General features: G+C 36.6%; 1 protein-coding gene and 2 pseudogenes across 1 annotated transcript; all 3 read right to left on the reverse strand.

Moving 5' to 3' along the window:
- Positions 1-3,117: 3,117 nt before the first annotated feature.
- Positions 3,118-5,724, reverse strand: LOC108538950 (olfactory receptor 52D1-like). Its single transcript, XM_017887299.1, is given in 2 exon segments — positions 3,118-4,119; positions 5,695-5,724. Coding segments are annotated over 2 exon segments (1,032 nt in total).
- A 23,770-nt stretch (positions 5,725-29,494) lies between these two features.
- LOC108538960 (olfactory receptor 52D1-like) lies at positions 29,495-29,933 on the reverse strand (annotated as a pseudogene).
- Positions 29,934-29,945: 12 nt separating this feature from the next.
- LOC108538951 (olfactory receptor 52H1-like) lies at positions 29,946-40,623 on the reverse strand (annotated as a pseudogene).
- Between the last annotated feature and the right edge of the window lie 16,270 nt (positions 40,624-56,893).

The following is a 56,893-nucleotide window of genomic DNA, read 5'->3' on the forward strand; positions in this document are numbered from 1 at the left end:
AAAAAAAAAAAAAAAAAAAAAAAAAAAAAAAAAAAAAAAAAAAAAAAAACAAAGTATGTTCACAAGGAATTGGAATTGGGAGTATAGGTAAGGTCTGCTGGTCACAGAAAAATGGGCAGTTAACATGCCTTTTAGTTTTGGGGGAGGGGGAAGGGAGAGAGGGAGAAAGGGAGAGAGGACACACGGAAGCGTACAGCAACATTTTCGCTGTTTATAGCTTTCTTAGGGAAGAAAACATATGCACGAATGGTGTTAGGAATATTGTAAGCATGTATCTTCAATATTATTCATCCAAGACCGAAGTAAGTCCTGGTGCAGGAAATGAGTGAGTTTCACAGCTTTCTGAGCCCCTGCTCAACCCAGGAAGCCCAGATGGCCCCTCCTCTCACTGATATGTAATTATATATAATTACTCATATAATTATTTATAATATTTTTATCTGGAGCCTTGTGACCATTTCAAGACCCAAGTTGTCCAAATATGATGGAGACAGTGATAGAGAAGTGGACTGCGCATTAATTCAACTTCCAAATACCTAACAGACACTTAGAAAGTGATTTAACCTTGACCAAGAGATCAGACACATGAACATTTTTCCAGCTTTTCCATAGCTGGGAACAATTCTGTAGACACTTTATTAGTCTACTCTGACATTGTTATAAAGAAATAGCTAAGACTGGGTAATTTATAAAGAAAAGAGATACAATTAGCTCATGATTATCCAGGTTATGCAGGAAAAATGGCAGCATCTGCTCAGATTCTGGGGAGGCCTGGGGAAACTTAAAATCCAGGCAAAAGGTGAAGGGGAAGCAGGCACTTCACATAGCCAGAGCAGGAGGAAGAGAGGCAGAGGCGAGGTGCCACACACTTTTAAACAACTAGGTCTCCTGAGCACTCAGTCACCACTGCAAGGACAGTACCATGGGGAAAATCCACCCCCATGATTCACTCCCACCAGTCTCCACCTCCAACACTGGGGATTCCATTTCAAAGTAAGATTTGGGCAGGGACACAGATTCAAACCATGTCAGACACAAAAAGAAAAATAGTAGGTTAATATTAGTGTCATCTGTCACATTTCCAGCAAGCCAAAAAGAGAAGAATCAAACTCATCCTGCAGTAAAAAGTCAAGATATATTGACTACTAACAAGATAGATTAACGAAACTTTTGCGGAAAGAAAAGAACTCAAGCAAGAAAGAGCAGACCAATCAGGCTGTTCTTCCTGTGTTTTCTCTGATTTTCTTCAGTTCCTCAGTTTCCCCAGAATTAGCTGTCGCTACCAGCTTTTGTGGCATAATTCTCTCAATATATACTGTGCTCAGGTGTAAATAAATCTTTTGCTCATAATTTCGGGGAAAAAAGTCTTCAAATTTTTATTTAAAATATCAAAAAATGAAAGAAAAAGGAAATATATGAGATCATAACATCATATGGCACTTGAACGCTCTGCTTTTGTCCCGCAATCCTATTTCAACAAAATGAAACAAATAAACAAACAAACAAACAAATTAACTGGAGAGATTTTAGCACAAAGGAAGTTGTATGCTGCCATATCATCAGGCTAATGATTCCCTCAGGCTGTTTTCAATTGTTAACCACAACATTTTGCTGACAACGTTTTTTTCTTTGTAGGTTTGTGGTGGCTTAGATATGTACTTAGTACTTATTTCAGACAAGCAGTACTCTGTTCTTCAGTCATTAATGCTCGTGCAAATTTTCCTTGATCTCTGGTCTTTCATTTATAGAAAAGGCACTTCTTATTAGTTCTCTCTTTTTTTTTTTTTTTTTCCTCCTGAAGGTTGGACTGTTTGTTTCAAGCTCTGAGATATCCCACCTTTCTCAGCCCATGTTATTAATTTTTTTGTTTACTTCAAGCCTTAACTATTAGTATAACTAGAACACTTTGGAGAAGTTTCGTTTATTTTCCTGCCATTTTAAGAGTCTCATTTAAATAGTGGTCATGTGGCTTTTAAAGTAGGTGTCTTTTTCACTGAATTCTGCCTTTACATGTTAGCTATACGATATGATGAAAAACCCTAAACTATTTCAGGCTACAAACTTCACGTGTCTTAAAATATTTGCCACTATATTTCTAAATCAATGTCTAGAAGTGATAAACAATATCTCCTGAACTTAATGTCTTCACATATCTTGGCACACGATCTGAACTCTGCACACCACCCCAAGTGCTTGTTCATGATTTCTTCCTGGATTTCCAGAGAAATGGCCTGGCAGAATTCTGTAACCAAGATTTCCAATATAAAACTGACTTTTATAACTGTGACCCTTCACAGAACATTCTCAGAATTTTCTCTTTGCTAAAGATTCTTGTCATATGCTGGAATTAGTTGAGACAAGCAGAACAGTTGACTCTAGGAATTGTTACAAATACACAATTTGTTAGAATGCATATCCACCTTTTAAGAGTAAGAGTTTCCCATTTTCTCCTTTTCCTTTGAAATTTCTCTGGGAATTTCAGATTTTATTGTTTTCTGTACATATTCCCTAGGCTTAAAAGGAAGCAGTAAGTTCCGTTGCTCAAGTGTAAGGCTTCTGCAGTAAGGATAATGTAGTGACGAAACTCACTTTTGAACATTCATTGTCCTTTTTGACTCCCCTAAGCAATCTTTTCCATTTTACCTTCCCCTTGAACACAAAAATACACACACACACACACACACACACACACACACACACACACACAACTTAGCCTTATCTTGGCAAAGTAAGTAGCATTCTACAACTCATTGATTTGATGTTGGGCAAATTATTGGGTGCTCATATGTTCTCTCCACATGGAAACATTCTACCTCATCTTACATGTGTTCAGCATGTGTTGTTCAAAGTGCTTTTATAGACATTATAACGTGTAATTTGTCCAACCCCTCTGTCAGGTACAGAAAGCAAATTTCATTATTTTCATTTCACAGTGAGGATAATTTCCTTGCTTCGGAATTACTGAGATCAAGAAGGTCTCCTGTCCCTCAGCTTCTCTGCCCAAGGCTAAACATCTTGGCAGCTAAATCTGCCAACATGACATATTTCTACCACTAGCTGATTCCCCGAGGAATTGCATCTACTTAACGTTCCTTCCTCATCCTCACAGCTGCTGGATTACCAGACAAGTTTCTGACCACGGACAGTGGTTGTGGATTCTCTTTTCCAGCAACCATATTTGGTCACTTTGTCCCGGAACTCCTTAGTGTTCACTCCATAAATTATAGGATTGAGCATTGGAGGTATAAGGAAGTAGAGGCTGCCAAGAATGATGTGGACATGGGGTGGAATGCCTCGGCCAAAGCGGTGAGTGAGAAAAGAAAAAAGTGAGGGAGTATAAGAAATAAGCATGACACAGATGTGTGTGGTGCAGGTGTTGACTGCTTTGTGGTGGGCTTCCTTAGAAGAGAGACACATTATAGCCTGGATGATTAGCACATATGATCAAGCAATAGCTGAGAGATCTAGCCCAGCAACCAACAAGGCCACCACCAGGCCATATATCCTGTTGACTGTAATATCTACACAAACCATCTTCACCACAGCCATGTGCTTACAGTAGGTGGTGGGGATGACATGATTGGCATGATAGGGCATTTGCTGAAGGAGGATGGGCATGGGGAAAATAAAGAGAATAGCTCTCACCAAACTCACTAAGCTAATGAGTCCAATGCGACTATTGGAAAGGATGGTGGCATAGTGCAAGGGCTTGCAGATGGCCACATAGTGGTCAAAGGCCATGGTCATCAGGATAGCTGACTGCATGGCAGAGATGGAGTGGATGAAGAACAGCTGAACCAGGCATCCTTCATAGCTGATCTCACTTTGGCCAAACCAGAAAATGCACAGCACCTTGGGAATGGTGGTAGTGGACATGCCCAGGTCTGTGAGGGCCAATAGGCAGAGGAGCAGGAACATGGGTTTGTGCACGGAGCGCTCTGTGGAGACAGTGAGGAGGATGGTGCAGTTCCCGAGCACCGTAATGAAATACATGGAGGAGAAGGGGATAGATATCCATCTATGTTTGTCCTCCACGCCAGGAATGCCTTGGAGAATGAAGAAAGAAGGGTGGCCCTGTGAGGCATTGCAAGCAGTCATGGTGGCACCCTGCTGAAGTACCTGTGGAGAACAATAAAGAGGCTACATGAGCTTCAATTTAAAAAAAGAGTCTCAACATGGAAAACAAAGATTGAAATGCTATACACAAAAATGATTCTGAAATCATGACGTTATGTATCATAGGGTATAGTTGTAATAGTACAGTAGCAATAATGAAGTATAACTGCATTAATATCCAACAGGATATATTTTATGATAAATGTTTTTATTAAGGACAAAATGATTCATGATTCATTAATAAAATGTCATATTAAATAAATTTTAATATATTAAGAAATAAACATGTATCAACTTCAAGAACAGAACTTGAAGTACGTACAGCAAAAATGCAAGGAATACAAAGAGAAGCTGACAAAATGCAATATACCCCTCTCGGAAACCAAAAGATGAAATGTTTTCAACAAAACAGATTTTTAAAAATTAAGATAATTTAAAAGCTTATAATAGAATTCTGCATCCAAAAATTAAGGAATACACATGAAGGAATACACATTTTCAGCAGATACAGGATATGAGGAAGTGGGAACCTTATTGATGAGAATGGTGCAATGATGAGGAAGAATGAAGTAGGCAACGGGTGTTGAACATAAAGCTCACCCTCATCTAGAACACTTACCTGAAAGGAAGGCGATGAGAGGATAGGCAGCTGGTTCCAGACACCTTCTGAGAATGTGTATGTGTGAGTGTGTACACATGTATGAGTACATGTGTATGAAGGTATATCTTAAACACCCATATGACTCTTGGAGGGCACACTCATGGCCCTGCATCTCTCCACACTTCACTTCTGGGCACCCAGAATCCATGGTGTGATCCTTTAAATAACCTAAGTAAAGGCCCTCAGGGTGTCCAGCATTAGCTCTTTACTTACTTCTGCCAACCCCAATCTTCCACCTCCCAACACACAAGGCACAACTATTACTATGTGTAAAACTGACCCTGGAGGTTGCCTGAGCTCCCAAGAGATGAGGGTAATTAATCTTAGGAATTCAGGAAATGTTCCAGTCTTTGCCAATCTTGGAGGAGTTTGAAGAGAGAGAGGGTGAAGTTAAAACTGAATCAATGGATGGATGGATAAATAAGTAAACTGTGGAGTATATGTACAATGTGAATGTTATTCAAGCTTAAAAAAAGAGGATATCCTGCATTTGATGTAACATAAATGTACCCGGAGGAGGTGAAAATAAATCAAATAAGCTCGTCACAGAGAGACAAATGCCACATGATCTCACTTACATGTGAAATTTGGAAAAAGGGGGGTCAAACATGTAGAGAATAAAATGATTACCAGGGTTGGGGCCACAGAGAGGAACTAAAGATATTGGTCAAAAGATACAAAATAGCAACCATGCAGAATGAACAAATCAAAACACCTAATGTACAACATGGGCACTATAGCTAATAACAGTATATTGTATTCAGGATTTTTGTTGAATGAGTAGATTGTAGCTGCTTTTGCTACATGGGGAAAAAATGGGTAGCTATGAGAGATGATGAATATGTTAATTTGTTCCACTATAGTGGAACATATATATACTACTGATACAGATATGGTATAACATACCTCTAACTTACCTCTCCATCAGAAATTTTTAACCTCACCATTTGTATAATTACACCAATCTGGGATAATAGACCTTATTCCCAAACCCTGTATTCTTATCACTAATATGTTGGGTGCATAGTACACATATAGTGTTAAATAAGTAACTACGTAATAAATAAGCAGATACATAAATTCAAGTAAAATAATCAAAAGTGTATCCTACTTCATGAGCTCTTTACTCATATTTCTTCTCTTTTATATATAAAAATCAAAAACATAACTAAGTGGCAAAAGCTATATCTGCTCCTTAAATGAGTGTATAAATTCAGAGAAAGTCCAAATGAATGTCAATAATTCATTTTGTTTGGAGCCTTCTTATATCACTTATGATATTTTCCTGTCTACCAATGCCAAATTTAGTTTACCTCTATTCTAACATATTTTGAACACACAAAAATTATAACTAATAATATAGCATACATCCAGGTATACATAATGTATATTAAGATACATGATATTACCAAAAAAAGCAGGAAAACCTTCTGTACGGGTGGCATATTTGGTTTCTTAGTCCTTTAGAAATGAATTGCATCATCATTGCCATAACATTTTGTACTTATTTTTACTTTTACTACATATATAAATCCTAAAATAATGCATAGTGATTTAGAGAATAATTTCTCTATTTAAATGACGTTATGTCATGTCATTTTTCTGCATGTTAAGTTTTGTTCAACATTATGTGAGATACATTCATGTTGATGCATGTAGTTCTGGGTAAGTACTTATTGCTTCTATACAGTGTATTTATTACTACTATATGCGAGATATCGTATTTTATTGAGTTAAGGCACTATGTTTAATTCATTCATTTATTTAAATGAAGATACCATATTTAGTTTATTAATTCCTTTTGAAGAATTTTTAGGTTATTTACAATTAATTGTAATGTTATTAAATTCTTCCTTACTTCTGAGGCATGTCTCTAGAGCATATATTTAGGGGTGAAATTCCTGGGCTGAAGATCATGCATATGTCTAACTTTCCTAAATATTAATAATTCAATCTCAAAAGTAGTTGATTCAAATTTGCAATACATATTAAATACATATTTAATATTTATTTTCATTTATTTAATAGATCTTTAGCAAATATATTTCAATTGCTTTCCTGTTTTGACATAGGTTCCATGTACATTTTGTTTCTGTTCATTGTAAGTATCTTATATATTTTGTCACTATAATCAGTTATAACTTTTAAAATCTATATATCCAATGGCTACTTTATATAACAGTATAATTAATTGTGTTTTTTGATGATTTACCTCAAATTCAGCAAATTTCTTAAAAGATAATTAGTTACAAAAATCTATCTTTAGAGTGGCATGGGTTTTCCCTGTAGAAAATTCATATCATTCGTTAGCAATGAAACTTTCTTTTTCCTTTGTGACTCTTAAAATCCCAGTCCTTTTTAATGTGTTACTACGTCATTTTAAACTTTCAATACCTTCTTGAATAGCAGTGGTAGGAGAAGGTATACAATGTCTGTCCATGTCTTAAAGAAAATTCTTTCCCTCTTTACAACAAAATAAATTGAAACAATGTAAATGACAAAACAAAACATTTTAGAATTGTTATTATGTACTGAAAAATTAAGTTTCCCAAAGAAACATTTGACCCTTGCCTTCTGCTACTGGGAGGTGATCTCCAAGCCCCCTGGCCTGTCGTGCTGCCTGATGAAAACGACTTCACTTTTGCCTGGGGCTTTGACCACCAGACAGTCTAGCAATATGACATGGTCTTTTGGGCCCTGTCATATTAGTTCCAACCTGAAAAGGAACTGTAGACTATAAATGTTAGCCCAACCTTCTGCAGGGACCAGAGATTAAAAGTCAGTCATGTTAGCTGTATGGGATCGAGCCTCTGTAAAGTCTCTGGACACCAAAGGCTCAAGTGAGAATTTCTGGTTACCAATATTGTGTGCATATAGCAACACATCATGACCAAGAGGAACAGATGGCACTTGATATGGTTTGGTCATGTCCTTACCCAAATCTTATCTTGAATTGTAGCTCCCACAATTCCCATGTGTTGTGAGAGGAACCTGGTAGGGGGTAATCAGATCATGGGGGTGGGCTTTTCCCATGCTATTCTTGTGATGGTGACTAAGTCTCATGAGATCTGATGGTTTTTTGAAGGGGAGTTTCCCTGCACAACTTCTGTTGTCTGCTGCCATGTGAGACATGCCTTTTACCTTCCACCATGATTGTGAGGCCTCCCTAGACACATGGAGCTGTGACTGCATTAAACCTCTTTTTCTTTATAAATTACCCAGTCTTGGGTATGTCTTTATCAACAGTGTGAAAACAAACTAATACAGCACTCATCTATGACTCCACAGGGAAAGGATGACTGGAAGCTCCACATCTGAACTCCTTCTGGATTCTGCTCTATGCTTCTCTTTTCTTTGACAAATTTAATTTGAAACTTTTTACTGTAATACTGCAATTACATCACTTTCCTGATTTGTGAAATTGTTCTAGCAAGCTATTGAATCTGAAGATGGCCATGATGGCCCCAAAATTTGTAGTCAGTTGTTCTGAAGTAATGGTGGTGCAGGAAGCCCCCAAATTTGTAGGTGGTATGTGAAGTAAAGGTACTCTTGTGAGGGATGTTGTTTCCTCAGAACTTGCCATTTGGTTAACTCCAGGTAACTATAATCACTGAATTGAAAAATATTTTCTTTGTTTCACTACATAATTATTAGTCATAAGGAAAACTGTGCTAAACATTGGTTTAATTATTTATTGTTGCATAATAAACCATTCCAAAGCTTAGCAGCATAAAACAATGTTTATTTTGCTCACAAATTGAAATTTAGTCAGAACCCAGCAGTCTAAAATTGCTGAGATTTTTTTTTCCTAAGTTGCTGACTAGGACAGCTTCAAGGTTGGATCTATTTGGCATCAGCCAGGGCAGTTCAAAGGCTGTGGGCTTGAGTCATCCGAAGGTTAATTCATTAGAGTCTAGTGCCTGGGCTGGAAAGATTCAAATAGCTAAAGCCTGGTGTACCTGGGAATCCTCATTCATCTCTCTCCCTCTGAGTATAACATTATGGCAGCTTTAGGGAAGCTAGATGTTTTACATGTGAATTAAAGGCTACTGAGAAAGAAGAATAAGGAAAAGGAGAAGAAGGAGGAAAAAGGAGGAAGAGGAGGAGGAGGAGGAAGGAAGGAAGAGGAGGGAGGAGGGACGAGGGAGAGGAGGAGGGAGGGTGAGGGGGGAAGAGGAGGAAAAAAGCAGCAGCAGCAGCGGAGGAGAAGGGAGGGAGAGCAGGAGGAGGCAGAAGGAAGAGAAGAAGGAAGAAGAGGCAAAGGAGGAAGAGGCAGGTGAAAGAGGCAGAGGAGGAGGAGTGAGGGGAAAGAAAGGAAGAGGGAAAAAAGGGAGAGGGAAGGAGAGGAGAAAAAACAGACAGTATTTTCTTCTGTTACCTGGCTTCAGAATCACTTAGTGTCACTTCCACCACATTTTATTTACTAGAGTTTAATCACTAAGGCCAGCCCATATTTAAGGCACGAGGACATAGCCTGAACCTCTCAGTGGAGTGACAAGATAAAGTTGTAAGAGGATCATGAGGGACAAGACATATTTATGTAATCATCTTTTTATTATCTCCCACAGATATCATTTACTTTTTAAAATCTTCTAAAGCAAATTGGATACATAGTACTGAATATCTAGATAAAGATATATAGTCATTCCAATACTCCTAAACTAGAATCACCTGTTTCCCTGACCTTCCCAAAAGTAATTCAACACAAGCACAATTAAAATTCAAATAAGAATTCTGTAAAAATTCTTTCTCAGCTTTTTTTTGTTGTTATTGTTTTTTCATTTTACATAATATTTGCACATATTTATGGGGTACATGTGACACTTTTTAAAATGTATACAATGTATAATGATCAATTCACAGTGGTTAAGATATCAAACACCGGCCGGGCGCGGTGGCTCAAGCCTGTAATCCCAGCACTTTGGGAGGCCGAGACGGGTGGATCACGAGGTCAGGAGATCGAGACCATCCTGGCTAACACGGTGAAACCCTGTCTCTACTAAAAAATACAAAAAACTAGCCGGGCGAGGTGGTGGGCGCCTGTAGTTCCAGCTACTCTGGAGGCTGAGGCAGGAGAATGGCGTAAACCCGGGAGGCGGAGCTTGCAGTGAGCTGAGATCCAGCCACTGCACTCCAGCCTGGGGACAGAGCGAGATCCGTCTCAAAAAAAAAAAAAAAAAAAAAAAAAAAGATATCAAACACCTTGTATATTTATCATTTCTGCATGTTGAGAACATTTTAAGTTACCTCTTCTAGCTGTTTTGAAATATACAATACATTGTTCTTAAATATAATCATCTTATTCTGCTATCAAATGTGAGATTTTATTCTTTCTATCTAAATGTTTGTTTGTAACATTAACCAACCTCTGTCATTCCCCTGACCCCACACACACCGTTCCCAACCTCTGGTAACTATTCTTCTACTCCCGACCTCTAATAACTCCCACATATACTTTTAGCTCCCACATGTAAGTGAGAAGATGCAATAATTGTTTTTCTGACTGGCTTTATTTCACTTAACACAGTGTTCCATTCTTGTCACTGCAAATGACATGATTTCACTCATTTTTATGGCTGAATAGTATTTCATTTTGTGCACATACCACCATACTACACTTGCTTTGTTCATTCATCTGTTGATACACTTAGGTTGATGCCATGTCTTTGCTATTATAAATAATGTTGCAATAAACATGTGGTGCAGGTATCCCTTTGATACACTAATTATTTTTTCCTTTGGATTAATACCCAGTAGTGGGATTTCTGGATTGTACAGTATTTCTATTATAAGTTTTTAAAGAAATGTTCATACTGTTTTTCATAATGGCTAAATTTACATTCTCATCAACAGTATATAAGAGCTCCCTTTTCTCCACATCTTTAGCAGCAACTGTTATTGTTTTGTCTTTCTGATAACAGTCTTCTAACTGGGCTAAGATGATAGCTCATTGTGGTTTTCAGTTGCATTTTCTGAATGACTGGTGATATTGAACTTTTTTATGTACTTATTGGCCATTTGTATTTCTGTTTTTGACAGATGTCTATTCAGGTTATTTGCCCACTTCTTATTTATACTTTATTTTTTAAAATAATTTCAACTCTTAGTTTAGATACAGGGAGTTTATGAGCAGGTTTCTTACATGGGTATATTTCATGTTGTTGAAGTTTGGAATATGGATACCATCATCCAGGTAGTAAACATAGTACACAGTAGGTAATTTTATTATTATACTTTAAGTTCTAGGGTACATGTGCACAACGTGCAGGTTTATTACATATGTATACATGTGCCATGTTGGTTTGCTGCACCCATTGACTCATCATTCACATTAGTTATTTCTCCTAATGTTATCCCTCCCTCAGCCACCCACCCCCTGACAGGCCCTAATGTGTGATATTCCCTGCCCTGTGTCCATGTGTTATCATTGTTCAACTCTCACTTATGAGTGAGAACATATGGTGTTTGGTTTTCTGACCTTGTGATAGTTTTCTGAGAATGATGGTTCCCAGCTTCATCCATGTCCCTGCAAAGGACATGAACTCATCCTTTTTTATGGCTGCATAGTATTCCCTGGGGTATATGTGCCATATTTTCTTAATTCAGTCTATTATTGATGGACATTTGGGTTGGTTTCAAATCTTTGCTATTGTGAATAGTGCCGCAATAAACATACGTGTGCATGTGTCTTTGTAGCAGCATGATTTATAATTCTTTGAGTGTATACCCAGTAATGGGATCGCGGGGTCAAATGGTATTTCTAGTTCTAGATCCTTGAGGAATCGCCACACTGTCTTCCACAATGGTTGAACTAATTTACACTCCTGCCAACAGTGCAAAAGCGTTCCTATTTTTTCAAATCCTCTCCAGCATCTGTTGTTTCCTGATTTTTTAATGGTCACCATTCTAACTGCTGTGAGATGGTATCTCATTGTGGTTTTGATTTGCATTTCTCTAATGACCAGTGATGATGAGCATTTTTTCATATGTCTGTGGACTGCACGAATGTCTTCTTTTGAGAAGTGTCTGTTCACATCCTTTGCCCACTTTTTGATGGGGTTGTTTTTTTCCTGTAAATTTGTTTGAGTTCTTTGTAGGTTCTGGATATTAGCCCTTTGTCAGATGGGTAGATTGCAAAAATTTTCTCCCATTCTGTAGGTTGCCTGTTCACTCTGATGATAGTTTCTTTTAATGTGCAGAAGCTTTTCAGTTTAATTAGATCCCATTTGTCTATTTTGGCTTTTGTTGCCATTGCTTTTGGCATTTTAGTCATGAAGTCTTTGCCTATGCCTATGTCCTGAATGGTATTGCCTAGGTTTTCTTCTAGGGTTTTTATGGTTATAGGTCTTACATTTAAGTCTTTAATCCATCTTGAGTTAATTTTTGTACAAGGTGTAAGGAAGGGATCCAGTTTCAGTTTTCTACATATGGCTAACCAGTGTTCCCAGTACCATTTATTAAATAGGGAATCCTTTCCCCTTTGCCTGTTTCTGTCAGGATTGTCAAAGATCAGATGCTTGTAGACGTTATTCTGAGGTAGTGTGGTGCTATTTCTGAGGCCTCTGTTCTGTTCCATTGGTCTATATATCTATTTTGGTACCAGTACCATGCTGTTTTGGTTACTGTAGCTTTACAGTATAGTTTGAAGTCAGGTAGTGTGATGCCTCCAGCTTTGTTCTTTTTGGTTAAAATTGTCTTGGCTATACAGACTCTTTTTTGGTTCCATATGAACTTTAAAATAGTTTTTTCCAATTCTGTGAAGAAAGTCATTGGTAGCTTGATGGGGAAAGCATTGAATCTATAAATTACCTTGGGCAGTATGGCAATTTTCATGATATTGATTCTTCCTATCCATGAGCATGGAACGTTCTTCCCTTTGTATCTTCTTTTATTTCATTGAGCAGTGGTTTGTAGTTCTCCTTGATGAGGTTCTTCACATCCCTTGTATGTTGTATTCCTAGGCATATTATTCTCTTAGTAGCAATTGTGAATGGAAGTTCACTCATGATTTGCACATTGATTTTGTATCATGATAATTTGCTGAAATTGCTTATCAACTTAGGGAGATTTTGGGCTGAGATGATGGGGTTTTCTAAATGTACAATCATGTCATCTGCAAGCACAGACAATTTGACTTCCCCTTTTCCTGATTGAATACCTTTTCTTTCTTTCTCCTGCCTGATTGCCCTGACCAGAACTTCCAACACTATGTTGAATAGGAGTGGTGAGAGAGGGCATCCCTGTCTTGTGCCAGTTTTCAAAGGGAATGCTTCCAGTTTTTGCCCATTCAGTATAATATTGACTGTAGGTTTGTCATAAATAGCTCTTATTATTTTGAGATATGATCCATCAATACCGAATTTATTGAGAGTTTTTAGCATGAAGGGCTGTTGAATTTTGTCAAAGGCCTTTTCTGCAGCAAGATGCAGATTTTCTACATGAGTTAAAGAGGTCTTAACATTGTTTCATAAACATAGTGGTTTATGAATTTTGTTTTTAAAAGTTTGGTCAATATTTCTGTTGACTAGATAAATTGGGGATACATTAAATTATTAATTTTTTAAAAACCTCAACTCTACATTTTCTCTTTGATTTTACCAAGCCATGATGATGTTAACACAATATACTAGTTTATACAAAACTGAGTTACGTTCTCATAATTTAAACTTTCTAAATGTCCTATATTTTTTAATATATCAACATTTTATTTTAAAGATTATAAAAATATAAAGTGATGTTTAATTCCATAAAATTCTAATAATTGGTATCTTTTTGAAGGATCTTACTTGCCAAAGTCTTACACTATTTCAAATGATAGGGGCTTCATGTAACAAATTAAATAATAATTTACATATTTTAGTTATCATTAAAACCTTACATAAATACCAAATTGAGTTAAAAATGATATTTAAATACCTCCATACTTTTAATTTTTATTTTATATTTAATTGATGTACAATGACTGTACATATTTATGCAGTAGAAAATGACATTTCAATGCATGTATACAACGTATATTAATCAAATTAAGGTAATTATTATATCCATCACCTCAATCATTTATTATGTCTTTGCGTTGAGAACATCCAAAAATCTCTCTTCTAGCTATTTGAAAATATACAATAAATTAGAGTTAACTATAGTCACCCTACAGTGCTATAGAACAATAGAATGTATTTCTTCTATCAAATTGTAAGTTTGTATCTGTTAACCAACATATTCCTATCTTGTGCTCCACTGATTATTCATAGCCCCTTATAGTCATCTTTCTACTCTGCTTGAGAGCAACCTTTTTAGTTGCAAAATATGAATGAAAACATGTGATTTTTATCTTTCTGTGCCTGGTTTATCTCACTTAAGATGATTTGCATTTCTCTAATGACCAGTGATGATGAGCATTTTTTCATATGTCTGTGGACTGCACGAATGTCTTCTTTTGAGAAGTGTCTGTTCACATCCTTTGCCCACTTTTGATGGGGTTGTTTTTTCTTGTAAATTTGTTTGAGTTCTTTGTAGGTTCTGGATATTAGCCCTTTGTCAGATGGGTAGATTGCAAAATTTTCTCCCATTCTGTAGGTTGCCTGTTCACTCTGATGATAGTTTCTTTTAATGTGCAGAAGCTTTTCAGTTTAATTAGATCCCATTTGTCTATTTTGGCTTTTGTTGCCATTGCTTTTGGCATTTTAGTCATGAAGTCTTTGCCTATGCCTATGTCCTGAATGGTATTGCCTAGGTTTTCTTCTAGGGTTTTATGGTTATAGGTCTTACATTTAAGTCTTTAATCCATCTTGAGTTAATTTTGTACAAGGTGTAAGGAAGGGATCCAGTTTCAGTTTTCTACATATGGCTAACCAGTGTTCCCAGTACCATTTATTAAATAGGGAATCCTTTCCCCTTTGCCTGTTTCTGTCAGGATTGTCAAAGATCAGATGCTTGTAGACGTTATTCTGAGGTAGTGTGGTGCTATTTCTGAGGCCTCTGTTCTGTTCCATTGGTCTATATATCTATTTTGGTACCAGTACCATGCTGTTTTGGTTACTGTAGCTTTACAGTATAGTTTGAAGTCAGGTAGTGTGATGCCTCCAGCTTTGTTCTTTTGGTTAAAATTGTCTTGGCTATACAGACTCTTTTTTGGTTCCATATGAACTTTAAAATAGTTTTTTCCAATTCTGTGAAGAAAGTCATTGGTAGCTTGATGGGGAAAGCATTGAATCTATAAATTACCTTGGGCAGTATGGCAATTTTCATGATATTGATTCTTCCTATCCATGAGCATGGAACGTTCTTCCCTTTGTATCTTCTTTTATTTCATTGAGCAGTGGTTTGTAGTTCTCCTTGATGAGGTTCTTCACATCCCTTGTATGTTGTATTCCTAGGCATATTATTCTCTTAGTAGCAATTGTGAATGGAAGTTCACTCATGATTTGCACATTGATTTTGTATCATGATAATTTGCTGAAATTGCTTATCAACTTAGGGAGATTTTGGGCTGAGATGATGGGGTTTTCTAAATGTACAATCATGTCATCTGCAAGCACAGACAATTTGACTTCCCCTTTTCCTGATTGAATACCTTTTCTTTCTTTCTCCTGCCTGATTGCCCTGACCAGAACTTCCAACACTATGTTGAATAGGAGTGGTGAGAGAGGGCATCCCTGTCTTGTGCCAGTTTTCAAAGGGAATGCTTCCAGTTTTGCCCATTCAGTATAATATTGACTGTAGGTTTGTCATAAATAGCTCTTATTATTTTGAGATATGATCCATCAATACCGAATTTATTGAGAGTTTTAGCATGAAGGGCTGTTGAATTTTGTCAAAGGCCTTTTCTGCAGCAAGATGCAGATTTTCTACATGAGTTAAAGAGGTCTTAACATTGTTTCATAAACATAGTGGTTTATGAATTTTGTTTTAAAAGTTTGGTCAATATTTCTGTTGACTAGATAAATTGGGGATACATTAAATTATTAATTTTTTAAAACCTCAACTCTACATTTTCTCTTTGATTTTACCAAGCCATGATGATGTTAACACAATATACTAGTTTATACAAAACTGAGTTACGTTCTCATAATTTAAACTTTCTAAATGTCCTATATTTTTTAATATATCAACATTTTATTTTAAAGATTATAAAATATAAAGTGATGTTTAATTCCATAAAATTCTAATAATTGGTATCTTTTGAAGGATCTTACTTGCCAAAGTCTTACACTATTTCAAATGATAGGGGCTTCATGTAACAAATTAAATAATAATTTACATATTTTAGTTATCATTAAAACCTTACATAAATACCAAATTGAGTTAAAATGATATTTAAATACCTCCATACTTTTAATTTTATTTTATATTTAATTGATGTACAATGACTGTACATATTTATGCAGTAGAAAATGACATTTCAATGCATGTATACAACGTATATTAATCAAATTAAGGTAATTATTATATCCATCACCTCAATCATTTATTATGTCTTTGCGTTGAGAACATCCAAAATCTCTCTTCTAGCTATTTGAAAATATACAATAAATTAGAGTTAACTATAGTCACCCTACAGTGCTATAGAACAATAGAATGTATTTCTTCTATCAAATTGTAAGTTTGTATCTGTTAACCAACATATTCCTATCTTGTGCTCCACTGATTATTCATAGCCCCTTATAGTCATCTTTCTACTCTGCTTGAGAGCAACCTTTTAGTTGCAAAATATGAATGAAAACATGTGATTTTATCTTTCTGTGCCTGGTTTATCTCACTTAAGATAATGTCCTCCAACCTCATCTGTGTTGCCATGAATGACAGAATTTCATTTACTTTTATGGCTAAACAGTATTTCATTTTGTCTATATACCATCTTTTCTTTATCCATTCATCTGTTGATAGACACTTAGGTTGATTCCATATTTTAGCTATTGTGAATAATTCTGCAAAAAACATGGGAGTTCAGATGTATTAATATTTTTGACATACTGATTTTTTTCTTTTCAATACTCAGCACTACAATTGCTAGGTCATATCTGGTAGTTCTAGTTTTTAGTTTTTTGAGAAAATGCCTTACTGTTTTCCATAATGCCTCTACTTATTTACATTCCCACTAATGGCGTGTAAGAGTTCTCTTTCCTCTGAAATAGGAATGCTTTTATACTGTTGGTGGGAGTGTAAATTAGGTCAACCATTGTGGAAGACAGTGTGGCAATTCTTCAAGGATCTAGAAACAGAAATACCATTTGACCCAGCAATCCCGTTACTGGGTATATACCCAAAGGATTATAAATCATTCTACTGTAAAGACACATGCATATGTATGTTTATTGTAGCACTACTTACAATAGCAAAGACTTGGAACCAACCCAAATGCCCAGCAATGATAGACTGGATAAAGAAAATCTGGCACATATACACCATGGAATACTATGCAGCCATTAAAAAGGATGAGTTCATGTCCTTTGCAGGGACATGGATGAAGCTGGAAACCATCATTCTCAGCAAACTAACACAGGAACAGAAAACCAAACACCACATGTTCTCACTCAGAAGTGGGAGTTGAACAATGAGATGGACATGGACACAGGGAGGGGAACATCACACACCAGGGCCTGCCGGGGGGTGGGAGTCAAGGGGAGGGAGAGCATTAGGGCAAATAACATAATCCATGTGGGGCTTAAAACCTAGACGATGGGTTGATAGGTGCAGCAAACCACCATGGCACATTTATACGTACGTAACAAACCTGCACATTCTGCACATGTATTCCAGAACTTAAAGTAAAATTAAAAAAAAAAAAAATTAAAGAGTTCTCTTTCCTCCAAATCCTTGCCTGCATTTGTTACTTTTTGCCTTTTTGATGGTAGTCATTCTAACTGGAATGAGATTATCTCTCTTTGTGGTTTTGACTTGCATTTCCCTGATGATTAGCGATGTTGAACATTTTTTTTCACATACTTGGCTATTTGTATGTCTTCTTTAAAAAAAAAAAAAAAAAAAAAGTCTGCTCAGATCTTTTGCTTATTTTTAATCAAATTATTTGTTTTTTGCTGTTGAGTTCCCTGTACTTTCTTAATATTAATCTCTCGTAGGATCGATAGTTTGCAAATACCTTCTCCCATTCTACAAGTTGTCTCTTCATTCTGTCAGTTCCTTTGTTGTGCAGAAGCTCTTTCACTTGATATAATCTCATTTGCCTATTTTTGTTTTCATTACCTGTGCTTTAAAGTCTTTCCCATAAAATCTTCACCCATTCCAATGTCATGAAGCTTTTTCCTTATATTTTGTTCTAGTATTTTTATAGATTTAAGTGTTACATTTGAGTCTTTAATTCATTTTGAGTTGATTTTAATATATGATGACAGATAGGGTCTAGTTTCTTTCTTCAGCATATGAATATCCAGTTTACCCAGCACCATTCATTGAAGAGAATTTCCTTTTCCCAACGTGTATTCTTGGTGCCTTAGTTGAAAATCACTTGGCTGTAAGTTTGGGAATTTATTATTGGGTTCTCTATGCAGTTCCATTGGTCCATGTGTCTGTTTTAATACCATTGCCATGATATTTTGGTTAATCTAGACTTATATTGTATTTTGAAGTCAGGCAGTATGATACTTCTAGCTTCTTTCACCCTCTTAGGATTGCTTTGATTATTCACGGCCTTTTGTTCCATACAAATTTTAGGATTGTTTTTTCTATTCATGGGAGGAATGCTTTTGGTATTTGACAGTGATTGCATTGAGTCTGTCAATTACATTGGACAGTATAACTATGCTATACTACTTACTATAGTAATTTTTTCAATCCATGAACATGAGATACCTTTCCCGTTTTTCCCATTTTAATTTATTTTATCAATGTGTTGCAGTTTTCATTGTAGAAGTTTTCACCTGCTTGGTTAAATTTAATCCTAGTTATTTTATTATTTTTTCAGTTTTTATCTCTTCTCTTTATTATTGTATGTTTCATCTTTGATAATATATGAAATTATAACTGCACAATACAAGCTAAACAGTAAAATTAACATAATAATCTAAAATTCTGAGCAGAACAAACAACTGAATCATTTAGCTAATGGTTTCAATTCTCCACTTTTTTAAATGAAACTAAAACTGAAGAGAACTTTCCACATATTCTGTAATACAATGTCTATCTTGCTTCCTTTCCCAATCTCTTTCATCTCTCAAATCAAACCTCTTCTGTTTGCCCTTTTAGAACTCACAAGTGTAGTTAGCCAAATTCCAAATATCTCAAAGCATTTTCTCTGCTCTTTCTCTCTTCCTTTTTCTTTAAGAAAAAAAAAAACTTTTTAACTTTTATTTTACGTGCAGGGATACACATGCTGGTTTCTTACACAGGTAAATGGCATGTCACAGGGATTTGGTGTGCTGATTATGTTGTCACCCAGGTAATAAGCATAGTACCTGATGGGTAACTTTTTTATCCTCTCCCTCCTCCCATCCTCCACCCTCAAGTAGGCCCCAGTATCTATATTGTTCCCTTATTTGTGTCCACATGTACTCAATGTTTAGCACCCACTTATAAATGAGAATATGCAGTATTTATTTTTCTGTTTCTGTGTTAGTTTGCTTGGGATTATGGCCTCCAGCTGCATCCATGTTGCTGCAAAGGGTATGATTTCATTTTTCATGAGTGTATAGTATTCCATGGTGTATGTTTAGCACATTTTTTTTATCCAGTCTACCATTGATGGCCGTGTAGTTTGACTCCAGGACTTTGCTATTGTAAGAAGTGCTGTGAAGAACGTACATGTGCATGTGTCTTTAAGGTAGAATAATTTATATTTCTTTGGGTATGCACCTAGTAATGTGATTGCTGGGTCTAATGGTACTTCTTTTTCAAGTTTTTTGAGAAATTGCCACAGTGCTTTCCACAATAGCTGAACTAATTTACATTCCCACCAGCAGCATATGAGCATTTCTTTTTCTCCACAACCTCTCCAGCATCTGCATCTGACAAAGGTCTAATATCCAGAATCTATAAGAAACTTAAATTAACAAGTAAACCAAACAACCCCATTAAAAAGTAGGGCAAGAACCATGAACAGTCATTTTTCAAAAGAAGACATACATGTGGCCAGCAAGCATATAAAAATGCTCAATATTATTAATCATTAGAGAAATGCAAATCAAAATCACAATGAGATATTCTCTAACAGCAGTCAGAATGGGTATTATTAAAAGATCAAAAAAGTTGGGTTTTTTTTGTAGCTACTGTATATGAGATTGCTGTCTTGATTTTTTTTTTTAGTTTGTGCACTATTGGTTTATAAAAAATTACTGATTGTTTTATGTTGATTTTATATCCTGCAACTTTACTGAATTTGTCAGTTCTAGGAGTTTTCAGTGGAGTCTTTAAGTTTTCTATATGAGATCATACCATCTGCAAAGAGGGAAAATTTGATTTCCTCTTTTCCATTATGGATGCCCTTTGTTTTTTTTCTTGCCTGATTTCTCTGGTTAGAACTTTCAGCACTGTGTTGAATAGGAGAGGTGGAAGTGAGCATATTTGTCTTGTTACATTTCATGGAGGAAGAACTTTCAGCTTTTCCACATCGAGTATGGTGTTATCTGTAGGATTGTCATATATGGCCCTTACTGCATAGAGGTACATTTCTGCTATACATATGTTGAGAGTTCTTATCATGGGAAGATATTAAATTTTATGAAATGCTTTTCTTTCTCTAATGAGATAATTCTATGTTTTTTATTCTATTGATGTGATAGATTATGTTTATTGATTTCTTGTGTTTATTGATATGTTGAACTATCTTTGCATCTCTGAAGTAAATACCACTTTATCATGTTGTTCAATCTATTTGATGTGCTGTTGTATTCAATTTTCTAGTACTTTCTTGGGAGTTTTTCTATCTATGTTCATTAGGATTCTGGCCTGTTGGTTTTTGCTTGTTTATTTAGTTGTGTGCTAATCTGGTTTTGCTATCATGGTAATGCTGGTTTGGTAGAATGAGTTAGGAAGAAGTCTCTCCTTTTCAAATTATTGAAATTGTATGAGAAGAATTGGTGTTAGTCCTTCTTTAAACGTTTTGTGGAATTTAATAATGATGTCCTCTTGTCTCGGGCTTTCCTTCATTGGGAGACTTGTATTACTGAGTAAATCTCATTCTCTGTTATTGGGATAGGGAACATCACACACCGGGGCCTGTCATGAGGTCGAGGGAGGGGAGAAGGATAGCATTAGGAGATATACCTAATGTAAATGATGAGTTAATGGGTGCAGCACACCAACATGGCACATGTATGCATATGTAACAAACCTGCACATTGTGCACGTGTACCCTAGAACTTGAATAATAAAAAAAAAAAATTTTAATCTCATTTCCTGTTACTGATCTATTCAGGTTTTCTATTTCTTCCCGGTTCACTTTTGGTAAGTTATATATGCCAAAGAATTTAATCAGTTTTCCCTAGGTTTTCCAATTTGTTGGTTTAGAGTTGTTTATAGTAGTCTCTAATAATCTTTTGTATGTCTGTGATATCCGTTGCAATGTCTACTTTTTTGTTTCTAATTTTATTAATTGCATCTTCTCTCTTTTTCTGTGTCTAGCTAATGGTTTGTCAATTTTATTTTTCCAAAACACCAACATTTCATTTGGTTGATCTTTAGTACTGCATTTTTATTCTCTATTTTGTTTATTTTTGTTCTGCTCTTCATTACTTCTTATTTCTACTAATTTTGGATTTTGTTTGTTCTTGCTTTCCTCCTTTCTTGAGGTGCATTATTAGTTGTTTATTTAAAATCTTTCTACTTTTCTAATGGTAAGCATTTATTGCTATAAACTTTCTTCTCAGTACAGCTATTGTTACATCCCATAGGTTTTAGTATATTTTCTTCTAGTTTTATTTGTTTCATTTTCAATAAAGTTTCATTTTCAATAAAGAAATTAACTGGTCATTCAAGAGTACATTGTCTATTTCTATGTGTATGTACAGTTTCTGATTTTCCTCTTGTTATTTATGTCTACCTTTATTCCATTGTAGTATGAAAAGATGCTTGATATGATTTTGAATTTTTAAAAATTTTAACATGTTTCCTGCCCTACAATATGGTATATCCTAAAACATATGTTCCATGTCCTGATTAAAAAAACGAATAGTTGAAGTTATTGGACAAAAAATTCTTTAAATGTTTGTTAGTTACACTTGGTTGATATTGCAGTTTAAGTTCTATGTTTTGTTATTGATATTGTGCCTAATCTGTCCAATGCTGAAAGTGGGGTGTTGAAGCTCCCTACTATTGGATTAGGGTCTACTTCTCAGCCACATAATAATAGTGGGGGACTTCAATACCTCATTGGCAGTGTTAGATCATCAGGACAGAAAACTAACAAAAGAATTCTGGACTTAAATTTGACACTGAACCAATTGGATGTAATACACATCTACAGATTGGTCCGCCCAATAACCACAGAATATGCGTTCTTCTGATCTGCACAAGGAATATACCACAAGATCAGCCACATGCTGGTCCATAAATCAAGTCTGAATAAATTCAAAAAAATCAAAATTATACTAACCGTACACTTGGATCACAGTGGATAAAAATGGAAATAAATACCAGGAAGATCTTTCAAAACCACATAATTAAGTTGAAATTAAACAACTTGTTCCTGAATGGCTTCTGAATAAACAGTAAAATTAAAGTAGAAATTTAAAAAATCTGTGAAGTAAGTGAAAACAGAGACAAAACATACAAAAATCTGTGATACAGCAAAAGCAGTGTTAAAAGTTTATGGTGCTAAATGCCTACCTCACATATTTAGATTTCAAATTAACAAGCCAAAACCAAGAGGAGCTATAAAATAAAACAAACTAATCCCCTAAAGTTAACAAAAGTAAAGAAATACATTTTCAGAGCAGAACTGAGTGAAAGTGAGACAGAAAAATTCATAAAAGGAATAAACAAAACCAAAAGTTGATTCTCTGAAAGGCTGAATAAGATTGATGGACCACTAGCTAGATTAGCAAAGAAAAAAATAAAGATCTGTATTAGTTCATTCTCATGCTGCTAATAAAGACATATCCCAGATTGGGTATTTTATAAAGGAAAAAAGTTTAATTGGCTCACAGTTCAGCATGGCTGGGGAGGCCTCAGGAAACTTACAATCATGGTGGAAGGGGAAGCAAACATGTCCTTCTTCTCATGGCAGCAGCAAAGAGAAGAATGAGAGCAATGAGGGGAAAAGTCCCTTATAAAACCACCAGATCTCATGAGAACTCACTCATTATCAAGTGAACAACATGGAGGTAACCACCCCTATGATTCAATTACCTCCCACTGGGTCCCTCTCACGACATGTGGGGATTATGAGAGCTACAATTCAAGATGAGATTTGGGTGGTGATACAGCCAAACCATATGTAGATATAAACAAGTGCAATCAGAAATGACAAAGGCAACATTACAATTGACATCACAGAAATGCAAAAGATCCTCAGAGAGTATTATGAACACCTCTATGTACAAAAACTGGAAAACATAGAAAAAATGAATAAATTCCTGGAAACAGATAACATACCAAGATTGAATCAGGAAGAAATTGAAACACACCAAAATTGAGTTCCAAATGGAACCACTAATAAAAAAACAAAACAAACAAACAAACAAAAAACCTAAACCAAAAATACCTCCAGGCCAGAGAGATTTACAGCTGAATTTAACCAGACATACAAAGAAGAGCTGGTATCAATTCTACTGAAAATATCCTAAAAAAATCAAGGAGGGACTCCTCCCTAACTGATTCTATGAAGCCTCCATCACCGTGACAACAAAACCTGGCAAAGACACAATGAAAAAGGAAAACTATAGGCTAACACCCCTGATGAACACTGACGCCAAAATCCTCTAGAAAATACTAGCAAACCAAATCCAGCAGCACATCAAAAAATTAGTTCATCATCATCAAGTAGACTTCATTCCTAGGATGCTAGGTTGGTTCAACATATACATATAAATAAGTGTGATTTGCCACATAAACAGAATTAAAAACAAAAACGACATAATTATCTCAATAGGTGCAGAAAAAGATTTTAATAAAATCCCACATTCCTCCATGCTAAAACCCCTCAATCAAATAGGCATGGGAGAACACACCTCAAAATATTAAGAGTCATCAATGACAAACCCACAGCCAGCATCATACTGAGCAGGCAAAAGCTGAAACCACGCCCCTTGAAACTGAAACAAGACAAGGATGCCCACACTCATCATTCCTATTCACTCTCATCATTCCCTTAGTACTGAAAGTTCTAGCCAGAGGAATTAGGCAAGAGAAAGAAATAAAAGGTATCCAAATAGGGAAAGAAGAAGTCAAATTCTCTCTTTGCTGACAATGTGATTCTATACCTAGAAAATCCTGAAGACTTCCCGAAATTTCAATTAATTCTATTGTGAAAGTGCTTTTCTCTTTCCAAATTAGAATTTACATATTTTAATGACTGTTTACTTTTACATTAAATAAAACATATTTATGTTTATGTTCAAATATAGACACAGAAACTGTATTTATGATATACATCATGGAATAAATAAGAGGCCTAAATATTAGTGGCTTCATTTTCAATAATATATTCTTATTGCCAGAATGATTACAGATGAAAAATTCTTAAAAGTTAATTACGCGTTTTGTATCAATTGGGAATTTACTTCTTGATTTTGATAATGTGGGTTAACATGATACACTGACTGGAGTTGTTTAAGCTTATCATCGACATATAAGAACCACTTTTCCTCACCTGCCACTTATTTATTTTCTACAAATAATGGTAAAAGAGGAAACTAGATATTTTAGAAACACCAGAAAAATATTAACATTGATTCACACTGGAGAAAATTTCTCAAGTACTGTTAACAACCAGCAAAGCAGTAAAGCCTCAAAGGATTGATTATTACATACATGTTTCCAACTCACAATGTTATTGGCCTTTTTCAATGAAAACTGTTAGTAAGTACATACTTATTGGAACCTTAAACTGAAGATTTTTCAGGATCTTCCAGAAGCAGATGACCCTTACACGGCAAAGGTTAACCCGAAATTTTCTGATTAGCAGATGATGGTGTGAAGTGTACTTTCTCATGCCAAGACAACAGACCAAGATTAACTTTTTGTATCTCTGTTCTCCTTTTTTTTGCCTTATTGCTAAAATTTTTTGTCATCTTAATTTGATATATCTTAGTGGTTGCCTAAGGGTTTCTAAATGCATTTAAACATGTTTTAACTGTAATCACAGCCTAATCTCATAATGTGTTTCACTGCTATTTAAAGCAAAATAATACCTGGATAGGGCTGGGGTTGGGGGGCATGTGTGACCACATCTGTGTGACCACAGCTACTCCTCTGAATGCTGGATTTGTCATCCCCCAAACAATTATTAACTCTTCCTTCAAATATTCAAGAAGACAATTTTTCTTCCTCAAGTTCCTTTTGGTATCATACTTTCCTCACGTCACTGACCTCAATCGTTAATATTTTAAATATTAGACCGGACCTAGAGTCAACACAATACATAAGCTAAATTTATTTCATCATTTGCAGTATATTCAAGGTCAGTAGAGGTAGTGACAAATATTGGGACAATTTTTATTACAGTAGTGAGTATTTTCATGTAATCTCTAGTCTGTTTTACAGGTTCGACGTCATTCCAAAGATAATTTCCTCCTTTTGAAAAAAATAAAAAATTGTTCCAATCTTGTGGTAATAAATGATACAATAACAATGATGTTTGTGTTCTAAAGGCGGACTTCTGCGTACCTGACACACATAAATCTCTCTTGCAACAAAGGAGTAATGCCTACAGGTTTTCAAATATTTAAAACCTATAGCCTTCTAGTGAACTATATTTTCCCGAGAAGAACATCTAGAGGGACTTCCAAAATGAGTAGGTATGGGTTAGTCAGGAAGTTCCTGGAAAGGGAGCTAACTCCCTCTTCCTGTCCACTGTCTCAGACTGCTCCTCCCATAGTCAGAAAAACACTAACCATTTTCTTCTTAGCTAGCCAAGGAGACATTTGGCACACTTAAGACCTTCTGTAGTACCCATGCGAATACCACCTTTTAGGTGAAACAGTGTCGTTAAGCTAAAGGAAAGTCTCCTGGATCTCAAAAATAAACTGAAACGGAATTTGATTATGTTTTTATGTGGCCTGAGTTTGGTGATCTAGGTCTCTGGTTCCATAGCCTACTACATAAACTACGAATCATTGACTTGCTGGTCATAGTCTGTATGGCATTTGTTCAGTACAATACAAGACCAATCTGAAGTCTTAAAAACTACTGCATAGTCATTGTCATATTATGTTATTCAATAGATTATCATTTAACAAAAGAAACATGCAGGACTACAGGCTGTTTTCTGAGCAACCTTCTATCAGTACAATTCTGACAATGGTTAACTGGAATGCACAAATTAATGTGTTGAAGGCTGTTCTCATCTGCTTTTGGCCAAAAGGGGACAATGAAAGATTAAAAAAATAAATCCACCAGAATTTAGTACATGTTGTCCCCTGTTGAACATAAACAAAGCCTGAAGAATATGAACAATACAGACAGGCCATTCTGTGACAAAGTCTGGAAGAAGATTGAGAGAAAGCCGATCAGAATTACTCTTCTTGCTAACATGGGTAACTGCTTTTGCTTTACCAGTGTTAATTCTAGCCCACTTTTGTTCTCACATTTCCTAGATTTAAAAAATATTGATATACAATTCCAAATTACCCATATTGCTTGACCACATCCAAACTGGAATCCTCTCAAACTTCCAAGATTTCTCCTTAAAGTTATCAAGCACAACAAGCTCACATCATGTAAGAATCCCCTCCCAACTCGTTTGAGTTACACAGGGGCTCTTTTGGAATGCTTTCTTGCTTGCTGTAGCAGGATTAATAAACCTAAGTTTTGAGTATAGATATATTTCCTGTTGTCTTAAGTAAGTGAGTTTTAATAACTTCCAACAGAGGAGATAGTCTTCATAGTTGTTTAATTTTTCTTTCCTTAATATGCAAGCAGCAGCTTTTATAATTAATTTTGATACAAAATTTTCCATAGAAACGGCTTACTTAGTCAACATGAGAACCATGAGAAGATGAAAAATATTCTCTCACTGGGAGCAGTGGTTCACGTCTATAATCCCAGCACTTTGGGAGGCCGAGGCAGGTGGATCACTTGAGGTCAGGAGTTCAAGACCAGCCTGGCCAACATGGTGAAATCTGTCTCTACTAAAAATACAAAAATTAGCTGGGCGTGGTGGCGGGCACCTGTAATCCCAGCTACGCAGGAGGCTGAGGCACGAGGATGGCTTGAACCCAGGAGGTGGAGTTTGCAGTGAGCAGAGATTGTGCCACTGCACTCCAACCTGGGCAATAGAGGGAGACTCAGTCTCAAAAAAAAAAAATTATCTCATGTTATGGACACGTGGCACCTTTTTGCTTCAGCCCAGTGGAAAAAAGGGTCTAGAATTAAGATGAATCCATAAAATGATAATTACTTCAGTGTGCAAAATATCATTATTTAACATATGCATACTTTCCTCTTCACTCCCATAGTATCTTTTATACTATATCACTGAAAATGCCATATTTTGTTGTTATTACATTATTTCCTCTCTTTCTAGATCATGGGTTTCCTAAAGTCTGACACTGGGCCTTAGTCACCTGTGAAATTATGTTATTGTCTGGAATATAGTTGATCCTCAAGAAATATTTCTGAATAGATGTTCAACTATAAGAAAAAATAAGTGAAGAGTATTTCTAAACTTTCTGCATAGGGTTTTTCTCTTCAAGAAGAAGATTAGAAATTTCCAGCCATGAATAGAAGGAGGAATGGGGAGTTATTGCTTAGTGGTTATGGAGTTTCTGTTTGAGGTGATAAAAAGTCTTGGACATAATGGTAATAGTCACACAAGATTGTAAATGTAATTAATGTCACAAATCATATACTTAAAAATGATTAAAATAACAAAGTTTATGTTATATATATTTTACTATAACATAATAAAAGAAACTGTGGTCTCTGTTTATAGGATCCTATTTATCAAACACCACATTACAAACCAAGTTAACTGTGGGTGGGATCAATCTCAGACTCTTAAAAAAAAAGAAACTTAGATACTGAAGTTGAAAAGTAGAATGAATGCCTTAAAAGATCAAGAGTTTCTGGTAATAAACAATATATGATGAAAAATTGATGCTGGAGAATATTATTGCATTATATAGGAGAATAGACTGGTTACTCGCATTTATTTTTTCCAAGTGGGGGAGCATCAGTTCTTGTGGAAGGTAAGCCTGTGCTAAAAACATGGCAGCCAGTTGTTTGGGAAAGGTTTACTGTCATCCAATCAGTCTGGATAGCATTAACAGGAAACTCAATGTCCTAGGCACCATTGTATATCCAAAATGCTATAGACTAATGGAGGAAACAAAAGGTTAGATCAAGTTCACAGTGCCTCTCAGAATAATTTACATGATAAGTCCATCACACTTAAAATGCCAGGAAAAATGCAAAGGTCATCAGTCAGGAGGTGACTATATTAGCTACAAAGTGACATTTTCATTATTATTTTATTTTAAGATAGGGTCTCACTCTGTTCCCTGTGCTGGAATGTAGTAGCACAAACATGGCTCACTGCAGCCTCAACCTCCTAGGCTCAAGTGATCCCCCACCTCAGCCTCCTGAGTAGCTAGGACTACAGACACATGATACCACGCCTGGCTAAATTTTTAATTTTTTGCGGAGACAGGGTCTAGCCATGTTGCCCAGGCTAGTCTTGAATTCCTAAGCTCAAGCAATCCTCCCACCTTGGCCTCTCAAAATGCTAGGATTACAGATAGAAGCCACCACATCTGGCCAAAAGTGACATATTTTGGACTACTTCCTTGAGAAACTAGTATGATGGGGTTCCCATGGAATTATGTGCTTTCAGACTTCTCCCCCTGTAGTCCTCCTCATGTATTGTCAACCTAATCCTGGGTGTTGAATTCTCACAGCAATCTCTGGCCTAGGCTGAAACTCTCACTGAAGACTCTCCTGGTCTAAGAAAATGCTGGCAATAATTAATTAATTGTGTGTGTGTGTGTGTGTGTGTGTGTGTGTGTGTGTGTGTCTGTGTGTGTGTGTGTTCTCAATTCCTCAACTCTAGCATATGAGATTTCAGTACATGGAGGGAATAACTCTCCTTGCCTTTTACTTTCAAGTGAACTACATTGCCTTTCCCTGGAAATATTCAAGACCTATAGGCCCATTTACAGGTCACAGGATAATTTTATAGAAAAAGGATATTCTACATATTTAGCAGGTATAGATGGGTTCTCACAAATACTTCAAAAACTCTCCAATAATACATGATACTGGTGTGCTAGAATTAGCAGAAGCAGAAACCTCTAGTCCAAGGATAAGAGGTGCTAAAGAAAGTAAAAGATTAATTATAACTTTTTCCATTAATCCTCTGTGCATGTAGAGAGTATAGTTACCTCCTCCTCATAAAAAAAGCCAAATAGTCTCAGGCGAATCTGTCTGGTGTTGATGCCTTAGACCAGGGGGTTAAGAACAGAAGGCACAAGGAGATAGAGATTTGCAAGTAGAGTGTGGACGTGAGGGGGTACTTGGTGGCCAAAACGGTGAGTGAAAAAGGAAAAAAAAGGCAGGAATACAGAAAATAAGAATCACACAAATGTGGGCTCTGCAAGTACTGAATGCTCAGAGCTGAGCATCCTTAGAGGGCAGGCGCAGCACAGTCAGCAGGATCAGGAGGCAAGAGGTGGCAATGAGGACCACATCCATGCCAGTGATTGAAAGTGCCACAGTGAGACCATAAATGGTGTTGGGCTTGATGCTGGCACAGGCAAGCTTGGCTATGCCCGTGTGCTCACAAGTAGGTGTGGGGAATGATGTGATGTCCACAGAAGGGTAAGCATTCAATGAAGATGACAAAGGGGAAAACAAAGAGAAGACCATGAATCACACATGCTACACCAACCTTCCCAATCATGGTGGCATTGAGGATGGATGCATAATGAAGTGGACAGCAGATGGCCACATAGCGATCAAAAGCCATGGCCAACAGAACAGCTGACTCTGTGGCAAAGACTCCATGAACAAAAAACATCTGGGTGAGGCAGCCATAGTAGGAAATCATGGGAGACCTAAGTCAGAAGATTGTTAGCAGTTTGGGCAATGTAGACAAACAAAGTACCAGGTCAGTGATGGAAAGCAGGCACAGGAAAAGGTACACTGGCTCGTGCAAAGTTCTGTCTGTTACAATGATGTAGAGGACAGTACTATTTCCCATCAGAGCAAGGACATACATGGAGCAGAAGGGGATGACAATCCAAACATGTTGGTCTTGCATCCCTGGGATTCCAAGCAGAATAAATGTTGAAGGGTTGAGGGCAGTGTCATTGGGGATAGATGCAGAGAACATAATAATGCAGAGAACAGAGGCCTTATCTTCCTAAAAGTGGTTAAAAATTAAATAACGTCATCCTAGAAGCCATTTCTTCCTCTTAATTATTCATTCAATTTCTTGCCTTTCTTCATTCCCACCAATTTTACTCAAATTCATGCCCTCCTCACTTCTTGTCTCTGTTATTAAAATAGCTTTGTCACTAATATGTTCACTTCCAGGATTTCCATCTTCTAGTGAAGCCTCTGCATTGTTGCCAAAATATTCTATCATGTGAATATAACCAACTGTAATATAAATATGATCTCTCTACATGTATGTTGTGCAGACTATCTTACATTAACCTCCTCTATTCTACTCTCCACCACTTTCTATCATGTTCTGAGCTCTGAGACATTGACCTCTATGGACTACATGAACAGGTTCCCTTGCCTTCTCACTTCTGGCTGAATTTGGCAATAGAAAACACCAACAAGAGATAGGAGGGAGGAGGAAGAAAACAGTCAGATGTTTATTCCTTCAGTATTCTCCAAGAAAGCTGTTGCAAGCTTATGTCATCCCTATCTAAGTCTTCTCTGGCTCTGGTTCCCTCTCACAATCATATCTTCCTCTTGTGTCTTTAATCCAATGGTTTTAATAGTGCCTACTGCTACTTACCTAGGGAATGTCACAAGCACTTGTGGTTTTCTTACATATAACCACACCTTTGTAAATGGTTTCTGTATTACATTCTCCTCAAATTATTTCAGTGTGTAATCTGTCTCTTGCTGGGGATCTGATACAATTGCTCTTGCTAACTAGTATTTTTTAGCACCACATTTCACCATATATTTCATGTTCCAATTATATATGCATCATGAAGTGTCTAAAAACATGCTTTCTTACACCAGTATTCATTTTTATTTGGTGTTTTTTCTGCATAGAAGTGCTGTTTTCATTTGGTCACCTGGATAGCTCCTAACAGTCTTTCAAAAACCAGCTGAATACATTTTTCTCTATGAAGTCCTTCTATAATCCCTTCTCCTATGAAGAGTGAACTGTGCGTCTTCAGCGTGTCTCCCTTTGGAAATATAAAATTGTTTAATAAGTGTGTATATATCTCTCTTCCCATTACACTGTGAAATTTCTGAGTCTCATTTTTTGTTCTCTGTATTCAACATCTATGCCTTATATACATTAGGCCAACAAATAGCATTTAATAAATAATTAATAAAAGATTAAATGCAGTAATTAAATTTCTTTTCTTTTCTTTTTTTTTCTGGAGACTGAGTCTTGCTCTGTCGTCTAGAGTTCCGTGGTGTGATCTTGGCTTACTGCAATCTCTGCCTCCCGGGTTGAAGCAAGTCTCGTGCCTCAGTCTCTGGAATAGCTGGAACTACAAGCACGCACCACCATGCTCCACTAATTTTTGTATTTTTAGTAGAGAAGGGGTTTCACCATATTGGCCAGGCTGGTAATAATTGAATTTCTTAACAGACTTGGGTAAGTGACCATGTTTGCAAAATAGTGTTCCCTCTTGGGAGCCTTCCTTATGAATCAGACAAGATCTTCCCTTGCTGGATCTGTGATTCCTCCCATGTTCTTTTCATTCTGTATGTTCTAATAGGTGCTCCTTATCACCTCTGATTCAGTACTTAATCTAATCTGTATAATACATTTATACAGATTTATAACCTAATCTGTATAATATCTGCTTTTTTAATTAATCCAATGAATTAATTTGATTATAAAACATACCTGTCTTAGTCTGCTTTCCCAGCTTTAGAATATAATACTTTAGGGTAATGATACTTTGGGACCAGTAAGTCCAATAGCCACACAGTGTGTGCTGCAGGATATACTTAAGAAGATAAAGCATGCCATGGGAAGGAAAGAAGAAAAGGAGAGACTTAAATCAGGTGACTTAAATCAGGGAGTTTCTCAGAGTGCCTGCTCTGTGGTTTGAGGTTATGCCAATAGAAAGAAAAATAAGAAAATGGGAAAGAAAAATAAGAAAAAAAATCTGGACTCCGGTAGGTGAAGTCAGAACCATCATTCTTACCTTGTTGAAGTCCAGTCTTAGGGGTTCAAAGATTCTTGCTTCTAGAAGGGATATTAATGTTAACTTCATCCAGTCATTCTCACCTAAAAAGAATTTTAGAATGTGGAAGAACCTAAGATAGGATTAAAGAGTTCTATAATAATTATAAAGAATATCCTTATTTTAGGGAACAACAGACACTGGGACTTGCTTGAGGGTGAAGAGTGGGAGGAGGGAGAGAAGTAGAAAAAATAAGTATTGGGCACCAAGCTTAGTACCTGAGTGAGGAAATAATCTGTACAGCAAACCCCTGAGACACAAGCTTACCTATATAACAAAACTGTGCATGTACCCCTGAAGTTAAAATTGAAAAATTTTAAGAAAAGAATATTTTTATTTTAATCTCCTGCTCAATTGAATATAGTGAAAATAAATTCATATAGCATTTCAACTCATACAGTATTTATTCATATGAATAAATTCATATAGCATTATAATTTTTGTTTTAGTAACTGTAGTAAGCATTTCTCATATACTACTGCAAATTTATACTAACTTTATATTAATGGTCACTGTAAATTGTACAGGTAATAACATTATTACAAGTTTTGATTACTTATAAAGTTATTTTGTTTACTTTAACTTAATACATCCTCAAAATTTTTTAAAATATGAATGCTTTTGGTTTCTGGCAATATCTAAGTTTTTTATATTTTCTTTTATTTATTTGTTTTTTATTTATTTTACTTTATTGATAAACCAATGGAACATAATATTGTCACCTAGTTGGGAAGTAAATTACAAAGCATATGTAGTTCACTAATTATATGGTGTTGACTCCCAAATGTAGTATCTTCTGAAAAGTGATTACATGGAAGTTGCTTATACATCTCTAATGACGGGGAATCATTTAGTGGTGTATAAGTCTGCCTTTTTGAGGCAGCCATTCTCAACTTTAGACTTTCTGAGCTTAAGAATGCTTTTCTTTTTATTGAGTCAATGTCTATAACCACAACCCACATTAAACACTATGATTTCTCTTCATTGTCTTAAGCTTCCAATTTTATGTTCTTTTGAAGGCTGCTTTTTCCTTTCATTTACTTGTCAAAATATTTTTGACAAAGAAATATTATTATGTGCCAGTTATTCTTCTAGGTGTTTGAAATACACATTGAAGAGTAAGAACATACATATTCAATGATCTATTAAGTTTATAGTCTAATAAGAAGACAAAATTAATCAAATAATTCCCAATACATGCATAAAATGCCAGTATATGCTATGATGAAGAGTTGCATGAGACAGTTTCTACTTAGGGCAGGTTTCCCTGAGAAAATGAAATTCTTCTCTAAATCTGAGTCTTCCTCAAATGCTTCAAACAACTCTTGTATGACTCGACTCCTGAAGCTCTCCTTCTATAGTCTAGTCTGAAAAATACGAGATCAGCGCCTATGTTCAGACCTCCTACGTTCAAAATATTGCTCTATTACATTAACTTGCTAACTGTATTACTTTGAGCAATTTCCTTATTCCCCATAGTCCTCAATTTCCTATTATAAAATTCAGACAATACTTGATAGAGTTTAATGGAGATTTAATTGAGAAAAAGCATGTGAAGCGTATAATACAGTCTCTGTAACTTCATAAGCACTAACTAAAATATTCGCTGTTATTTCTCATGATTTTGAAATCTCTGAGTCCCTTTCCCTAACTATGTACTCACCTCTCAAAAGAGGAAACTGCATTTAGTTCCTCAAGTCGAAAAACACATAGGCTTGAGTCCATAATACAAAGGTGAAGACAGTGTGGTTTCAGTCTCTTCTAAGTCAAATGCTCTCTTCAAAGATCCAAGACTGGTCCTCAGCTGAATGAGGTGCATTCTCGCAGGATATGAAATGAGATGGCTCCCCAGTAATCCCAATCACACCAATATAATACTACATTGATGTCCACTCATTAATTTCCCTTGAGGTCAAGGAACTATTGTGACATTGTGAGGTTCTTCAACACAAAAGGAGCCAGTGTGTTCTATGCTGCCATTAAGAGCAGAGTAAGGATGAAGGAATGCTTATCTAATTAAAGGAAGAAGTTCTGTTAGTGTGCTTCATAAGGCAGTCACCTGACTTTGCCCTGGATAGAAACAGACCTAGGAATGCTGCAGCAAGGACTTCTAGCTTAGCAGTCATCAAAAGTTTCTGCACACAAAATTCCAGGATTACTTACATGGAGGAAATGAGATTTGGGGGATACCAGGTATGCTCAGAAACTGAGAAGACAAGAAATCAGACAGATACATTTTTGGAAAACACTACTAAGGTCCTATCTGTTCAGGTATAAAGTTACTAACAAATACATATAACTTCACTTCTGCCTGGCTAGCCTGACAGATACAAGTGAGATTAAGATGCAACTATTGTGCTTCACTACAGTAACCATTTTATTATTTATATGTATCTTATAACATCATGTTTTATACCTTAAACATAGGCATAAAAATTATTAAAAAGAAAAAAAAACAAATTCAGACTCCATCATTGTTTTAAGAAAGTCTGCTCCAGAGATCTGACTGGCTTGCCTTGAGCCCATAATGAAACAGCAAGAGACTAAAATCTCTAACTGCAAGAAGAGGGATTCAAGCGCAAAGTAAAGGATTTATTAATGATAATTTGGTACACATTAAGTCTACTCAAATACCTGAGTGGCCAGGAATGGTGGCTCATGCCTGTAATCTCACCACTTTGGGAGGCTGAGGCAGTCGGATCACCTGAGGTCAGGAGTTTGAGACCAGCCTGGCCAACATGGTGAAACCCCGTCTCTATTAAAAATACAAAAAAATTAACCAGGCGTGGCAGCCCACGCTTGTTGTAAGTCCCAGCTACTCAGGAGGCTGAGGCAGCAGAATCACAGGAACCCCGGAGGTAGAGGTTGCAGTGAGCCAAGATCGCGCCACTGCACTCTAGCCTGGGTGACAGAGCAAGACGCCATCTCAAAAAAAAAAAAAACCTGAGAAATTCAAGGAACTACAGTTTCTATAATGGAGCCAGGGGAAAGTTTGGATGATCTCCAGAGTAGCCAAATACATCAGAACATCTGGATTGTCAATTCTCTCTTTACCTACCTCTGCTCCTGGCTTCACAGAACAGTACTCAGCCTTATTTTCTGCCTACCTCATCCATATAATGCTCACCCCAGACTCATTAGTCAACAGTCATGGAGAAGACTGGACCGAACACAAGAGCATAGTTCCTGAGTCTGAGGTCTTCTTGTTGCATTTACTCCCACTCTGGGAAGGTTTTTTTGGTCAAGAGAGGCTGTGGTATGGCTCAGAGCATCGATGGTCCAAACTGCTAAAAACAGTGGTTAATTTGCAAATAAGATCTCTGGGGAGACACATCAGGAATGTCAGGGTCTTCTTTTAAAGGCTAGACTTTTTTTAAGGCAGGAGAAGCGGTCACCATGGTCTTGCACTAAGGGGTTAATAGCTGCCTAACCTTTAGACAAAATTTGTAACCAAACTGTGCCAGATTCTTGGGTACAGCAATTCAGGGAGAAGGAAGGAAACACGGAAGAATAGTGTCGGAAGACATATATCTTGGATTAGAATTTCCACAGCTTCTGTTGTTGTTGTTGTTGTTGTTGTTGTTGTTGTTGTTGTTGTTATTGTTGTTGCCTAATCCAGTATCACATGTTGCCTATTATCAAAAAAAAGCATCATTGTGTCTAATCTGAATTCCTCCAGGTTGATCTTGAGCCTGATTCTTTATTTCACTTTAACATTCTTGTGTGTTTATTAGGGTAAGTCATTGTCTTTTTTTCTTCATCTAATTATACCAGATGATAAGCTACTTAATCAAAGGTACTGCTAGTTACAGTTCAGTGTGAGGATACATGCTTTTCTCATAATCCACTGAGGAAATGATATATTGACAGTTGTTGATATACAAGTCAGGAGATTAAAGAAAAGATCCACAGTGGAGATACACATTTGCTAATCATCATTATAATGACAATATCTAAGTGAGATTAAAAGAAAATGAATACCTACAAGAGCACTGGGACTAAACGCTAACATTAGAGGTCATATGATTAAGAAGAACAAGTTAAGGACACAAATAAGTAGCACTATTAGGGTAGAAGAAAAACCACTGTAGGCTAGTGAATAAAGTAATTTTTTAAAGATATATATATATATAATATTTTAAAGGTATATGAAATACTGCAGATATGTCAAGGAATAAGGACTGAGACCACTGCTCTTAGAAATTGTAGCTATGATAGATTTCAACAAGAAGAGAATTATGCAATATTAATATGAAATTTGGGTAGGACTGAGTTAAAGAGAAAATGAGAGAGAAGAACTAGAAACAGTAAACATAGACAACTGTTTTAAGGAGTTACACTGCAAAATAAAGTAGAGAATTGGGAGTAACAGCTGGAAGGGAACTGGAGTCAGGAAACAATTTTAAGATGAGATAAATATTATCAAGTGCTTGTAATAATAGAGAAAGATGCAAAAGAGAGTGAAAATTGATAATTCAAGATAAGAGAAAAAAATTGCTGAGCAATGGCTGCAGGTACAAATCTGTGGAGAGTTACATTTAGGTAGAGTTACTGTGTGGCTGAACAAGCACAACAAAGTGTATGTGTGTGTGTTAGGGAAGAAAGGAAAGGGAAAAGAGGGAGGGAGAGAGAATATTTGTATTAAAAAAGTAATTAAAGGAATGGACCATAAAATTAATAATGGGAAGGGGGAAATTAAGAAATAAAGAAAATGATGAAATGTGAAAAAATATTAAGATTAATTTGCCATCAACGTCCTTAAGTTGAAAGATTGCTGAATTGAGATTCAAGAGAAAATGAGCTGAAAAATAGCAGGTGATCGGTGAGGAGCAAATTGCCTGAGTTTTAGATTATTAATAATTTTCATATTTTTTTAAATACAAATTCAAAAGTATTTCCAAGGAATTAAGTAGATGAAGTAGGGTAGTCAAGATCTCTGGAAGAAAGATCAGAGTATCTAAGACTCTAATTATTCCAGTTAACTATTGTTGCGTAACAAACCACTCCCAAACAATAGCTTTAAAACAATTTATTATTATCTCTTATAATGCTATAGGTTTACTGAGATCATTTGGGCATTTCTCACTTGGGATATCTCTCTCATGTGTCTATAATCAGATATTTTATGCATGTGTAGTCATCACTAGACTTGACTAGTATTGATGCTGTTAACCATGAGCTCAGCCAAAACTGTCAACCACATGACCTCTCCATATGGCTTTAGATTATCACAGCATGATGTCTGTCTTCTAGAGTACCCAAAAAGTACATGTTCAAAGACACCAATGACAAAGCTGTAAGATTTCTTATAACCTTGCCTCAAATATCCCCAAATGTCACATCTATTTTTCAAAAACATTGCTAAGGACAGACCAGAAAAATAGGGGAAGAAAATTGATTTTACTTATTAGAAGAATGGTGAGGTAATATTGCAGAAAAGTGTATGTGATGCAAGATGTTGCCTTGTCATCTTTGAAAAATAAAACCTACAACATTCTATCCTCTGGCCATAATACACATATCCTCATACATACAAAATGCATTCACCTCTTCTTGAAGACCCCAAAGTCTCATTCTCATTATGGGATTAGTTCTAAGCCCAGAATCTCAGCCTGAAAATCAGGACAAAGTATGAATAAGACCCCTTGGATTCAGTTCCTTTTGTACAGCTCCATGAGTGCAGCTTCTCTCAATCTGAAGATTTGTGAAGTAAATCAAATGAGTTATCTGTCTCCTATACAGCCAACATACAATTGTGATACAGAGATAGAATAACTACAATAGATACTCACATGTGAAATAGTTGCAAAGGCATATAACAGCCACTTGTCTATTATAATTCTAAAGTACAGCCAGAAAAACACCACCACTTTCCTAATAAGGACCCAATCCCACTCCTGCTCCCTGGGAGTAATTCTCCATGGCTTGACTACAACCGCGGGGAAATTAACTCTATATTCTACGTCATCTTTTTTTTTTTTTTGGAAAAAATGACCTGTATATACATGTGAGTAGCTTTCTCGGCCTGCTTCCTGCTTAACAAAGTTAAAAATCTAAAGACTTCTTTTAATTTGCAATGACTATGTCATTTTCCACCAAAGCTCATGGTACTTATAACTGCACATTTTTCTTAAAATCTGAGTTCTCTACAAAATTTGAGTTTACTCTATTAGACAAAAGTCATACCCACATATACCTTTTAGATTTTTACCTTTCTGATTTTATCTGAGAGTTACAGTACTCTGAAAAAATTTCTAAAGATTCTTAGAAGCTTCTTTAATTGAAAGCCTCTATAAGATGCAAACTTAAATATTTATCTATTGTTAGCAAAGGATCTTACAGCCTTTTTCTGGAGATGATACTACACCCTGGGACCATTTTTCACTGTGAGAATTTTTTGTCATTTGGAGAAGCCAGGGGTGGAGAGAGTTAATTTTTTATTTGAACCTAGCCAGATACATCACCTTTGTATTTACTCTAAATGTTGTTTGAACCTTAAACAATTTCATTTATTACTTCATATTTCTTTATACGTACATTACCATATGTAGCATAAAAATAGTGTTGGTACTTCCAGTACTTTGCTTTAAAATCTCCTTAGCCAAACACATATGTTTATTAAGTATACTTTACAATTTTTCATATTATTGCTACAGATGTCTGAAGTCTCAATTGGACTGAATATCCAAGATGGCTTACTGATATAGCTAGCTGTTGTTGGCTGTTGGCTGGGATCTCCACTGGGGCTACCCATTAGAATATTTAAATATGATTTCCAAATTGTTTATGAATGTTTAAGAATTCCAAGACTTAGAAGATAGCATGTTGATCATATATAAGTAGACAGATTAGTCTTATAAATAGGCTAAAAGACACAAGTAAAATCCTCACAATTTGAGATACCTTTGTAGGACACTTTCCAGATGAGATTCAGTAAAGATAGAGCAAATAATTACCCTCTTTTAAGAATCCTTCAGGAAAATAAATCTTCTAAGAGACAGTGGTTCTCAAACTTTAGTGGTCATCACAGTCCCCTGGGGATCTTGGTAAAATGCAAATGCAAAATGCAAGTAAGCTCTATCCTACTTTAATGGGCTTACTATACATTCTTCAACAGTTCTGGTGATTCTGATAGCTAAGGAATCTTACCTGAAAATGAGATATAAATTTCCCTCTGATCCTTTTATACATGAACTTTTTTCTTCAACTTTTATTTAGCTTCTCTACCTATTCATCTTGTTTCACTGTTTCCTATAACACATGGTGGATTTACAGGATTTCATATACATTTAAGTCAATGTTGTAAGGATTCCAGTTTTCAAAAAATAAGAAATACTAGAAAATCAATATAATTACCTGATTTCTTTCCCAAGCTGTCAGCTTCATGTCACTGGTTCCCTTTAGAGAAAAAGAGGAGGATGATTTTGTCTCAAATCTGCTTGGTCTTCACTCCATAGATGATTGGATTGAGTGCAGGGGGGATAGCTACGTAGAGGTTGGCAAATAGTATGTGGAAGGAGTGAGGAATATTGTGACCAAAACGGTGGGCAAGGACAGAGAATATGGCTGGTGTGTAAAATGTAAGAATGACACAAATGTGGGAACCAGATGTGCTGAGGGCTTTCTGGCGGGTATCTAAGGATGGAAGGTTAAAGATAGCATGAAGAATAAGAGTGTAGGAGATGCCAGTGAGAATCAGGTCTGATATGACAGTCATTATAGGCACAGCAAAGCCATACCAGATGTTGATGGAGATGTCCGCACAGGCAAGTTGGGCAATGCCTATGTGCTCACAGTATGTGTTGGGAATGATGAATGTTTTACAGAAAGGTAGTCGCTTTAACAGGAACACACATGGGAAGATGATACAAAAGCTCCTGCTGATAATACTCACCACAATCTTAGTAATAATTTCATGAGTGACAATAGTGGTTATCTTAGAGGGAAGCAAATAGCAACATAATGATCAAACGCCATGGCCAGAAGGATGACAGAATCCATCGCAAAGCTGTAGTGGAGAAAAAACATCTAAGTAAGACATCCAGGAAAGGTGATTTCCTGAGGACCCAGCCAGAAGATGCTGAATGTTTTTGGTAAACATGTATTAGACAGCATGAGATCTGTAGCAGCCAGCATGGAAAGGAAAAAGAACATGGGTTCACGGAGGCTCTGCTCCATAGAAATGAGGTAGGGAAGGACACTATTGCCTGCAAGTGCCACAAGGTAGGTAATAAAGAAGGGAATCCCTATCCAGATGTGAAACTGCTCCAGCCCTGGGATCCGCAGTAGGATGAATAGGCCTGGATTGAAGCTGCTCAAGTTGAATGTTGTCATTATGGTCATCGATTAGATGTGTCTCGTGAACTGAAAATAAAAGTTGTATGGCTGATTGTTACTGTGATCTACAAAAATCTGCCTCTGATCGGAAGGACCCTTCTCCAATATTATCCCCTCACTTTCAGTTCTAGGAAATGACAACTTATCCCTCTTCTCTTCTCTTTACAATAAAGATCTGTCAAATTTTCAGTTATAATTTTAAGCCATAATAAAAATGTTATTGCAATATTTCGCAGAAATACGTCATGTAATTTAAACCAGTCTTGCCTACCTCTCAGCAACCCAACAAGTTTTCTAAGAAAACATATGCATAAAATTACATTAGGCAGAGAAACATTGTTACTAGTCAGAGATTTGAAGCAAAATTCATTGTGAAATCTCCTGTTCCTGGGAAACTGAAATAACAACTCTAGAGGATCACAAGGGGTTTAACAAAAGCAGACTCAGTATCTAAAACCTAAGTAGACAACGCTGTCTCTTTCTTCCTTGCTTCTCCCCCAACCACTAAAACATCTGCCTGGGTTGCTATTACTCTTACAGAAAAGTTCACCAACATAAAGAGGAAATGGAGAACATTCCTCCATAAAAAGGTTTAAGTGGTTTAATCTGCCCCTTCAGACATTCCTAGGTTGGAGAAATTTTCAAGAAAAGACAGCCCCCAATAATTTACTATGTCAGATTTGTCTCATGAAAAGAAGGTAGAAGCCTCCTCTTATCCAACAAAGAAGGCATATACCAGCAGGGGAAGCCCACTCTACTGGCAGTATTGTGCAACAGCATTCTTATCCCTGCTTAATCCGTTTAATGATTCATGTTTTGAGACTTCATAGAAACAGTTGAATCTTTCTTCCAAAACTCTGTTATTTCATGACATGATAGATGACTCCTTTCCTCCAACTTCAGTATTCGCTCTTTTTTTTTTCTCTCTGTCCTTCGAGGGTTGGAATTCCACAGTGCTCTATCCACGCATCCATGCCTGCTGCTTTCTTGGTGGAAAAACTGTACCTGCAAGATTTCCACAAATGTCGTGGTTTGAACTGTGGCCCCTATGTTGAAGATTATGAAGTGTATAATTTTTTAAAAATTCCTCTTGGCCGGGCGCGGTGGCTCACACCTGTAATCCCAGCATTTTGGGAGGCCGAGGTGGGCGGATCACGAGGTCAGGAGATCGAGACCATCCTGGCGAACACGGTGAAACCCCGTCTCTACTAAAAATACAAAAAATTAGCCGGGCGTGGTGGCGGGTGCCTGTAGTCCCAGCTACTCCGAAGGCTGAGGCAAGAGAATGGCGTGAACCCGGGAGATGGAGCTTGCAGTGAGCCGAGATCGTCACTGCACTCCAGTCTGGGTGACAGAGCGAGACTCCATCCCAAAACAAACAAACAAAAAATTCCTCTCTTCTCAGTTTAAAAATTAGTTATCTTATGCTTGTAATCTTTACTTAGAAATCCTACAGGTGCATCTAAGTCAGTATGTTCCAAACTATCCCATTTGTCTTTCTATTGCCCCAGACCATTTCTCCTACAATGGTTTTCAACTCAACAAATGGCAGTACAACACAATCAATTTCTCAATCTAGAAACCTTGAAGCTACCTAAATTAAATCTTTCTCACACATAATCATCATTCTCATCTTCTAAATAATTATTGTACTATAAGTAAGTATTCAATTAGTAAATATTCATGTTACATCCACTTATTGCTACTCCTACAATGACTGCTCTATCCTACATGCCACCAATTCTCATCAAGACCTCTGAATATTTTTTCTAACTTAAATGCATTCATTTTGCTTGAGCAATTAAAAGTTGATAAAGGAAACAAAATGATATACATATAATGCAAAGAATATTTTAAAAATATTTTCTGATGTACTTTTTGTGATTTTCCTGCTATTAAAGCTGACCTCAGAAGTACAAGATTATTTCTCCTGGAGAAGGAAAGATGTGATATAGGGTGTATCCCAAATTAAGAGAAACAGAAAGTGGAAAGCCTGTCAATTCCAGATGGAACAAAATGGCAAAGCTGGTAGTCAGCAGCAGTGGATTTTGTCTGTGCTAAAGTCTAGATAAGGTTCATTTCATTACCAATGGATTCAATTACAGAAGAGGTCAATGCATAGACAAGCCTCAATTAAGGTTTAGCATACCAGATCTAAGATATATACCATCAAAATATAAAATGAATATGTCCATTGTCACAGAAGTTCCAAATGTAGAAATGCTTCCAAAGATAGTTATGCAAATAGAAAAGGTATGTAAATAGCCATTGCTGCAATCATTGAAATAGAAAATTTGAGTAAAATTATAATGTGGATAATAAAAATTGAAAAGTTGGCATCTATTTAAATTTTAATAGGGGAATGATTTTAAAATTTACAGTATATTTCTATAAAAAAAATTACCCTGGCCGGGCGCGGTGGCTCAAGCCTGTAATCCCAGTACTTTGGGAGGCCGAGATGGGCGGATCACGAGGTCAGGAGATCGAGACCATCCTGGCTAACACGGTGAAACCCCGTCTCTACTAAAACATACAAAAAACTAGCCGGGCGAGGTGGCGGGCGCCTGTAGTCCCAGCTACTCGGGAGGCTGAGGCAGGAGAATGGCGTTAAACCCGGGAGGCGGAGCTTGCAGTGAGCTGAGATCCGGCCACTGCACTCCAGCCTGGGCGACAGAGCGAGACTCCATCTCAAAAAAAAATAAAATAAAATAAAAAATAAAAAAATTACGCTTTTAAAAGAATGAGGTAAACCTATGTGTATAGAAATCAAAAGATGTCAAAATATATTTGTTAAATAAAAAAAGACAAATTAGCACAGTGCTAGTATTTGTTATTAGTGTTGATTTGTTGTTTATGTTTTTATTTGCATTTAAAGGCCTAGAAAAATATGCATCAACTATTCTAAGGATATTTATAGAGAGAGTTTAAATTTTTTGTAACTTTAATATGTACAGTATATAATTTAACATTTAACTTCATATATATGTAATTTATTTGTTTAAAAAATAAGCTTTTGTTTAAAAAACTTTGAGATTCTTCACAGATTTACATTGACATTCTTCACAGATTTAGAAAAACATTACTTTAAAATTTACAGAAAACCAAAAAAGAGCCCATATAGTTAAGACAATCCTAAGCAAAAAGAACAAAGCTAGAGGCACCACGCTACCCAACTTCAAACTATACTACAAGACTACAGTAACAAAAAAAACAGCATGATACTTGTACAAAAACAGACACATAGACCAATGGAACAGAATAGAGATCTCAGAAATAAGACCACACATCTACAACCATCTGATCTTCAACAAACCTGACAAGAACAAGCAATGGGGAAAGAATTCTGTGTTTAATAACGGTGCTGGGAAAGCTGGCTAGCCATATGCAGAAAATTGAAACTGGACCACTTCCTTACACCTTATAGAAAAATTAACCCAAGATGGATTAAAGATTTAAACGTAAAACCCGAAACTATAAAAACCCTAGAAGAAAATATAGGCAATACCATGCAGGACATAGGCACAGGCAAAGGTTTCATGACAAAAACATCAAAAGCAATTGCAACAAAAGCAAAAATTGACAAATGAGATCTAATTAAACTAAAGAGCTTCTGCACAACAAAAGAAGCTATCATCAGAGTGAACAGATAACCTACAGAATGGGAGAAAAATTTTGCAATTGGACAAAGGTCTAATAGTCAGAATCTACAAGGAACTTAAACAAATTTCCAAAAATAAATAAAACAACTCCATTAAAAAGTGCACAAAGGACATGAACAGACGCTTCTCAAAAGAAGATATTTATACAACCAACAAACAAATGAAAAAAAGTTCAACATCACTGATCACTAGAGAAATGCAAATCAAAACCTCAATGAGATACCATCTCATGCCAGTCAGAATAGTGATTATTAAAACGTCAAGAAGCAACAGATGCTGGCAAGGCTGTGGAGAAATAGGAATGCTTTTACATTGTTGCTGGGAATGTAAATTAGTTTAACCATTGTGGGAGACTGTGTGGAATTCCTCAAAGACCTAGAACCAGAAATATCATTTGACCCAGCAATCCTGTTACTGGGATTAATCCTTCTATTATAAAGATACACACACTCATATGTTCATTGCGGCACTATTCACAATAGCAAAGACAAGGAATTAGGCCAAATGCCCATTGATGATAGACTGCATAAAGAAAATGTGGTACATAAACACCATGGAATGTTATGCAGCCATAAAAAGGAGTGAGATTATGTCCTTTGCAGGGACATGGATGGAGTTGGAAACCATTATCCTCAACAAACTAACACAGGAACAGAAAACTAAACACCCCATGTTCTCACTTATAAGTGGAAGCTGAACAATGAGAACATATGGACACAGGGAGAGGAACAACACACACTGGGGCCTGTTGGGGAGTTGGGTAAGAGGAGTGGTAGCATTAGGAAAATAGCTAAGCCATGTGGGACTTAACACATATGTGATAGGTTGATAAGTGCAGCAAACCACCATGGCACACATTTACATATGTAACAAACCTGCACATTCTCCACATGTATCTCGGAATTTGAAATTAAATTAAATTTAATTTAATTTAAAAACAAAACAAAACAAAAAAGTTGAAATGGAAAATTAAATTAATAAAACATTACAAATTCCCAAAAATAAAAAAATGAGCATTTGTTAAAATATTAATAATTACTGATACATCATTTTATTACATTATATACATAATGCAACATTAATCAAAATCCACCTAGTATTTAAATTTAACTGGTAACACAATTTTAGAATATATTTTGTATACATATATGTTTAAATAAAAGTTAAAATATGTAAGAAAGTATTTTTAATGATATTGAAGAAGATCATCCCTTTTATGTATTGAAGATAAATGGCATAATTAATTTAAATATATTTATTAAATGCATAAATACATAAAATTAATTAAAAATATATATAACGTAGCTTATTGCTGACTCAAGAATAAATATGTATCAAGATGACTGACTATGCTCAGCACTGGCTCCCTCCACAAAGAAAGATGAAAACATAGAAAATAGATAACCACACATTGAAGAGAGCATCAAAGGGAGAAACCGTACCACAATCAGCAAGAAAGGGACAAAGACCCCTGAGACACAGAACTCAAGATGGCACCTTAAAAGGGAAAGCAAAGCAGCCAACCAGGATAGGCTCAGAGACAAGAGGGACTAGCCATTGCAGGGAAAAGGTAAGTGAAAGATTCCCAGCAGATCACAATAAAGATGTCTGCAATCCTAGCTACAGGAGAGCCTAGAATAGACGGCTGTCTAGACTCCATGTGACTGCATTGTCCCACAGAGGGAAGTTACACTGGATCTCCCCAGATGTGACTGGGTGAATGAACAATAACAACAACAAAAAGACTCAACTCTGTGCTGCCTACAAGAATCTTACCTCACATGTAAAGACACACATAAACTGAACAAAACAGAAAACTCAGAAGTAAATGCATATTTACAGCCAACTGACTTGTGACAAAGGTATCAAGAACACACACTGGAGAAAGAACACCTCTTTAATAAATGATACTGGGAAAACTGGATATCCACATGCAGAAGAATAAAACTTGACCCCTATTTTTCACCATGTATATAAATCTACTCAAAATGGATTAAAGACTTAAATGTATTAAGACCCAAAGCTATAAAACTACTAGATGAAAACATAAGGGAAGTGCTCCAGGATACTGGTTTAGGCAAAGAATTTAAGGGTAAAACTACAAAGGCACAGGTATCAAAAAGAAACATAGACAGCTGGGACTTTATTAAACTAAAAAGCTTCTGCACAGCAAAAATAGAGGGAAGAAACAACCCGTAAAATGGGAAAATTTATTTGCAAATTATTCATCTGACAAGGGACAATATACACAAACAACTTAATGGTAAAATAATAAAACAACTTAATGGTAAAATAATAAACAACTTTATGGTAAAATAATAAAACAACTTAATGGTAACAACTTAATGGTAAAATAATAAAAAACATGTATAAATGGGCAAAAGATCTGAATAAACATTTCTCAAAAGAAGATATACAAATAATCAACAAGTCCCCAGTAAGTGATTTTCTAAACAGGTGGGGGACCAATCTCTCTTCAAACAAAAGGGGGCAAGACCCCTCCCCAAACAAATGCCAAATAAAACATAACTTAAACCAAATCTGGAAGTTCTGTCCAAGACTCTCTGTGGGTAGAACAGGCAGCCTGTGGAGCCCAATATGTGTATCTCATGCCACAGTTGCAGGGACTGGTGTTTCTCCCTAAGTTGAATTAGCTTTCAATTTCCGCTTTTTTGTTTTTTGTTTTTGTTTTTGTTTTGAGACAGGGTCTCACTCTGTAACTCAGGCTAGAGTACAGTGGGACACTCATAGCTCACTGTACCCTCAAACTCCTAGCCTCAAGTGATCCTTCCACCTCAGTGAGTAGCTAGAACAGCAAGTGTGTCCCATTACACCCAGCTAACTTTTTTAAAAAATTTACAGAGAAAGTGTCTCTCTACGTTGCCCAGGTTAGTCTTGAACTCCTATCCTCAAGCAATCCTTCCTCCTCAGCTTCCCAAATGGCTGGGATTACAGGTGTGAACCACCACACCCAGCTGCATCCTACTTCTGACACCACATACACCAAAGTCAAAATTGAAATGTAGAAATGAATCTCTAAATGTAACATTTTATTTGAGAAGAAAGAATTGCAATCTGAGGCATACACACAAACTGCATGGTCTTTATTACGTCTGAAGAACAAAGAACAGATTAAGTTTTTTTTTAAAAAACCCACCTCTAATAATATAAAGGCCTAGAATGCAATTCCTTTTTTCCCCTAGGAATGCCAAGTTGCCAGAGTGAAAGAAGGGAGTCTCAGGGATGATATACGGTGTTTCTAACACTAGCCAGGTTATAGCACCCTAACACTATCAGAGAAAGAAATGAAAGCCACAAGTTCGTGTTGGAATTTTCAGTGTTCAAGCTGACACTTTTGTTGAGGTTATTCTTAAGTATTTTGCTTTTGATGCGGTTGTAACTAGAATTTTTAAGGCTATTTTTATTATTTATTTTTTGTGTTCAGCAATACAATTGATTTTTACATTGACTTTGTATCCTGTTACTGTACAGAACTTATTTATTATTCCTAATAACTTTTAGTAAATTTCTTATAATTTTCTGAACCTAAGATCATATCAAGTGCAAATAAAATAATTGCACTTTTTTCTTTCAAAAAAAAATCAATATGGCCTGATACGGTGGCTCATGCCTGTAATGCCAGCACTTTGAGAGGCCGAGGTGGGCAGATGACTTGAGGTCAAGACAAGTGATCTTGAGAGTTTGAGACAAGCCTGGCCAACATGTAGAAACCTGTCTCTACTAAATATGCAAAAAAATTAGCTGAGTGTGGTGGCAGTCACCTGTAGTTCCAGCTACTCTGGAGACTGAAGCAGAAGAATCACTTGAAGCCAGGAGGTGGTGGTTGCAGCGAACCAAGAATGCCTCATTGCACTCCAGCCTGGGTGACAAAGTGAGACTCTGTCTAAAAAAAAGATTAAAAAGAAAAAATGCCAACAAGTATATGAAAAAAATCCTCAACATGATTAATCATAAGGGACATGCAAATCAAAACTACAATGAGGTATAATCTTACCCTAGTTCGAATGGCTATTATCAAAAAATCAAAAATAACAAATGCTGGTGAAGATGTTGGTAAGACTGTAAATTAATATAGCCATTACAGAAAACTGTGGAGGGTCCTCAAAAAACTAAAAATAGAACTATCATATGATTGAGTAATCTCACTACTGGGTATTTATCCAAAGGAAAGGAAATCAGTATATCGAAGAGACATTTGTACCCTCATGTTTATTGCAGCACATTTGTACCCTCATGTTTATTGCAGCATAATAGCCAAGATAGGTAATCAACCTAAGTACCTAACAACAAAGATTTTTAAAATTGTGCATGTATGTACAATGAAATACTATTCAATCATAAAAAAATGAAATCTTGTCATTTATGGCAACATGGGTGAACCTGAACATTACTATGTTAAGTAAAATAAGTCAGGCATAAAAACGTAAATACTGCATGTTCTCATCCACATGTGGCAGCTAAGCACAAAGAGCTCACAGAAGCAGAGAGTAGAATTATGGTTATCAGAAACTGGGAAGGGTAGATAAAGGAAGGGGAAGATAAGGAGAGATTGGTTAACAGTTATAAAATTACAGCTAGATAAAAGGAATAAATTATAGAGTCCTACATCACTGTAGGGTGAATATATTAACAATAATTTATTGTACAGCTCAAAAAGCTAGAAGAGAGGATTTTGAATGCTTCTTACACAAGTGAATTTTAAATATTTAAGGTTCTAGATACTCTAATCACCCGAATTACATCATTATACATTGTATCAGAATATTATTATTCTGTACTCATAAATAGTATTGTACAATTATTGTGCCAACTAAAAATATGAGAAAACAATATGTTCTACATCTTAAATATATAATAGAAATGTCATTACTCTAAAAAAAGTGAATAAGAAGCATTAGATTATAATAGCAGATTCAATATAGAGAACCAAAAAAAAAAATGAGTCCATGTAAACATTTAGTAAGAAATGCTGGAAGATGATTAAAGGTTTTAGCACTCTAACACTATCAGAGAAAGAAATGAAAGCCACAAGTTCATTAAAGAAGGTGAGGTGTGCAATGAGATACCATCTCACACACACCAGTTAGAATGGCAATCTTAAGAGTCAGGAAACACAGGTGTTTGGAGAGGATGTGGAAAATAGGAACACTTTTACCTGTTTGGTGGGATTGTAAACTAGTTCAACCATTATGGAAAACAGTATGGCATTCCTCCAAAAGGTCTAGAACTAGATGTACATATGCCCAGCCATCCACACTACTGGGTATATACCCAACGGATTTACAAATTATTTACTACAAATAGGACACATGCTACACGTATGTTTATTGCAGCACTATTCACAATTAGCAAAGACTTGGAATCAACCCAATGTCCATCTGCTGACAGACTGGATTAAGAAAATGTGGCACACTTACACCATGGAATCTATGCAGCCATAACAAAGGAGAGTTTGCGTCCGTTTGTAGGACATGTATGGCAGTGGAAACCATCATTCTTAGCAAAACTATCACAAGAACAGAAAACCAAAACACCGCATGTTTCTACACTCATGGTGGGAACTGAACAATGAGCTCCTTGGACTGGACTGGGAAGGGGAACATTCACGCACTAGGCTATCATGGGGAGGGGAGAGGGGTGGTAGGAGGGAGGGCTTGCCATTTGGGGGTTATACAGATATAAATGATGGAATTGATGGGTGCTGAGGCAGTTGATGGGTGCAGCACACCAACATGGCATAAGTATAATCTATGTAACAAACCTGCACGTTATGCACATGTACCCTAGGAAACTTAAAGTATAATAAAAAAAAAAAAAAAAAAAAATAATAATAATAATAATAAAAAAAAAAAAAAAAAAAAAAAAAAGGCCTGATTATCACACGAAATGGCATTACTTCAAAATTAATAGAAGCTGCACTAGATGCAAATTTTAATTTAATCACATTATCTGATTTAATAATAAAAAATATAAATATACTAAATATCCAAAAATGGAAATCAATTGTTTTAAAAGAAAAAAGTGTCTAGTGTAATTAGTGGAATTGATCTCTATGTCACCAAGTAAATTACATCAAACACAATGACTAAAATTCAGATAAAAGACCAAAATATAATTTCTAATAATGAAAAATATATTTTCTAACAATGATGGTATTTTACAAAGCAATTTTAACATTTTAACAATTGAATTAAAATTAGTGATATTAAGGAAACTTAAAAATAACAGATACAATTTATGAATAATCAGAAAACCTAAAAAGAAAAACTTGTCAGAGACTACCTCCCTGTAAATGGTGCTTATATGGGACAATTATATCTATTATTAAACAATTATAGCTTTTTTGTTTGTTTGTTTGTTTTTTTGAGACAGAGTTTCACTCTGTCGCCCAGGCTAGAGTGCAGTGGTGTGATCTTGGCTCACTGTAATGTCTGCCTCCTGGGTTCAAGCAATTCTCTGCCTCAGCCTCCCGAGTAGCTGGAATTACAGGTGCCCGCCACCATGCCTGGCTAATTTTTTTGTATTTTTAGTAGAGACGGGGGTTTCACTATATTGGTCAGGCTGGTCTTGAACTCCTGACCTCATGATCCTCCCACCTCGGCCTCCCAAAGTGCCGGGATTACAGGTGTGAGCCACCTCACCCTGCCAACTTGAAAACATTTTGAAGAGAGCAGAGGGGAAGGCTCAGAAGGAAACTCCAAGTAGATACTTCTCTTTTTCTCTAGTCTCTTACAATAACTGTAGGATCTAAAAACTACATTCAAAGTTTTAATCTTGGCCTTTCCTGTTTTCTGGAGCCCACCCTTTTCCCAGCTCCTTCTGTCCTCTTCACCAGATCTATTTCTCATCCGCTCTACTCCCCACCAGCTTCACTACCAAATAGTTCCTCACTATTCTCCACCAACTGATACCTTGGAGGTCTTGGTGCTGGAACAGTATTTTGCTAAAAGGAGGATAAAAAAGTAGGGTGTGTGGAAGCACAGCTGGCAATATACAGACCAAAGGACAGGAGAAGCAGTCCCAGGCTCAGGAAGGACAGACACAGAACAGAAGGGACAGACATAGGATCATGCTTGTAGTAGGGAAGAACAAACACAGAGCCTACAGGAGTGGCATACAAAAGTACACCCCTCATGTTCTCCAGGGATTAGAGACAGGTTAGGTCAGAGGGCCTCTGAGCCAGGGGATCCATAGGTCCCAAGGCCCCAAGTTAGTCTAGGATATGAGCAAGGATTCAACCAAATTAACACTTTCTCATCTTAAAAATCTATACTTCTGCTCTTATTAGTGGTGAGTTGGGAATTTTTGAATCTAAGAAGGTAGTGTGATGGTAAAAAGGTGTTATACCCTTTCCTCATCTATTCCAAGGTCCATGGCCAACACCCCTATGATAAAAGACTGATTAACAAAAGTATAATAAATTTATTTAATCAAAGTTTTACATGACACAGGAGACATCAAATATAAAAACCCCCAAACCCAGGGTTTTTTCTAATGCTTAGGTTCAAAGAAACATGGAGGGCTGTGTAGAAATGTGATTGGACTAAAAGGGTATGATCTAATGGTAACAAACTAAGGAGAACTTAGCAAGACCTGTTTGTTCATATTCTTCTTGGCTTCTCTGTGTAGAGAAGCCCTTTCCCTCCTTCACTCCAGTTATGGGGCAAGACCCTCTGGAATATGGGTCTATAGACTATCAGTGGAGGTAGATCAGACAGTGACTTCTCTAGGTTTTACGGCTTGATTTGAGGGAGATGAGTTCTAGTTTCTATGACCTGCCTTGGGGAACAAGTAAGTCAGTCTAGTTTCCATGACCTGCTTTGAGGGAGAATGAGAGAGGGAGAAAAGAGGGTGGGAGAAAGTGAGAGAAGACTTCTTGCTTGGGAGGCCCTTCCAATCCTGATCTCCTTCAGTTCAAAGCACTCAGGGTGCCAAGATACCATACTTTGGGTTATCATGTTCTGAGCCACAACAGTAGCATACTGAATCTCAGCAAGGTTTTTATCTAGCTCTATCAGCAACTTGATAAAGAAACTTTGCAAGAGTTAGGTTTGTCATGTCCCTGGACTTGGGCTAGAGCTCCTAAAACTTCTTGTGCAGGGAATGTTTTATTTTCTCAATCTTTGGAAGAGATTACTTCATAGTGGGTAATGAATAAATGCCTGTTGAATTAAAAGGAAACCCCCTCTAATCTTAGATGACAAAATCCTGAAAATATTTCTCATTGAGGCTGCCATCCCCCCAGGTATTCAGAGGCCTCCCTTTTCTGATACTTTCCTCAATGGCCAGACTTGCTTGATAATTCTCTTTCTTCGGTGCTGAATCAACATCAACTTTGTTTTTAATCCATTATTTAGAGTACAGATTAGTAGTCTATTGGTGTGGAGTAAATCTCTAACACAAATTACATACAGGACTAAAAATTATAGATCCAACATGAGTACTTAGGAAAACTCTAAACACAGCCTCCCATAAGTCCAATGAGGAATCTAATTTCCAAGTCAAGTGGCAAAAAAATCTAGAATTTTTTCCTTGTTTTCCTTATCCCTTCACTTGTGCTACAGAAAAATACTTAACTGTTTTGAAAACTAGTTTCCACATCTGTGAAAATAAAATTACTTGGAAATGATTATAGACAAGGACCAAGGAATAAGTGGAATAACAATTATCAACTTTCTATGAAGAAAATAAACCTTTCTCGTTGACTCTTCAGAATTATCTTTCTGATTAGGCTGAGTTACAAATTCAGGCAGATTCTTACCATGGAAAATAGAGATTTCATGAATTAATTAAAACTCATTTGTTTCAACCCATTTATTCAGCAAGCACTTATTGAGCACTTATATGTGCTAAAAACTTTACAGGGGATGAGAAAACAGTGATAAACAAGGTGGGCACCAAACTGGTTTTCAATGACCTAATGGAAGGGATAAACATTAAAAACTAAGAATATCACCTTATTCAAGTTGTGAATAGTCTAAAATAAAAAGTACATTGTGTCACGAAAACGTATGCAAGTGATACTAATCTAGTGTGCAGGATTAAAGAAGGAATATCTGAGGAAGGAATTTTAACTGAAGCCTAAACATGAGTTGTCAAGCAAAGAATAGTAAAGAGAAGAAGCAAGGAAACATTCAGTTTATTTGAGAAGCTGAAACTAGGCAAGTATGACAGCTGTACTATTGTAATTCACTTGCAGTAGTAACAGTTTGTGGTCACTTTTGCCATCTTCTCCAAAACACAGAACTAACTTTACAAGATTCTAGGAATACTTTTTCAACTGAGTGTGTAGAAGAGACAGGGGAGTTTAGGACATAAGACAATGACTCAATGCATTCTGGAATTGAAGCTGGTTAGAGAAGGAAGAAAGAAAAAGGGATGACAGCCTGAAGGAATACATTTCTGATAAAGTCTGAATATGTATGAAACATATTGAAATCACATGGTTTGGCAGGTATTTTCATTGGACAGGGTGTAAGAAGGTGCCTAAGACTAAGTTTCTGCCTTCGAGGAGCTCACAATGATGGCAGCAGGAGGCAGACAAATCCTAGGTTGACAGGGGCAGGTCCCTGGTGAAACCCTACCTTCAAATCAAAGACAGCTTAAAGCCTGAAAGCCAAGCTAAAAATCCTGGGTAAATCCACAACTGGATTGAGAACCTCTCTTTCCATATGGCACACTTTCCTCTGATTGATCCTCACCCTTCACCTATTTTACATATACCTTCCCTTCCCTAATTAGTTTTTTACACTGTTGTGCCCACCTTTGAGTGGTGCTTTTGTTTTAGCCTTTTCTGCATACTCACAAACCAATCAGCATGCACTCCCCATTCTGAGCCCATAAAAGCCTCAGATCCAGCCACACAGAAAGAGAAACCATGTGACTTCTGGTGGGAGACCACCCTTACGTCCCTGTTCTGCTGAGAGCTATTTTGTTGCTCAGTAAAATTCTTCCCTGACCTCTTCACCCATTTATTGTCAGTGTGATCTCATTCTTCTCGGACATGGTACAAGAACTTGGGACCCACTGAATGCAGGTATACTGGAGGCTGTAAGAACTGTGGCCCTCTGCCCTCTGCCAGGAACACCCCATGCAACAGGAAGCAGTAGCAGGGCCAAACCAGACCCAGAGCCGTGGGCTGGAGCAAAGTAAGGGGCTGACAGAGCTGTTAAAGTGCTGCCATTCATCACGCTGCAGATAACAGTACTAAAAGAGCTAATTAGCACACTATAACATCCCCTCTGAGGCTTCAGGGTCATGGACACCCTTGCCTAGGTGCCACCACATTCCCTTTGTCTGGATGCCAAAGTCCACCACAAGAGTGGCTTGTGACACTCCTGGTCCCTGGTCTGGCTGCAAGCCCTGCACAGACCCTGCTACTGTGCTGGCACTCAGAACAGCTGGCCAGATCCCACACTTTCTCGCTCACCCACCCTCTCCTGCCAGGGACTGAGTGCACAGTCACAACCACTGCGGGATTTGCACCAGAGTATAGGCCGGGAATGGCCCAGCAGACTGAATGTATAGGGCATCTTCTCTGGCAAACCTTGGCCTGAGAAAGGCCTGGGCAGGGGCATCACCATCCAGAGGTCTCCAGCTGGCAAAAGTGGCTGAGAAAAATTCTGCATCAATAACATAGCTGTGGACAGATAAAGATATAAGCAAATAAATATGCCAATTTTTAATAGTGGCATAAATAAAGCAGCCTCTACATGTGTCTTTTCTGGCTACAGGGCATTGCAGAAGCAAAGAAAATATCAACATATACCACACACACACACATACCATACACTCACATACACACAGGATCTTATCTCAGAATGCCCATTTTACTCTTTACTTCTTCCTCTCAAGTAATTTAATATGTTCATCTTGATTCAATGTATGTCTTCTTTTGCAGTGGAGATCTTAAGAAATAGGTGTTGTTATCTTGGGATAGTTTCCTAACAGGAGCTTGAATGAATCCTATCCAACTCCACCCAACACATTCTCCACCCACTCCAAGTTTTATTTTATGTAAAACAAAACAAAACAAAACAGGACACTGAGTATGATAACATAAAAGAAAACATCATTTCTGGAATTATTCACTCTAAGAGTCAGGGGAGTGCAAATAAAGTGTAAACAAACATAAATAAAATATAAATAAATGTAAATAAAGTGCAAAGCTGTTAGTTTTACAGAAGGTTGCTCTTTTCATTCAAGTCTTGCATTCCCTACAATGACCCTAAGGAAGGACAGTACTTATGCACGACCCTGAGGACAATGGAACCATTGAAGAGTTTCAAGGTACAAAGTGTCATAATCATATGTGAATTGTAAAATGATCACTCTGGCTTTTATAGAGAGAATGGATTGGATGGAGCAAGATTGGAACACCTTCAAAAAGATTTTGGAATACTTTCGGAGAGACAGATAATAGATTAGAGCCCAGTCAAGCTGAACAGCCATAATAAAGGTAAGAATGTTATGAATGTATCCACTGGAATAATTTATAACCACCTCAAACTCAAATAATAAACCTAATGTTGACTTAATTTTCTTTGAGAGTAATTTAGGAGAAATAAAGAATAAATGATAGATTTCTTGCTTGGAAATTTCTGTTTTGATAGTGTCATTTAGGAAGACAGAAAAGAAAGAGTTTTTTTATTTTATTTTATTTTATTTTTTTTAGAGAGAGGAAGATAGTACGTTTCTATGTAAATTTTGGAGAAATTAAGTTCAAGGAGCTTGAAAACCATTTTTGTGAGTAGATACTCAGAAAGTTATTGGCTAAGGAGTTTAGAGTCTGGAATCATTCAGACCTGGATTATTAATTACCTTTCTGCAATCTTTATGTTTTGGCTTCTTCATCTGTAAACCAAATTAACTAATATTACCCTCTCATAATTATTTTCTTAATTAAATATATAAAACTTATAAAATACAGGTCTAGGGTTATGAAAAGCCAAGGTTGGAATTTTCTTGGAACATACAATTAAATATACAAAATATAAGCAACTTTATATAATAAGAGATGGATACGGGGAGAAAGTAAAGGGCACAGAAGGAATCATTAATAATGTATAGAATCTGGACTGAAGAAGTGTGAAGCCATATGTTTGAGAATTATAGTAGAGAGGATTGATAACTACTTAACAAGGGAAGGCAAGAGGCTTTACCTTTAATTCACAAGCTGAGAAACACGGGGGTGAATTTCCATGTTAGAAAATATGCATCCTTCAAATATATTAAGATTAGCATTAGGAAAGATACAAGCTTTAGTTTTAGTGCTCTACTGTATTCGTCGTCAGCTTCTTCACAAAGTGGTGAAAAAAACTAAACCAAAGAAGTCCTCTATTGGCCGGGCGCGGTGGCTCAAGCCTGTAATCCCAGCACTTTGGGAGGCCGAGACGGGTGGATCACGAGGTCAGGAGATCGAGACCATCTTGGCGAACACGGTGAAACCCCGTCTCTACTAAAAAAATACAAAAAAACTAGCTGGGTGAGGTGGCGGGCGCCTGTAATCCCAGCTACTCGGGAGGCTGAGGCAGGAGAATGGCGTAAACCCGGGAGGCGGAGCTGGCAGTGAGCTGAGATCCGGCCAGTGCACTCCA

This window comes from Rhinopithecus bieti, unplaced genomic scaffold, assembly GCF_001698545.2.
Source record: "Rhinopithecus bieti isolate Rb0 unplaced genomic scaffold, ASM169854v2 scaffold_17182, whole genome shotgun sequence".
Taxonomy (NCBI): Eukaryota; Metazoa; Chordata; class Mammalia; order Primates; family Cercopithecidae; genus Rhinopithecus; species Rhinopithecus bieti.